The 70863-nt window shown below is 42.7% G+C and overlaps 4 protein-coding genes and 1 long non-coding RNA gene across 10 annotated transcripts; 2 read left to right on the top strand and 3 right to left on the bottom strand.

The window, feature by feature from the left end:
- Positions 1-3397: 3397 nt before the first annotated feature.
- On the top strand, positions 3398-33046 carry LOC117830306 (cerebellar degeneration-related protein 2-like). Its single transcript, XM_034708365.1, has 6 exons — positions 3398-3817; positions 24916-25028; positions 26564-26712; positions 26799-26963; positions 27055-27262; positions 28650-33046. The coding sequence occupies exons 1-6, from the start codon at positions 3739-3741 to the stop codon at positions 29415-29417; spliced, it is 1482 nt and encodes a 493-aa protein (XP_034564256.1). The 5' UTR covers positions 3398-3738; the 3' UTR covers positions 29418-33046.
- Positions 10564-20596, bottom strand: LOC117830305 (piggyBac transposable element-derived protein 4-like). Of its 5 annotated transcripts, XM_034708360.1 has the most exons (6): positions 20536-20573; positions 20258-20338; positions 15730-16984; positions 15200-15573; positions 11303-12835; positions 10564-11146 (listed from the first exon to the last, which is right to left on the bottom strand). In XM_034708360.1, the coding sequence occupies exons 5-6, from the start codon at positions 12767-12769 to the stop codon at positions 10718-10720; spliced, it is 1896 nt and encodes a 631-aa protein (XP_034564251.1). In that variant the 5' UTR covers positions 12770-12835; positions 15200-15573; positions 15730-16984; positions 20258-20338; positions 20536-20573; the 3' UTR covers positions 10564-10717. The 5 variants fall into 5 exon arrangements, with proteins under 5 accessions (XP_034564251.1, XP_034564255.1, XP_034564254.1 ...); XM_034708364.1 differs by lacking the exon at positions 15200-15573 and having other exon boundaries at positions 11303-11683; positions 16111-16984; positions 20258-20577; XM_034708363.1 differs by lacking the exons at positions 15200-15573; positions 15730-16984 and having other exon boundaries at positions 20536-20560.
- A 6668-nt stretch (positions 33047-39714) lies between the features above and the next one.
- LOC117829680 lies at positions 39715-42811 on the bottom strand. The gene is made up of 3 exons (XR_004634659.1): positions 42769-42811; positions 42285-42331; positions 39715-41050 (listed from the first exon to the last, which is right to left on the bottom strand). It is a non-coding gene; the product is annotated as an uncharacterized LOC117829680 (long non-coding RNA).
- Positions 42812-43511: 700 nt separating this feature from the next.
- Positions 43512-50370, bottom strand: LOC117830475 (NLR family CARD domain-containing protein 3-like). Its single transcript, XM_034708615.1, has 6 exons — positions 50271-50370; positions 48314-48424; positions 46199-46274; positions 45590-45812; positions 44299-45431; positions 43512-43526 (listed from the first exon to the last, which is right to left on the bottom strand). The coding sequence occupies exons 1-6, from the start codon at positions 50354-50356 to the stop codon at positions 43512-43514; spliced, it is 1644 nt and encodes a 547-aa protein (XP_034564506.1). The 5' UTR covers positions 50357-50370.
- A 5306-nt stretch (positions 50371-55676) lies between these two features.
- LOC117829585 (NLR family CARD domain-containing protein 3-like) lies at positions 55677-70238 on the top strand. 2 transcript variants are annotated; one of them, XR_004634638.1, is made up of 11 exons: positions 55677-55756; positions 56982-57071; positions 57780-57875; positions 62014-62089; positions 62220-62442; positions 62601-64401; positions 64506-64679; positions 66081-66248; positions 66391-66478; positions 66684-66730; positions 67891-70238. XR_004634638.1 is itself a non-coding variant. In XM_034707157.1 (10 exons), exons 2-10 carry the CDS (start codon positions 57004-57006, stop codon positions 68415-68417), a joined length of 3180 nt encoding a protein of 1059 aa, XP_034563048.1. In that variant the 5' UTR covers positions 55677-55756; positions 56982-57003; the 3' UTR covers positions 68418-68723. The 2 variants fall into 2 exon arrangements, 1 of the variants encoding a protein (XP_034563048.1); XM_034707157.1 differs by lacking the exon at positions 66391-66478 and having other exon boundaries at positions 67891-68723.
- The last annotated feature ends 625 nt before the right edge of the window (positions 70239-70863 follow it).

Below are 70863 nucleotides of genomic sequence, written 5' to 3' on the forward strand. Positions count from 1 at the left end.
AATTGAATTGAAGTGAATTGAATTGAATTGAACTGAATTGAACTGAATTGTTTGAATTGAATTGAATTGAATTGAATTGAATTGAATTGAATTGAATTGAATTGAATTGAATTGAATTGAATTGAATTGATGGTGGGGTGCATAAAAATGCAAGCATGCCCCCTAGTGGTGGAAAACACGCCTTACCCTGCTTGAAGAAACAGTTTAAAACAGTTCAGCCAGCTGTCCTCCACAGAAACATTCTCACTTTATGTAACAGGTTCAAAAATCTTTGAATTAATTTAGACATGATGTGATTAAAAGAACATTTCCGTTACTTATCATTTCTCTGGCACTGAATTGTGTCAGTGGCTTTCAGTGTATAACAAAGAGATGTCCATAAAGCAGTTCAGAGTTAATTTTCAATCCTGTTTTCTCATCGTCAATCAATCAATCAATCAATCAATCAATCAATCAATCAATCAATCAATCAATCAATCAATCAATCAATCAATCAATCAATCAATCAATCAATCAATCTTTATTTATTTATATAGCGCCAAACTCTTTCCACACAGAGCAGGTCTAGACTGTACTCTATGTTCTATTACTAACAAAAACCCAACATCAAGACAGGATAAGATCCAGTCCCATCTTACAGACAGGACTCAGTCTGATCTCATCAAAAGGGTCTTTTCTCATAGACTTGAACACAATCAAGATCTCAGGTTTTGTGGTGTGGAGGGGGCTCTCCAGAAGTCTTTTATTTGACTCTGTTCAGCTGGGATCAGCCGTCTTTTTTGGGGCAGCAGCATCTCTGCTGTGGACAGGAAGTAGACTGTTGAAGAAGGCTGCGGTGTCTCATGGAGAGATACCGCAGCCTAGGTCTGTTATTCCTGCAGTGGCCAGACTTTTTAACAGCGACAATCACTCTGACCAAAGAACATGAGTGCCCCCTGTTAAATGGCTGCAACCGCTTAGATCTATATTCATAATTAATTTGATGTGTAGATATATTGTAAATATACTTGTATTATATTTTAAGCTTATTTCTGTACATATTGTTCATAGGATACACTCATTTACTTTTAACCATCACTCCTTCCATCCTCTCCACCCTCACAAACCACCTCACTGACCTAAAAAACTGGATGAGCAACTTCCTCAAACTCAACAGCAATAAATCTGAAAACATTCACATCGGTTCCAAATCCCTCCACCCAGACCATCTCACTGAGCATCGACGACCACACAGTCACAACCTCCCCAGGAGTCAGAAACCTCGGCATCTTCCTCGACCCCACTCTCTCCTTCAAACCACACATCAGAAACGTCACCAAGACGTCCTTCTTCCACCTCAGATCCTCTCTCTCCTCCTCTGCTGCTGAAACCACCTCCACGCCTTCATGACCTCCAGACTGGACTACTGCAGCAGCATCCTTTATGGCCTCCCCTCCACCGACCTCCAAAAACTCCAATATGTCCAGAACTCAGCTGCCCGGTTACTCACCCACTCCCGCTCCAGAGCCCACATCACACCCATCCTTCAGCACCTCCACTGGCTCCCCGTACAGCACCGAATCCACTTCAAGATCCTGCTCATCACCTACAAAGCCCTCAATAACCTCCCTCCCTCATACCTAACCGACCTCCTCAAATGCCACTCCCCATCTCGCCGCCTCAGATCATCAGATGCCAACCTCCTGTCCCCCATCACCAAGTCCAAGCACCACAGCTTGGGGGACAGAGCCTTTACCATCGCTGCCCCGACTCTCTGGAACTCTCTACCTCCACACATCCGCAACTCTGACTCACTTCACTAATTTAAAAACCACCTCAAGACCTTCCTGTTCAAAAAAGCATACAACACATAACTTCTACTCCTTCCCCACCTCTGTCTTTGTTCTGTTTTATTTATTTGCTTTAATTCTATTTTCTCTGTGAAGTGACTTTGAGTGACAAGACAAGAGCTATACAAATCTGATCAATTATTAGAATTATTATTATTATTATTAATTACCTGGAATGGAATGCTTGCTATTATTGTTTGCACTTTCCACTTTGCTGCTATAACTATTTCCCCATTGTGGGACGAATAAAGGATTATCTTATCTTATCATGCTGGTTGACGAGGCCAACCCTCCACCTGGCAATCCGTGAGACCCCTTTAGCAGGGGTTCCCAAACTTTTCTGCCCACGACCCCAAAAATAAAGGTGCCAAAGACTCGCGACCTCCACTGTCCCTCAGAGTGATTTAATGTGGCTTCATTTAGCTGGTCTGCAGAAAATGACCCTACCTGTATGAGCATGTGTCTGTGTTTCCTGCAATGTTATGAATGAACCTGCTGCTACTGATGCTTTTGATGATGAACTGTTCACAAACCCTAAACTTAGGAGTCATCTGACAACAAAGAAAGGCAGAAAACTCATTACATTTTCTATTTCAAGGTTTTGTTTCAAGTTTAGCTACTATGTTTGTCAATATGTTTTAGTATAATGGGTAAAAAAATATATTTTGAGATAATAATAATAAAAAAAACCATTCTGGATGCCATCTCACAACCCCCCAATTGTGTCTCGTGACTATAGACTGTATATATAATGGACAGCGTCGCTCCGCCTTTTTCCCATTGTACGGTTTTGAAGCCAAAATATCCTGTTCCAGAACGCTGCCATCTTGTACATTTTCTGCAGCCAGATTCTGCGCAGTAGGGAATTTGTGTGTTTCCACGGTAACAAGCTACACCCTACAGTGTACTGTCCCGAGGTCCTATGGAGTTTCTCTCTACAGCAGCTGTCAATCAAAGTAAACCAGGATGTAAAACCCTGTTTTTAAACCTCTAATAACGAATAAGAAACTTTTCAGGAAAAAGAGGACTTGAACACAAAACAGTCAAATAATAACTACATATCACCACAGCATACGGATGAGAGAAACATTCGTACCACGTGTATTTATCTTTTAAAGTTTGACTGCAGCCACATTCAAATGAATGAGGGAGACAGTTTTTTACCTATACTGCAGCCAGCCACTAGGGGGAGCGGTTTTTGTAGCAGACTCACTTCAAGCCGAGCGAGATGATGTCCATTTTATATACATTCTATACCCGCGAACCTCCAAGGGGTCCCGACCCACACTTTGGGAACCCCTGCTCTAAAGCATTAATACAATTACTAAAGTAGGATTCATAACATTAAAGGTCTCCTGAATCTATTATATATGAGGAATGTGGCGTTTAAAGTGCTGTTCGATATTATCATTGTTTATTTATCATGTATTTTCAACACATCATGATATTTAGTCCAGTATATTTTAATCAACGTGCATGTGTAATAGCTCAATTTTACTGTCACCTGTCTATGTTTGAATGTAGAAATACAGAGGACGCAGATTTACAGAGCAGCACCTGAAGGCATCGTGCGTCTGTAGACAGGGAGAGAGGAAGTGCTGCTATTGCAACATCGCTGCCACGTCTGTAGGCTCTCTGCAGCAGCGGAGGGAGAAGCAGCGGATGGACTGAAGGCCGCCGGGATGGGCCTGTGCTGGGTGGAGGTGGGGGGATGAGAGAGAGATAGAGAGAGAGAGAAAGAGAGAGAGGTGGGAGTGACCGAGGAAACAGAGGAAACACGTAGAGCTCCCCACACAACACTCCCCGGCCGAGAGGAGCCTGTGCACAGCTGATCTGGAGGACCCAGCCCGCTGGAGCTCTATTGTTCACGCAGAGGGGATTTTTTCCACGTTTTCCTGGCGGGGACTCCATGCTGAATTCGGGCACAATGGAGGAGTTTGTGACCGAAGAGGAAGAGCCCTGGTACGACCAGCAGGACCTGGAGCAGGGTAAGACACCATCCTTCAGTGCACGCAGCATCCTCACTGTTGTTCAGCTGCTGGCACCGGCCGGTCAGCTGGCCTGCACCTAACAAAGGCTCTCTGTCGCCTGAGGAGACAACAGAGATGTCATGTAGATGTCTCATCTGAATGTCCATGTTATCCCTCAGACACTGATGCAGCTTTAAAGAGCAGACTGAGCTTCTTTGACAACAATGCATTGACAGCATGCCAAGAGAGGCCTTTGCTGGAAATGGTCAGCATCAGACTGTGATGTTGTCAGACTCTCACTGACAGTTCTGTAAGATTGCGATGATAAATAAACATTAAATTAATATTGATTAGACTGAAAGGGATGAAGTATTAGTGGATTGACAGAATATTAAAACATATAATTATTGTTTAAGTCAAGCAAAATGACATTTAAGATCCTTTAAATTGTTATATTCTGATGTTTGAGACTGACATCACCTCAGCGTGACAGAAATATAATAACAATAAGAAGTTTAATTTCTTAATGCAAAGGCTGGTAACAATATAAATACACTAAAACGTTGATTAATGATCTGAAAGATAATAACACAGTGTTTTAAGGTGCTCTAAACCAGGGGTTCCCAAAATGTTGGTTGCAAGACACATATTTTTTAAAGTGATCTAAAAACATTTACTATTATTATTATTATTTCTTTTTTGTTTATTTACATTTTTGTCTTATGATTATCTTCTTTTTTATCTGTAAGGTTAATTATTATTATTATTTTTGTGTAACTTTTCTTCTCTTTTTGGTTTTGTATTACTTATATATGATTAGTTAACTTGTGAACAAATAAATACTGAAACAATGCAATAAAAAATCTAAAAATAACAAATTTTACCCATTATAGTAAAAAATATCAACAAAAATAGTTGTGTGGTCGTTAGATGGCATCCAGCCATCTTTCTTTGTTTCCAGATGACTCCTAAGTTTAGGGTTAGTGAACAGTTAATTATCAAAAGCATCAGTAGCAGCAGGTTCATTCATAACAGCACAAGAAACACAGACACATGCTCATATAGGTAGGGTCACTTTCTGCAGACCAGCTAAATGAAGCCACATTAAATCACTTTGAGGAATAGTGGGGGTCGCATGTCTTCGGCATCTATATTTTGGGGGTCGTGGGCAGAAAAGTTTGGGAACCCCTGCTCTAAAACATCATTACACATGATAAGAAGCATCATTATGAATGAGGAGATGTTTTTTTTCCAGGAACAAACCACTCTAAATGATGTTCCTATCTGTCCTTAAAGGTATAGTGTAGTGATAGACTGATTTAGATTTTTCAATGATGCTGATAACTAGAGAGCAGGATAGTCGATGGCTGATATATGATGTTGTTATTTTGTGTTTGATAAAAAAAATCAACATTTTAATATTAACCTCCATTATTCCACGCATTACAGTCTAATATACATTACTATCTAAGCCAGCAACATGTTTTAGATGGAGCTTTAATTAATTCATGTAATTAAAAAATACATTGAGTTGTGCTTTAGATTAATGATTAAGTTGAGGATTTTTATTGATTTTGATTTTAAGAAATCGACCTGAAATGGAGTTGACAGTCCCAGTATTTATCGTTTAATGTATCTTGTTTTAAGCAGTGTTGCCAGCTCCTCAGTGAGGAAAGCAGCTATTTGCTGTCCTAAAAGTTGCTAGAAGTCGCTAAATGACATCATCATTCAATTTGCATAACTGTAATTGTAATGGATGCTGCAGGAGAAATGAGTAACGTTGAGGGAGAGACAAGAAGAGGTTAAAAAACACTCTAAATATGTTTATAAATACACGTAGGAGCCTACAACAAATCAAAGTAAAGCATTACATTTTTTAACCATAACATTTTCAAGATGTTTATAGTATACAATCTACATTAACTATCTGAATGGACCAAAGAAAGACAGTAGACGGGATCATCCAGCGGTGTCTTCATACATGCGTGATACATTAACAGTCTGGATGCTGAGGGGTGAACACCTCCTGCTCTGAATGCAGCTAGGAGGGACTCACAGCAGCATCCACTGCTGGTTGAGAAGAGTAAGAACGGTACATGCTTTCATGTCAGTCTTCAAAAGTCTCCGTTAACTCCAAAAGAAGTCGCTAGATTTGTCGCTAGTCACTTTTTTGAAAAAGAGTCACTAGAGGGGTCTGAGAACTCGCTAAATATAGCGACAAAGTCCCCAAGCAGGTCTGTTTGAGTAAGATACGATTTTTGGAGATACTTATTTTTCTCAGGTTGAGATCATTTGCATGGTTTTGTCTAAATTCACAATAAAGATATGTCAAATTGTATAACGATGATTCTAGTAAAATACTGTTTTGAGTTGTGCTCTCCCATTGAAGATTTTTAAGGGTTGCGGGGCAATATTGTTTCCCACAGTGCAGTGAATGCATCACGGTTATTCAGTGTTCAGTTGTCCTACAGTCGCGGTGGACATTAAACGTGTTAGAAATGCACAGCACAAGTTATCTCTGTGCTCTTCCTTTACCCACATCCTGAAAGTATATTTAATGAAGTGTATGAAGTTAATTGTTAACGCAGAGTCACACAGTGTCAGACTAACGACTCTGCTTTGAGCTGCTAGGTTTTGAGTTTTTATCAGTGCTCCTTTCAGCTGTTTACATTCTGCTTCAAACGTCTTTAAGCGCCGCCTACCTATCACCCTGCAAAATGATTGGCTGTTCAATGCCGTCTTCTTCCTCTGTCTAATGTTGGGTGGCAACTAGCGTTTGAGGCACATTAGCGCCCCCTTAATTTCCAGTGGTTGAGGAGTGTAATTACAGATTTATTTATATCAAATTTCTATTGAACATTTGTCATATTTAAATTGAGAAAAATGACACCACAATAATTATTGTTATCCAATTATCACCCAGCCCTAGCTGAGAGGAACAAGCATTCCAATACATGCAACTGCATGTTGGATGATGTCATGATTTTAATAAGGCACTATGCTGAACATCTGTAGAGGACTGAAGCTGTGACTTCTCTCATTTATTATAGATTGTGGGTAAGGTGATTGCATCATGGGATATATATGGTTAGGTATCTATCATGGCTTCTCTAAATATTTCCTATAAGTTATATGTTCTGTTGCATAGTAAAGTGCACATCAGGGTTTTATTCTGTGATGGTCACTCACAGTATGATGTCCAGTAAGGACAGTTGATGATAGATGAATTGATGGAAAGCAGTTTGTAAGTGATTGTGGATGTGTGTCTTGGGCAATGTTACACCGTTAAAGGAAGTGCTGTTAATGACTTTTAAAAAGTTCACCCACTGCATGCTGAGATACCTGCCACTTTTAACAACTTCTCTTCCTCCTTATACCAAATTGATAATGCGATTGCCTGGAGGCTTATGGCCTGCCTCAGCTCGCCCTCTTTGTCTGTCTCTGGTTAGGTTGAGTCAGCATTTCTAACATGGCGACGATGATCGTTTGGTTTTAAACCCTCGAAAGAAACCAGTGATTAATGTCACAGAGACTGCACCAATATTTCATCCCACCTGTAGACGATACACTTTTTTGGAAGTTAACCTTGTGGGGAACCAGTTTTATTGCAAAGTCTCCCAAATTCGAAACAAACTGTCAGTGGACGGCAAATCTTTAAGTAAGTTTAGGTAACGCGGCAGTTTTGAAGATACGAAGATTACGAGTTTTCCATTACGAGTTTTCCATTACAAGAGGTGACTTGACTGACAGGCGGGAACACTGTAGCTGTGGGCTAGGAGGCTCAAAGTCTGCCTCTTTACCTCACACTAGCTCCACAGAAGTTAGGTTGAGTTCAGTATTTCCAATATGGCACCCGTCGACAATTGGCTTCAAAACAGCGCTTCCGAAACATGATTGGTGACGTCACTATTATTTATACAGTCTATGGTCAGTACCATCAGGAAATTAAAAACATGTTTCTACTGGCTCTAAAGTATTATCTAAACTAATGTTTTTTTTTCACGTTTTCACTGTAGACTATATAAAATATGGACGTAGTATCCGTGACGTCACCCATCTGTTCCTGAGAGCTGTTTTGAAGCCAATCGACGGTGGCGGCAGCCATATTGGAAATGCGGAACTCAACCAGGGAGAGTGTGACGTAAAGGGGTGGAGTTTGAGCCTCTTAGCCAACAGCTATGTGTTCACGACCTGGAGTTGAGTCAGTCATGTCCTTATATGGGCAAAAACTCGAAATCTTAATATCTTCTGAACCGTCGCGTTAGAAAAAAATTCACCCCCCGTACAGTTTGTGCCGATAGAGAGATTAGCTACGTAGGGCCAAGCCGTTTTTTGAACCAGGCTGTAAACATGTTTATTTCTGCTGTAAAGATCGTCTTCTTTGAATGGGTGTGTATGTGGTTTCTGGTGTTTCTGCAGCCAGCCTTGAGCAGATTCTCGATGAATTGCAGTTTATAACACTTCCGCATGGGCTTCATCGTTTGAGACAAGAGGTTGCCGCTTGGTTTTCACACGTATAAATTATACAGTACATGCTATCATGATATGTTGAGGGACCCATATCGCTCCCAAAATAGTGTCTGGGTTGAAATTTAGGGTCCAACAAAGTAGCGTTAATTTCGTTAATGAAAATTATGACGAAATATGTTCGTCAATGACTTTTTTTCATGACGAAAATGAGACTTAGATGTGCTAAACTGCATCACTGATAATAAAAACTAAGCCGAAAATATGTTTTGATTTCGTTGGCGAGATGAGGACGAGACGAAAACATTAGTGGCGTATCGTCGGACATTAAGAATCCATGTTGCCCCCGTTGTGCGGGGAGTGACCTGTCCTGTGACAGGCTGAGTTATTATCTGAGGGGCTCAGTGTTCGCTTGGTCTCTACCTGCAGCAGGTGTGCTTTATGAACCAGTTCTCCCCACCTCCATGCATCTGTCTCATCTTCATTGAGGATTATTACCCCCGGTGTGTGTTAGTGACAAAGACACAATCGGGGGACGTCTGTTTAATATTTGACGTTGTTGCCGCTATTACCGTGAAAAGCTCCTCGTCTACAGCTTGATTTAATCCAGTTTGGTGAAACATCAGACCCATTTAGTAAGTTTTGATCAACTACTTGTCATTAAAGATGCAGATGCATTTCAGAGTGCCGTGAACTGACTGTCCAGTGCCTCTGTCGCTGTGAGGTGCATTCAGGGGCCGTCGTAAAAGTGCAATACAGCCCTTAAATTGTGTCCATGGCATTTTTATTTGAATCAAGAGAATAGAAATATCTTCATAGTGGTCACATCAAGAATGTTTTCTTTTGACTTTTTAGCAGGCTACATAATCTAACTTAAGATATTACACAAAAGTGTTAAAAGAGTGAAATATTGACTATTTGAACACTTGGTAGCCCTGATACTGATATCTGACCAACTACATGAATTATTTTATAGAGAAAAATGTTTTGGCAAAAATCAAAGACTAAAATCTGACTAAAACTAGACTAAAATGTTTTGAGTTTTGGTCGACTAAAACTAAAAAGGGCTGAAAAGACTAAAATGTGACTAAAACTAACAGGCATATTCGTCTTAAGACTAAGACTAAATCTAAAATAGCCGCCAAAATTAACACTACAACAAAGTTATTCCAAACGTATTTTTAAAATTTGCATCCCCGTCATGCTGTACGGCTCCCAAATGCAGTTTTAAAAATCCTATAAACTGACTCATTAGAGACAAAGATCCTCATTGTTGCTGCACCACTTACCTCATTTCCTGCCTATCCTCTTCTATCAACCACTTCTTCTCATGGCGAGGAGTTATAGTGGTACATTTCCGGAGACAGGATGGTGCTGATGCTGTAACTGAAAAACATGCATGAATAAACAGGTAGACGTTCACCTGCAGTCTTGGGGATGTGGATTAGGTTGACAGCCTCTTTTCCTGCCACTAATCACAGGATTTGATGGGGGCGTTCACTGGCTGACGGGCGCTACGTACATCCATTGAGCAATTTTTTGCGGTGACAGACTATTTTAATCCGGAGAGAGAAAGAGAGTCTTTCACAGAGAGACAGTGCTTTTGCAGCTAGGGGAATAACAGTGCCAAACCCTACTGGACTACACTGCTAGCTATAGCTAACTTGCAGCTACAGGTTACCAGCCTGCTTCAAATGGAAAAATGTATCAACCGAACTACTGCCAGGAACTAAGTTCTGGAAACTCACAACTCTCACATATACACAAAATCAATCCATGCTAACAGAATGATCCAACCGCTAAAGTCAACATCAGTGTGTAATCCTCGTAGTCCATTCTACTCCTCCCAGTTTACTGAGCCGGGTGAAGTTTTTCATAGAGTCTGATGACAAACCTATGTACAAAATACTTCAATGTGTAACAGGTCAGCTGTTAGAAAAACAGCATTGCAGTAGTCAGGTTTTAACCTGTAGAGGGCAGCATCTATGCAGATTTTCAGCACAATTTAAGGAATTTTAATACTTTATACTCAACCAAGACCAACATTGATTAACAGCACTACTTAATACTCATATAAATACATTTTCAGCTGAAAAAAAATGAGTGGGGGTTTAGTTCCTACTTAAACATCAGTCCTGATGAATTCTTAGGGTTAAGACCCTTAAATCGACAGTTTGATTACATGTTACTCCTGTTGTTTTTATGAAATCACCCCTATATGACATGTCAAATTCTACATCTTCTTATAACCTTTTACCATATTTTGTTTTGCAAATAAAGCAAAAATTAGACATCACTTTGAAATGAACATTTTTTATTTAACAGAGTTCAAAATGTTCAGTTTTCTCAACAAAACTAAGAGAGCTCAAAAGTAAATACAAAAAAGTGAGAGAGAGTGTGTGTGTGTGTGTGTCTGTATGTTTGTGTGTGTATGAGTGTTTGTGTGGGTATTCAGGGGAAGCATTTCTTGCAAATAACGTTCATGTGACCCTTGCATACATGCCCCCCACATGTACAACAGGTGTTCCACACTCTTTTTCTGTTCTTGCAAAACATGCACTGCTTCCTGCATGTGTTGCCTGCAGGTTTGGCCGGTGGTAAGTCTTCCTCTGTCTCTACTAGTTGCTGAATAGACTCCACCATGGAGGCAGCGGCTGGCTCACGGGGGCGGGTTGGTCTCTTGGCCATGAGAGGGGTCACAAGGGATTTCCCCAACTCTTCAAGGAAAAACCTCCTCCTGAGAGACTTTTTTTGTTGCAGCGAAGAATCCACTGAATTCCACAGCACAAATGCGTTGTTTGCAGAGACATCAATGATGTGGTAAAAAATCGCACAGGACCACTTAATGGTCTTCCTTCTGCAGCTGTATTTGCTGACAGCCTGCAACAGAAAAACAAACAGAAAATAATTTGATTGAATGACATGAATGCAGGTAACAAATATTCAAGAAAAGCTGTACTAAAATTTACCCCAGACAAGCAAATAAATTCAATGTTAGAAATGTTTTATTCAGAATATGTGAGAAATGGTGCTTACCTTATCAAGGCTGTGAACAGCCCCCTTACAGCTGTTATAGTCCGTGACCACCACCGGCTTTTTCTTCTTCCCATCTTTGACCTCTTTGCCTCTGTGTTTAGAGCTGAGCAGGATCACATTTTTCCCCCGCTTTGGGATGTAAGAGACCACAGTGTGGGTCTTGTCAAAGCCGAACAAGGAGGAGAAGACCTCCCGCTCCTTTGCCCGAAGCAGTTTTGGGGGTAGCTCCGGCTTGCTGTTGCGCATGGCCCCAACCAGGGCAATTTTACTTCGCAGCAGCTCCTGAGACAAGCCATGTGATGTGAAAAAGTTACCACAGGTGACAGTGTGGCCTTTAAGCCCCCTGGTCATCTCTAGGACCACTTGCTTCCCTTGGTCCGCCTTGTCAGGCCCTCCAGCCTTTCTGCCTGTGTAAACCTGCATCCTCCAGGCATATGACGTTTCAACGTCGCAGGTGACCCAAACTTTAAGACCATATTTTTTTTCATTATTTGGCATGTATGTCAGAAACTTGCAGTTGCCTCTGAATGGCACAAGTTGCTCACCTACACAGATGTCTCGGCCTGGGTTGAAAAGCATGGGGAGGCGATCGGTCCATTTTTCCCACAACACCCAAATAGGAGCCGGCCTCTTTGAAGTGGTTGGCTTGCCCTCAAATCCGAGGACTGACCTGATGAGACCGAATTTCTTGAAATTCATTGTGGCTCTGAACATTGTCCTTCCGCTTTGGTGATCCCACAGGCTAATCAATGGTTCGTTACGGCAGCAGAATACACCGATGAGGATGAGCAAGCCGATGTATGCTTGGAGGTCTGTGAGATCAAGGTCCTTCCAGTCTTTGGTGTGCTGTCTCCCGTTCTTGTTTGTTGTTTTCAAAATGAGCTGCAGGATATCCTCTGTCAGAAACAGGTCAAAACTGGACTTAATGGTTTCAATGCGAGAGGTGGCGTATTTAGTAGGCCCTGGTCTCAGACCAGTGGGCACGGGGACATATGGGAGCATATTCTCTTGAGTTGGGGACCAGCAAAGCCCACTCTTGGTCGTCCAGCCAGCGGTGTTCTCTGTCTCTTCAATGTCTTCACAGCTCTCAGAGGAGTCTGATGATTCAGAGGAAACCTGGTAATCCTCATCATAATCATCATCATCTGTGTCTGACTTCTCCTCAGGTTCTTCCCTCACTTTTTCCTCTGTTTCTGCTCTTCCATCCATTTCTTCTCCCCTCTCTGTTTCCTCTGTCACTGCCCTTCTATCCATTTCTTCTCCCCTCTCTGTTTCCTCTGTTTCTGCTCTTCCATCCATTTCTTCTCCCCTCTCTGTTTCCTCTGTCACTGCCCTTCTATCCATTTCTTCTCCCCTCTCTGTTTCCTCTGTTTCTGCTCTTCTATCCATTACATCTTCCATCTTGGCCCTCTTTGGTGACGGATTTAGTAGATCTCTTTCTTCTTCTAGGGTGCAATGAGTCTCCATCTTTCCTGGTATGGATTCAAGAACCTTCCAAGCTGTATCCACTTGAAGATGTTGCTTCTACTGCACCTGTGGAAATATTGTAAATAATATTATGTTAATAAACAAATCCAACATGTTTAGATCTTTTCACCTGTTCTTATGTAAATTAGTTTATGTTTGGGTGTATATGGATCTTTGTTTGAGAGTGGGCGGGATATATATGATGAGGGGTTTTTCAACAGGAGGGACTTTACCCCGGAACTATGTGCGTTTTGTCCGGTGGACCCAGGGTCTAAATTTAGTTCAGGGGTAGATAATCTCCCCCCTGATCAGCCTTATATGAAACTTTATTAACCTGAGGGGAAATATAACAAGTGTTTTTACTAACAGACAAACTTTCCTGTCAGACTTTAATTCTCTTCATGAAGAAAACGAGATCAAACGGGGAAACTACCAGGAGAAATAACTGATCAAGAATATATATATTCTATTTGTGATATTATACTGTATCACTCTATTTCTTTAGACAGTGATTCAGAAGTAAACAAACAGATAAAATCTCAGGAGCGATCTTAAAATTCACATCCCTGCTGCGTTGGGATTTTATCTGCAAAACTTCATCAGCCTTGTCCACAGAGAGTTGATCAGCGGCGTCTGCAGCCAGTGAACAGGGGAAAAGCTTCAGGCTAGTGAACATACTTGTAGCAGAGAATGAATGAAATGATTAGCTTGCTAATGCTAGCCATGGTTAGATCCCGCGCTACATACATCCATTGAGCTATTTTTGGGTGACAGACTATTTCAAGATCCCGAGAGAGAAAGAGAGCTGCACCCAGAGTCTTTCACAGAGAGACAGTGTTTTTTTGCAGCCAGGGGAGTAACAGTGCCAAACCCTACTGGACTACACTGCTAGCTATAGCTAACTTACAGCTAAAGTTACCAGCCTGCTTCAAATGGAAAAATGTATTAACCGAACTACTGCCAGGAACTAAAAACTATCTTCCTAAGTTCTGGAAACTCACAACTCTCACATGTACACAAAATCAATCTATGCTAACAGAATGATCCAACCACTAAGGTCAACATCAGTGTGTAATCCTCGTAGTCCATTCCACTCCTGCCAGTTTACTGAGCCGGGTGAAGTTTTTTATAGAGTCTGATGACGAGCTTGTGTACCAATTCTGTTAGCGTGCACCAGGTCAGCCGTTAGAAAAAATCAATTTCGGTAGAGGGGTTTCGACCTGAAGAGGGCAGTGTTTATGCACCTTTTTAACACAATTTGAGGAGTTTTAATACTTTATACTCAACTGCTGGTATCAAGATCCACATTGATTAACAGCACTACTTAATACTCATAAATAAGTGTTCAGCTAAACAAAATGGTGTGGGGGTGTAGTTACTCTTTAACTAACATCAGTCCTGATAAATTCTCAGGGTTTAGACCCTTAAAGCCAGGGTTGGTAGTCACGGAAAACTAGCATGGATTTGAAGATAGCATTTCCTCAGGACTCTGTCTAACCCACCCACCCCTCCCCTCAGGAGCTCCTCCAAAACGACGCCCCTGCTCACATGCATGAGCGCCGCTGATTTGCGACCATATGATGGTGACTGATTCAGAACCGGTCCTCAGCACATGGTTTGTGTTTTTTAACTATGTTAGTACATTGTTGTATTCCCCTGTCCCGTGTTGTAAGCTGCTGTAACAAAAGAATTTCCCCCAACGGGGGACAAATAAAGTATATCTTATCTTATATCTTATCTTATCTTGGACTACGTCGACTCATGTCTCACTCTGCTGTAAGAAAACACCAAAACATTCTCATAGTGAAAGTTAAAAACACAAACAAACATGAAATGTACGAGCAGGAGGCGGGCAGAACGACAGGACGGGATTTGATTGGTTTCATCATTTGGCTCCTGATGGCAGGGATTGGTTGGTGTTTTCCCAGGTTTACTCCGGCTGTAGATTGCGGCTTTCTTTTTTACCTCTTTTTTAAGAACACGTTATGTATTGATTACCATCGGGTCATAAAGATAATTTTAACCAGTATAACAAAAAGTGTATCTAAATCTGACTACCAACCCTAGCTTCAAATAGACAGCTTTGATTTCATATTATATAGATTACTGTTGTTTTTATGAAATCACCCCAATATGACATGTCAAATTCTACATCTTCTTGTGACCTTTCACCACATTTTGTTCTGCAAATAAAGCAAAAATTCAAAATCACTTTGAAATGAACATTTTTTATTTAACAGAGTTTAAAATGTTCAGTTTTCTCAACAAAACTAAGAGAGCTCAAAGAAAATACAAAAAAAGTGAGAATGTGTGTTTGTGTGTGTGTGCGTGCTTGTATGTGTGTTTGTATGTTTGTGTATGAGTGTTTGTGTGGGTGTTCAGGGGAAGCATTTCTGGCAAATATTGTCCATGTGAACCATGCATACGTACCCCCCACATTTACAACAGGTGTTCCACACTCTTTTTCTCTTCTGGCAAAACATGCACTGCATCCTTCTTGTCTTGCTGGTTTTGTCCTGTGGTAAGTCTTCCTCTGTCTCTACTAGTTGCTGAATAGACTCCACCATGGAGGCAGCGGCTGGCTCACGGGGGCTGGTTGGTCTCTTGGCCATGAGAGGGGTCACAAGGGATTTCCCCAACTCTTCAAGGAAAAACCTCCTCCTGAGAGACTTTTTTTGTTGCAGTGAAAAATCCACTGAATTCCACAGCACAAATGCGTTGTTTGCAGAGACATCAATGATGTGGCAAAAAATCACACAGGGCCACTTCCTGGACTTCAATCTACAGCTGTATTTGCTGACAGCCTGCAACAGAAAAACAAACAGAAAATAATTTGATTGAATGACATGAATGCAGGTAACAAATATTCAAGAAAAGCTGTACTAAAATTTACCCCAGACAAGCAAATAAATTCAATGTTAGAAATGTTTTATTCAGGATATGTGAGAAATGGTGCTTACCTTATCAAGGCTGTGAACAGCCCCCTTACAGCTGTTATAGTCCGTGACCACCACCGGCTTTTTCTTCTTCCCATCTTTGACCTCTTTGCCTCTGTGTTTAGAGCTGAGCAGGATCACATTTTTCCCCCGCTTTGGGATGTAAGAGACCACAGTGTGGGTCTTGTCAAAGCCGAACAAGGAGGAGAAGACCTCCCGCTCCTTTGCTCGAAGCAGTTTGGGGGGTAGCTCCGGCTTGCTGTTGCGCATGGCCCCAACCAGGGCAATTTTACTTCGCAGCAGCTCCTGAGACAAGCCATGTGATGTGAAAAAGTTACCACAGGTGACAGTGTGGCCTTTAAGCCCCCTGGTCATCTCTAGGACCACTTGCTTCCCTTGGTCCGCCTTGTCAGGAGCCAGCCTCTTTCAAGTGGTTGGCTTGCCCTCAAATCTGAGGACTGACCTGATGAGACTGAATTTCCCATTATTCATTGTGGCTCTGAACATTGTCCTTCCGCTTTGGTGATCCCACAGGCTAATCAATGGTTCGTTACGGCAGCAGAATACACCGATGAGGATGAGCAAGCCGATGTTTGCTTGGAGGTCTGTGACATCAAGGTCCTTCCAGTCTTTGGTGTGCTGTCTCCCGTTCTTGTTTGTTGTTTTCAAAATGAGCTGCAGGATATCCTCTGTCAGAAACAGGTCAAAACTGGACTTAATGGTTTCAATGCGAGAGGTGGCATGTTTAGTAGGCCCTGGTCTCAGACCAGTGGGCACGGGGACATATGGGAGCATATTCTCTTGAGTTGGGGACCAGCAAAGCCCACTCTTGGTCGTCCAGCCAGCGGTGTTCTCTGTCTCTTCAAAGTCTTCACCGCTCTCAGAGGAGTCTGATGATTCAGAGGAAACCTGGTAATCCTCATCATAATCATCATCATCTGTGTCTGACTTCTCCTCAGGTTCTTCCCTCACTTTTTCCTCTGTCTCTGCCCTTCTATCCATTTCTTCTCCCCTCACTTTTTCTGTTTCTGCCCCTCCATCCATTTCTTCTCCCCTCTCTGTTTCCTCTGTTTCTGCCCCTCCATCAATTTCTTCTCCCCTCTCTGTTTCCTCTGTTTCTGCTCTTCTATCCATTACATCTTCCATCTTGGCCCTCTTTGGTGACGGATTTAGTAGATCTCTTTCTTCTTCTAGGGTGTTATGAGTCTGCATCTTTCCTGGTATGGATTCAAGGAACCTTCCAAGCTGTATCCACCTGTAGATGTTGCTTCTACTGCACCTGTGGAAATATTGTAAATATGATAACAAAACCAACCTGTTTAGATTTTTTCCTGCAGCAACATCTTTTCTCCTGTGTTGTTCTTATGTAAATTAGTTCATGTTTGGCGGTATATGGATCTTTGTTTGAGAGTGGGCGGGATGTATTTGAGGTGCGTTTTTCAACCGGAGGGACTTTTCCCCTGAACTACGTGCGTTTTGACCGGTGGACCCAGGATCCAAATTTAGTTCAGGGGTAGATAATCTCCCCCCTTAAAAGACCCTGCTCAGGGGTAGTACTTTACAAAAGGTCCCGGGACTTTGGGGGGGGGGAAGGGTCTACAATGTTTAACGTGTCTGATTGGTAGATTAACCAAGGTGTTTCTATCCCACGCGCCATCCACAATAACATCACACACATCAGTGATTCACTTGATTTCTCTTTCTTTCATTTGTTTGCATTTGTTCACAGTGTTAGCTTGGTCACCTACCTGCAGCAGGTGTGCTTTATGAAACAGCTCTCCCAGCCCCCATGCATCTGTCTTATCTTCATTGTGGATTTTTACCCCCCGGTGTGCGTTAGTGACAAAAACACAACGGGGGGACGTCTGTTTAATATTTGATGTTTGCCGTTTTAATCCAGTTTGGTGATCCATCAGACACGTTTAGTAAGTTTTGATCAACTCCTTGTTGAAAGATGCAGATGCATTTCAGAGTGCCGTGAACTGACTGACTGAGTGCGCCTGTCACTGCAGATGCATTCAAGGACCGACGTAAATGTGCAATACAGCCCTTTCATGGCATTTTTCTGTGAATCAACAGAATCAATATAGTTGAAATCTCAAGCAATTTTTTGGTAAGGCTACCAACAACAGTAAAAACAATAATTTAGCATATTTACTTGCCCCTCAGATGTTATTTGGGAAAAAAGCTTTTAAAAAATCGCAACTTTCACTGTAATTTTTTCAAAAAGCTGTTGCAAAAACAGTCTTTTTGGGCCGCAACAATCACAAAAAAAAACCTGCGAAATCCTTGAGGGATTAATTTCTGCTGTAAAGATTGTCTTTTTTTAATTTTTGTGTATGTGATTTTAGGTACTTCCGAAGCCAGCCTCAAGCGGACACTCAATGAATTGCAGTTTTTAACCAAGGGGCAACCTCCGGTCTCAAAATATGAAGCCTATGCAGAAGTGTTATAAACTGCGACTCAGAGTGTCCACTTGAAGCTGGCTGCAGAAACACCAGAAACCACTTACACACCCATTCAAAGAAGACGATCTTTACAGCAGAAATAAATATGTTTACAGCCTGGTTCAAAAAACGGCTTGGGTCCACGTTGCTAATTCCTCTATCAGCACACACTGTACAGGGTGTGAATTTTTTTCTAACTTGACGGTTCAGAAGATATTAAGTTCACAAGTTTTTGCCCAAATAAGGACATGACTGACTTGACTGACAGGCGGGAACACAGCGGTTGGCTAGGAGGCTCAATCTCCACCTCTTTACGTCACACTCTGACTGGTTGAGTTCTGCATTACCAATATGGCTGCCGCTGACGATTGGCTTCAAGACAGCGCTCAGGAACTGATGGGTGACATCCATAAACTGTAAAAAATATGGACGTAGTATCCGTGACGTCACCCATCTGTTTCTGAAGAGCTGTTTTGAGACCAATCGGCTGCGGCAGCCATATTGCTTCTGTTGAGCCAGTGTGACGTAAAGAGGCGGGCTTTGAGCCTCCTAGCCAACAGCTGCAGTGTTCCCACAGGCAGCTGTGCCTCTCATTGGAAGACTGGTAATCTCAATATCTTCGAAATTGCCGAATTAGAAAAAAATTCACCCCCCTCACAGTGAGAGGACGTCGAGAAATTAGCTATTCAGACTACACTCATCTTTTGTACCAGGCTGTAAACATGTTTATTAATGCTGCAAAGATCAGCTTTTCCCCATTCATGTGTTTGTGACTTCCGGTACTTCCGGAGCCAGCCTCAAGCGGATCCTCGATGAACTGCAGCTTTTAACACTTCCGCATTGACTCATATTTTTAGACCGGAGGTTGCCGCTTGGTGACATCACGGCTACTATCCATTATTTATACAGTCTGTTTTTAACACTTACACATTGGTTTCAATTCTCGCGGCCAGAGGTTGATGCTTGGTGTATACTAGGGGTGTCGCAATAACCGCCTTTAAAAATAATGAAATGTTGATACCATGTTAAAATTGAGAATGAGGTAACACCATGTAACAAACTGTCTGACAGTAGTGGGCATTAGTAGTACTAAATTGAACAATAAAGTTGAGGGTTTATCCCACTGACAACTCAAAGAAACAAAATTTGCATTCAGCAAGAATCCTTGAGGGGGACCTTCCACAACAATTTAAATGAAAGCAACGCCCCTGATCACATGCATGAGCTCCTGTGACTGATTCAAAACCGGTACTCAGCACATCGTTTGTGTTTTGCACTACGTCAACTCATGTCTCACTCCGCGGTAAAAAAACACCAAAGCATTCTCATAGTGAAAGTTAAAAACACAAACAAACATGAAATGTACGTGCAGGAGGCGGAACACATTATGTATTGATTGCCATCGGGACATAAAGATCATTTTAACCAGTATAACAAAAAGTGTATCCAAATCTGGCTACCAACCCCAGCTTTAAAGGGTAACTAAACCCCCGAGTTTCGCCTGAAGAGCATCTACCCAGGAATTTCAAAAAATGAGTATAAAGTATAGTAAACGAGTATATTCAATATATATCGCACACCATTAGCTCATCGTAAGCATATATATGTTAGATAGAACATCAAACCTGGTTTCATTATCAGTTGTTGACTGCCAACAGATGTTCATACAACTACTTCAAATTATATAGTAGTACATCGTGCAGCAAATTACACAAAATATATATTTATACTAATCCTTGTTTAAAGAGATTTTCTCTTACTGGACCTTTTCTAATTTTAATTGATTGTCTCTAGATTAAATGTATAAGTGTTTGAACTGTATCTCGACATCAGTGTTAATGAGGGAAACCTCAAAGATTTCTGAGGCTTAAATAAAAGTTGTTCATGAATGCCACTGCAACATTTTTATTACTTGAATTTATATTGAAACACTACATAAGAAACAAGATACAATTCAGAGTGTTTCTTATTGCATAGTAACAGCCCTGTATTGTATACTTGTTCTGGCTTAAAGGTTCTTTTAAAGCATGTAGTAACAACATTACATTATCTTTAATTAGAAGAATAACAATTAATAGGAGCAAAAATAAAGACAGTTCACTTACCTTTTGAAAATGAAATAATTTCAGGACAGCATCTTCATAAATCTGGGCTCCTTCACCCAAACAGAGGACCAGGAGGGATGACTGTTTAGAAAACCACGGTGTATTCACATATCGAAATGAAGTGCTCTGCTCTGTGAAACACGCTCAAAACCATGCTCTAAACACACTCAGCCAACGCGGGTTTAGATCAAGACGAGGTGTGTTGGTTAAAAAAAGAACATCCTGAGCGCTATTCTGCAGTTTACCCGTATTTTATCACGAGATAAACAAGCCTTTACCTCTCATCTGAAGGTCTCTGCTCCGAACAGAAAGTGCTCGTCGATCGATGTGAATGGCGCGAATTTACAGGAAGTGACATCATCGAAATGTGCCCGCCAAAATAAAAGAAAAAAAACAGCTCGAGGCCATAATAATAATAATAATAATAATAATAATAATAATAATAATAATAATAATAAACAACAATGCATCAAGAGTATCAAAAGTCCTCAAATATGATAACTGTTTTGGTTTGGAGATACGAACTATTAAAAGATCAGATAAAATGATACAAATAAAATGAGCTGTATTAAAATAGGAAGCGACTGTGATACATCACATACATGTGCAATCCTTGATTTCCAGTGCAATATCTTAACAACCACGTGCAATATTGTAATTTATTCTACAACATATTTTATTATGATATTCATCCACTAAAATTTGCACTCTGGCTTAGGCGTATTCATTTATTTAGGCCTATATCTTAAAAGTACTTCTATACCTTTCTTTGTACAGATGGTTTTTTAATTTTATTTAGAATTTTTAGATTAGAATTTAGGTTTCTATATTTATTGTCCTTACTGTCTTATTGTGTCCTTACTGTCTTGTTAAGTACCAGTGTTCCATTCACCACCTCAATTTCCTTGTGTGTGCGAGCTCACTAGAAATAAAGATTTCTTGATTCTTCTTCTTGACTGTTGATTAAAATGATACAATAAATATGGTAAACCTATAGCTAAAACAGTTACAAAGCGGGGTTGAAAGGTTGAAAATTAAGTGTCTAAATTGTCCAAAAAGTAAAAGTGCATTTAACTCAACACGCTGCTGAAACTTGTTCCAGGAGTCAGGAGCAGAGAATCAGTCTGTGCAGACAGACTTTGCCTCTATCTATCTATCTATAAAAAAAGTTAAAATCCTCAACTTTTCATCTTTTAACACTTTTGCTTTTGTAATATCTTAAGTTACATAATATGGCCTGCCAAAAAGTCAAAAACATTCTCCATGTGACCACTATATCTGATTCTCTTGATTCAAAGAAAAATGCCATGAACGCAAAGTACAGGTCTGCATTGCACTTTTACGACAGTCCCTGAATGCACCTGCAGTGAGGCGCTATAGACAGACAGCTCACGACACTCTTTGATGCCAAGGTGTTGATCCAAACTTACTAAATGTGTCTGATGTTTCACCAAACTGGATTAAAACAAGCTGTAGACTGAGGGCGTTTTATGGTGAGAGCGGTAAAAAGGTCAAACGTGAAATATTAAACAGACGTCACCTGGTTGTGTCTTTATCACTAACACACACCGGGGGTAATAATCCTCAATGAAGATGAGAGCTGGTTCACACAGCACACCTGCTGCAGGTAGAGACCAAGCTAACATTGAGCCCCTCGAATTATAACTCAGCCTGTCACAGGAATGCATAGCTTTCATTTCTAAAGATTAGACGACCTCTTAATTTCCATCAGTGATGCACTTCAGCTCGTAATAGTCTCGTTGTCGTCTTGAAAGAACGAGTTGTTGATGAACATTTATCTTATCATTGTGCTGTGATGTGTGTATGGGAGCGCACGTGTTTGTGTGTCTGTGTGCGCATCGGGCAGAACTCAGAGAACAGATGAGCATAATGACATCCCGTCATGTCAATAAGATCAATGACTTAAGGATATTTAGTCTGTTTAATAAAGGAACAAGTTTAAGACCTGATCTATAAGAGAGGTAACTCTGAATTACTTCTGCTGTGATCTGGCGCTATATAGAAAATACAATTTACTGAACTTCCAAGGCCCCCCCAGTATAATGGTAGGGGAAACACTGCTTGTCTACTTGACACAACTCTCATGACAGACTGTTCAAATGCTGTTCAAGCACAAAGGAAAAGGTTCTGGTTGCTAAATGCTGCAGCATTCAGTAGGTTTCTGAACAATGTCTGCTATCTCAATTCCTTTTCTGCAGAAGAAGAGGAGGGAAGTCCTGTTTTGCACATTCCAGGGACTCTTATGGGAGACATGCACCTACAAAAACAGCACTGCCTGTGGAAGAGATCACCACAGACACTAGAAATGATCCCTTTCTCTCTACATCTACACCTAACTCAGATTGTTTAGCACACAGCCTGCTGGTTTCTTGAAGAATGCAGGAAATGTATCTGTCATACATGATGCAATTACAGTGGAGCTCCAGCCTCAGTGGTTTCATCCTGTTTGGGTCAGGCCCCAGGTCTGTCTGGAGCAAACGGATATCATCTGTGGGGAATATTGACTTGCTGTGTGGTGTGCGAGTGCTCTGAGTTGTATTGATTGGGTGTCTTCTCCTCCTCCACTCTCCCTTTGTCTTCCTCTTTCTCCTGTATTCTTGTTCAGCTTTGGAGAACACACTTTCCTTTTCTGTCAGCCATCTCACTGGTTTTCTGGAAATACATAAATACACTACCAGTCAAAAGTTTGGCCTCACCTTCTCATTCAATGTTTTTTATTAATTTTAATTATTTTTAACATTGTAGATTAATACTGAAGACATCAAAACTATGAAATAATCTGGTTTTGCCATAATCTGGATTACAACAGTAGTCAAATAGGACTATCCATTGTGTACTAACCCTACCTCTGAACAACACAACTGATGGTCTCAAACACATTAAGAAGGCAAGTCATTCTACAAATGAACTCTTGACAAGGCTCATGTTCATTAGAAACCATTCCAGGAGACCACTTCATGAAGCAGACTGAGAGAATACCAAGAGTGTGCAAAGCTGTCATGAAGGAAAAAGGGGTCTACTTTACAGAATCTAAAATATAAAACAGATTCTGTTTTGTTTAACACTTTTTTGTTCATTCAATAATTCCATATATGTTCTTTCATAGTGTTGATGTCTTCAGTATTAATCTACAGTGTTTACAATAATTAAAATAAATACAAACCCTTGAATGAGAAGGTGTTTCCAAACTTTTGACTGGTAGTGTATGTATTTTCAGATATGAAGAGGATCTCAAGGGCTTGTCTAAGGGCCTTATTGTGGTAAATGTGATTTTAATCCTGTATTTGTCAGTTTAGGAAATATCTCCTCGCGGTCTGTAAGATGTCTGTTCTGTGTGTGATGCCTTAAAGTCAGGGGATATCACACAGTATAGGAAACTACAGTTTTGGAGCAAGCCTCACAACACGTTTTCAACCAAACAGGACACAGTGCTCTGCCTCTGCAGACTACACTCCATCCCCTACATCTCTGCTCTGATCATTTTTCCACATCCTAGATCACGAGTAAGACCAATTACTAAAACTCCAAAGGAGCCCCAAAGGAGGAGGGGGGTCAATGTTTTGCTGTTGGTTCAAAATCAAAATGGCTGATAAAAATGATTTACTACTGAAATTGTTTTCCATCTTTTTTTTTTTTGGTCGATTTTGTAAATTAGACAAACATATTGTAACCTCATGCTACACAATGATTGATAGAGGGAAATCAATCAGGATAAATAAACATTCCTCTGTGTTTAAAATACCCGAGCATCCTCAGTAAACATGAACACGTTCTGGTTGAGTGCACCATGTCTGTATTTCCTCCATCACTGCACTGATGGTGAATGTTGCAGGGATAAAAGTCAGGGCTTGGCATCAGTCCTGGTGAGCAATATCCAGTATTAAAGCTAGAGCCGAGGCCGAGTGAGAGATGACTTCCTTGGCTGCTCTGTTTAGTCCTCTGCTTTCTCCCTGAGAGGTCACAGACCGCATCCTGCTGACTCAGACCCAGAAATATAGTCCGTCAATACAGCTGAGTCAGAGCACAGTCAGAATAAAGTATGATGGCAGTGACTCATCTTAATTTTCATGTGCATTAGCATGCATGAAGCACAGATTAAACATTGGAATTTGTCGCATCCACCGTTGTTTATCACACTCATCTTATGCAGTAACAATCCCGGCTTCAGTCTCCTGCTTTTCCAAATCTCAGTAGGGAGGTGTCTCTGAATAGTCTTGGCCCCAAACCTTGACCTTCATATTCAGTCAGCAGAGAGAAGAGGACCTGCAGAGAGACATGCTGCAGGGAGAAGTGCTGTCTCTCTGCTCACCTCCCTCTATAATTGAACTGCTGCAGATTAGACCGAGACAACATAATGGCCCTTTTGATCATACGGTGTCAGACCCTGTTATAACCTTGCCTTAAATAGAACAAAGGGCTCTATCTATAGTGACAGCAGGTAATCTAAAATGTATGACTGCAATCCGTCTTCCCCCAACTTTTCCTCTTCCACCATTTCTCATTCACACAGTCTTATTAGCACTCCTTCTTTCAACCGGTCCTTTTGTTTCAGCCTCTCTACCCATTTAAGCCAATCTTTGTATTTATTTCCAGAATCATGACTAACTATTTCATCTTGTTTCTGTCTCAATTTGTAGACCTCCACTTGGCAGCAGAGTTGGGAAAGACTCTCCTGGAGAGGAACAAGGAGCTGGAGGACTCCCTGCAGCAGATGTACATCACCAATGAAGAACAAGTACAAGAGATTGAGGTATGACTGGTAGATGTTGCCAAAGAGGTCAATAGACTGGGGTCTGCACAGATCCCCATTTGAGAACTGATCAGCCTCTTTTGATGCCTCTCTCTCCAAAAGGCGTTGGGCTGCTCATAGCTTTATTTGCTTTACAATATACAGTCGATCATAAGCTTTTGTGAGAACTGAAATTCTGACTTTGGACATACACCCACAAGACTGAAATGTTGTTGGCCTGTCTGGTTACTTCTTTGGTTTCAAATATGTTTGTTGAGTTTTTACATTAAGAATTAGAAAACAGCAGGCTGGGCAGACACATCCATCATTGCCACTGAGGGCAAAATAATGTGCAGGACAAGTAATGATAAGCAAAACCCTGTAACAGTGATACCTGATACAGTATAACAGTCATCCCTGCCCCCATCCTCCCACCTCCTGCTGTCCTGAAACAAATGAGGCACAATGTCTTAAGGCTGATATAAGGCTGATTTATACTTCTGCGTTGAATCAACGGTGTACCCTACGCCGGGGGTCCGCGTAGCTCCCGTACCTACGCCGAGGCCTACGCACGTAGCTGACATGCACCTCCTCCAAAATGTAACTCCCCGTAGAGCCGACGCGGACCGCAAGCTCTGTGATTGGTCCGCTCGGCGGCTTTGTCTTTCCCGCATTTACAACACTTCCGGGATCCCGGACATCGGCCGCACATCGGCCGTGTATTTCATCTCCTCCTCTCTATTCTTCATGTAATCATGTGTGTATGATAAACAGCAACATGTATCAGCTGTAGATTAACATAACACGCTCTGAATCTCTGTGGAAAAGGAAACAGAGATCGTAGCGGGACCGGAAGCAGGCGGCCGGCTATCAGAGAGACTGCGCTGCCCTCAGGCGTTTCGGCGGAGAATTGCTGCGCGACACAGACCCATCGACGCACAAGTATGTGGGGCTCATGTCCGCGTCAGCCCCTGCTGCGTAGGGGAGACGCAGAAGTTTAAATCAGCCTTTAAAGTGAGCTTGCAGCGTAGAAACCCAGACAGAGTCAGGAGTTAAGGCTGGTTTATACTTCTGTGTTGACGCGACGCTGAGGTGAGCTCTACATACTTGTGCGTCGATGTGTTCGTGTCATGCAGCAATGCTCCACTGAAACACTTGAGGGCAGTGTGGTCTCTGATAGTATTGCCTGTTCTCTGTGTACTTACTTTACCTGGAAGTGCAAGAAATGCAGTGCCACCGAGCGGACCAATCACAGGGCTTGTGGTCTGTGCGTAATTACATTTTGGAGGAAGTGCACGTCGACACAGAAGTATAAACCAGGCCTTACTCAATTTGATGTTTGAGCGTTATGGAAAAGTGATAAAACAGGTTCCCATGTCTTAAACAATTGTCCCTCTGAGCCACTGACAGAGAAACGCTTGTGAAAATGTGTAAATATGATCTTAAAAGATTAATAGTGTCGTTGTTATTATTTGTTGCTCGTTGTGTGGATCTGTATGTTGATAAACTTTGAATAGACTCTGGCAAACAAGCATGTATTTTTGTTCCTCTCTCAGTATCTGTCGAAGCAGCTGGATGTTCTCCGAGACATGAATGAGCAGCACGCCAAAGTGTACGAGCAGCTGGACGGGACTGCTCGAGAGCTGGAGCGCACCAATCACACACTTGTGATGGACAGCAAGGCCTCGCAGCAGAAGATTGAGAGGTAAGAAGGAGTCCTGTTTTTTAGTTTCTGTTTCCTGTTACTTCTTGCAATAAACCAGAAACACTGACCTCTTCTTCTTGGACCAGGCTTACAGGGACCATTGAGACTTTGCAGAACCAAGTCGAATCCCTCTCAGGGCAGGTGGAGCAGCTTCGCTCCATGGAGCAGCTCCGGGTCAGGAGAGAGAAGAGAGAGCGGCGCAAGACCATCCACTCCTTCCCGTGTCTGAGGGAGCTCTGCACAGCGCCCAGGTAGCTGTTTAATCACTGTTAAGAGCTTTTTAGGTTCTCTAGTGGGTTTGAATACACAGCTGAACTCTATGTTTGTGACATCTTGTTCCAGGTATGAGGATGAGTTTGTCGTGGGCCGGGCCGAGAGCTTTACAGCAGATGTGAAGCCTAAACCATTTGAAGAGGAGAACCAGCACCTGAGGGAGGCGGTGTCAGCTCTGCGGGCGGCTGCACGGACCGAGAGGGGGCGTAGGGAGGGAGTAGAGAGAGAGTGCAACATGCTACTTGCAGAGTTCTCCCGCCTCCAAACACGAGTCCAGGTACGTGTAGACCGGGACACTTTATCACAGCTGGGCTCAGAAATAACCGTTCATTAACATTTATTATCAGGTTATACATTTTTGTTTTGCGTGATCCTACACCTCCCACTTTCCATAATCAGTCATCATAAGTTTTGATTGGCACATGAGCACCAAATGATATGTTCAAGCTAACCTGTTTGTTGAGTGGTAACCATGTAAAGCCTGAACCATCAAATACTTGTCAGAAAACTCTAATTCCTTGAAAAAGAAGTGTTTATTGGAACTTCTGACAAATAAAAATGAAATATCAATTTTCATATATGAGTTTTAATTTGTATCATATGTGATATATCAGGAATTGTGGTGTACATTTTTGCTCATTTTTTTTATTTTCTAAACGATCTAAAACATATAAAAACAACATTTTTAACCTATTAAACTTTGATTTTCTTTCAAATTTATCCCTAAATAATTTCAAACTTAGAAATTATTTTTTTCCCATATTGCTAGACAACATCATACATAATTTGTAGCAAAAAAAACTACTTTATTGTATAGTTCTTCTCTGAATTGTTCAATTTTTAGTGGAAATCAATGAGCAAAATACAATTATTTACTAGGGAGCCATGGCAACATTCAACCTGTCATCAATCATCATGATACAGCAGGTTTCAAATTATAAAAATACATTATACATTATAAATATTTCTCCTCTAAATACACCTGATTATGTAATGTAAACATGCTCTTAAATAATACAAAGACTGTATGTTGCTTTATGGAATGCATTATGTATGAAGTTTAATAAAATTATGATTGACAGATCTGTAAATAAAGGACCTTATGTACCTGCTGTATCAATTTAGATATAAACACATTTTCAACACGGTTTGACTATAAATTAAGTAATTCAATATGAATTAGTTTTACATTGCATCAATCCAGTAAATATTCCTCTTGAAGTTTCAGGAACAATTTGAAAGTTTTTTTCATCCAAACTTTTTCAAAGTTGGTAAAAATATCCCTGAAAAACCTTGAGTGGGTCTCTGATCCACAGCTGACATTTTGGATGTCTCAAGTGACGTCCTTCTGGTGCATGAATTACTCACACCTGGTGGATTATCCGTGCACTGCATGTATCTGATTGTCTACATCAGGTTTTTTCAGAAAAAATATATCACACTGACGATGTAGAGGTCTCAAAAACTGATCTATCAAATATATGACACGCATGGCGTTATTTAAGCAATATCCAGGAGCAGTTCCAAATCTTTTTGAACCTATTCGTCATTGGGACTTAAAAATATGAGAATGCAGGGTTTACAAATGTTATCTCTGAATGTTTGATGGTATTTGAAGTCAAAGGAAGCTGTAGATTTGATCCAAAGATGTGTTTGCCTCACAGGATGCTGAGAGCTGCCAGGGGAGGGTGCGGGAGCTGGAACTGGAGCTTCAAGAGCTGCAGCAGCTGCGCCGTGCTCGGACTTTCCTGCTGGGCAGTGAGGACGATGGTGTAGCTCTCACCCAGACTGTCCTCAACAACACCCCAGAGACTGACACCTTCTTGGAGGTGGAGGTAGGGGAGACTGGAGGAGGCGTGAGGGAGGAGAAAGAGGGAGGAGGAGGTGTGGGAGGACAAGCTCTCCCTGACTCCAGCCCTGTGAGGAAAAGCTGCAGTGACACAGCGCTCAATGCCATCGTGGCCCGGGATGCATCCGGACGCAGGAGGGGCAGCTACGCTCTGCACGCCAACAGTGTGAGGAAGAGAGGGATGTCCATCCTCAGGGAGGTGGACGAGCAGTATCACGCCTTACTGGAGAAATACGAAGAGTTGTTGGGAAAGTGTCGGCGCCACGAGGAGAGTCTGTGTCACGCCGGTGTTCAGACTTCCAGACCAGTCTCCCGAGACCCATCCATGAAAGACTGTGCCATGGGCCCCACCCCAGCCCCTCCACCTACCCCAACCCAGTCACCCTCCACCCCAGAGGCCATTGAGAGCATCAGCAAGCAGGTGGAGGCGGTAGATAAGCGGCTGGGACAGAACACTCCGGAGTACAAGGCTCTTTTTAAAGAGATCTTCTCCCGCATCCAGAAGACCAAGATGGACATCAAAGCTACCAAAGCTGCAAAGACCAGCAAGTCAGGCAAATCTAGCAAATCTAGTAAACAGTAACGACGTACTGATGTGTGCTCATGAGAGGAAGGCATGTGCTATAACAGTGTGGAGAACAGGGGCTTCCACAGAGGGTACTATTTCAAAAACAAAGCTTAACTTGAAGAGATCATCTCAAAGATGTTCACATAGAGGGAAGCTGACCCAGCACGCTGACTCTTTAATTCATGTGTGTGTTAGTGCTGGAGGTCTTATTTTACAGTCAGGAACAAGGTGACAGTGTTGTTAAGGTACCGCCAAAGAGTCAAAAGCTGCATTTCGACCAAGAATTCCTGGGTCTTTTAGCCCCCAGAACTACTTTACCCTGAACTAAAAGGTTTCCCCGGAACTGAAAGGTCTGCGTTTCGACCGCGGGCTGAAGTCCCGGGTAGATTGTGCAAACCAGGCCAGTGACGTATGAAGGACAAATAGTAAATGCACTACACCACCAGACCAGTAGAGGGCGGTAAAACAAAGACAAATGCCATTCACACACATACAAAAAAGATAGAACAAATCAAAACTAATGAAAGAAAGAGAAATCAAGTGAATCACAGATGTGTGTGATGTTATTGTGGACGGTGGGCGGGATAAAAACACTGTGGTTAATCTACCAATCAGACACATTCAGCATTGCAGGCCCCGCCCTCCGAAAGTCCCGGGACCTTTTGAAAAGTACTACCCCCCTAGCAGGGGCTTTTTAGGGGGGAGATTATCTACCCCAAACCAAATTTAGACCCTGGTTCCTCCGGTCGAAACGCAAGTAGTTCCGGGGTAAAGTTCCTCTGGTCAAAAAACACCTAAAAGTTCCATCTTTCAGATTGAAGACGATTAAATTCAGATAATTCAATGTTACGTCGTGCTGCAGACTTCAGGCTTCAGCTGTATGAGAAGTGCAGTAACTTAAGAAGACCTAGTTCCCATGTCATACATTATCAGTGCCCTTCAGAATACACATTATACTGGCTTCTCTGCCTTACTGCTTCTGGCACACACTCCACAGTAACGCAGTAATAGCAATATGCCTCTCATGAGCCTTAAGTGCACTACAGGTTAGAGCTTCACGAAAAAAGAAAAGAGAACATAAGTGGAATCTAATATTAGCATTGACTGTATCTTTCCTTTTGTTATAATGGACTCTACTAACACATATAATTATAGTAAGCTAAGAAGTAATCCTCTCAGGCCACAGTGCTGTCTGCCTCAAGAGTTATCTTTAGGTGCTAATTATCCACTCATTACATATATCACTATAATAATGGATGCAGTTCAAAGTTGAATAATAAGCCTTTAATGTTGATATGTGTATGACCGCCTACTGCTTTTTTTAACGTTTGCAGTGCCTCACCTTTAATCCAGAGATTTTTGAAACTGAGATTTCCTCCTCACAGTTTAATTTGAGATTCTCGTGTCGAAGCTACTCCCAGCAGCCTGTTAGCCTAGCATAGCATTAAGAGTGGAGATGTAGAAACAGCTTGTGTATCTCTTGTGGTTACAGGAGTTTACTCCAGACTATTTCTAAACCATGAGCTGTTAAACTCCTCTTTAGGATGGATGTACTCCAAATGTATTTGTTATGTTTGTTGTATGTTTTGTTCAGGGGAGCTTTGGAGTTCTCTGTTTTGGGTTGTTAGCTTGGCAAGCTAACTGACTGCTGGCTGTATCTACGTGTTTATGAAACAGACATGAGTAAGGTGTAGCTGTCACCGAATTCCCATAAGAAAGTTTATTAGCAAAATCTCTATCAAGTCTTGAACAATTTTACACTTGCGGCCAAATTCCACCAGATCCGTGTCCGGTCCGTCACAGCACCAGATGTGATAGGTTTCTATTCTAGTCAATGTGTTAACTTCCACTGGATCCACTCCGTTGTGTTCCCACTGCGTCTCTGATCCGGCAGGTCGGAGTCCTCCGGATCAGATACACAAGATATCTATTTTTGCCGGATGCCGGAGCACGACGCATCAATCTCAACAGAGCAGATGGAGCGGGAAAGGAAGTCAGGTTTCACCAAAACAAAATGAAAACATCCGGTTAATTTTCAGAATAAAACACTCTGTGTTATCACCAGATTGTATTTCACTTAACTACAACAACAAACCGTCATGATGAGCGGAGCCAGGCCTGGAGTCAACAGGTCAGAGGTTTTCAGAGGACCAGAAAGACAACATGGATGAGGAGAGAAGGAGGAGAATCCTTAATTCAGTGATTACCGTGGAAAACCTCGGTCACATGACTCCGCCAACATCCACCAGTTGTGTTTTCAGAACACAGATGAGGGAGCACGGAGCCAGACTGCAGCAGACACGGATCTGGTGGAAGTCCAAAGTTACATTCTCTTTCTAAAGCAACCAGATTCCTTTTTAGGGATGTTCGTAACTGTAAAAGTTCAGGAAACTTAATTTAACTTTAGAAAATAAATACCTTCTCCTGTAACGTGGCAAAGTCACTTTGGCTCTGAGTACTCCAGCTTGTCTTCAACTGGACTACATCAGAGCATTGGGAGAACAGTAGAATTGCTAGTTAGGATGCCCGAGGCATTTATCTGTCATAGTGAGTGATGTCTACAGTATAGGCTTTAGTTTAGACAGATTAACCTGTGTCTGAGTGTGGACGAGTTAAGATCCAACTATATGCTAAAAAGCTGCTGTCTTGCAAAAGACAATCTCTGGGGATTGTTATTGTCACTATATCCAGGGCATTATGAACACTTCATCACACAGAATATAACGATGGTTACAGACCGGACACACTACACACAACTTTGATGTTTGAGGGAACAGTTTCAACATGTGATAGATGAAATGACGGAGGCGTAACCAGCCTATCCTCGACACACACAGGGAGTCCTTTTTAAATAAAATGGTTCGGTAGTGAAACTAACATTAGAGCAGTGAATAAAGTATTCTTAGGAGCTTTTTTATACTAGTGTTGAAACTATTTTGATTTACTAACAGCTTGATAAACACATTATGTAGTAGAACTGTAACCAGTATAAGGCTTCGAACCAGGGCTTTGTCTAACACCTAGCAGTCTTACCAAACTTTAAAGCAACCTGCAAATGTATTGCACCTTTTTCACAGCATACAGTACCTATGCCTTCTCCTTGGTAACTTACTGTGTATAAACCTTTGTTCCGATGAATGTTATTACAGCTAATTCCATGCCTGGTTCAGCAGCTAAGTTAAAGTCAAAGCCAAGCTTGAAGTTTTCTACACCTGTGCGGGAGACGTGTAAAAGAGGGAGGGATGGGTGTTGAAATCAGGAACCACTCTTGATCAAAGTTGAACAAACTGTTGCAGCAAAGAAGTTCTTTTTGACAACTGTGATGTTTGAAGTGCATTTAAGATTAATGCTCCTGTCTGCTGAATGATTCAAGCATGTCGAGGGAAGAGGAAGTGTTAGCCTGGACAAAACAATGCCAAACCAGAGCCCTTTACCGCCGATAAAGGCTGCCAGGGTTTTTGTACTGTCATGTCTTACCTATTGCACTTGAAAGTGTTTGACGCCTCATATTTTGCATATTTAGAATAGCTTGTATAAAATGTACCAGTGTATTTATTTGTGTGAATGTTAAACTTTTTTCTTTTTCAGTGCCTAAATGTGAATGTCACTAACAAATTGTCAGAATAAACTTATTTAATTATCTTATTTCTCTTTTCTTTTGTGTTTATTATTGGTTATTAAAAAATAAAGTTCAGTCTGCTTTTGTATTAGTTCCAGTGGTGGACAAAGTACTGGTCTTCATTACTACATTACTCCAACACAAGTGAAAGTTGTTACTTGAGTTAAAATCCTGGAGTACTTTCTTTTAAAGGTGACATATCACGCTTTTTTCATCAATATATATTGGTCTAAGAGGTCCCCAAAACATGTCTTTAAAGTTTATGCTCAAAAAAACACTTTCAAATCAGATTTTGGCATGCCTGAAAAACCCTTTTCTTCAGTCCTCTTCAGAACACTCTGTTTTCCCTCTGACCACGCCCCCTCCGGAAGTGGATGTGCCTCAGCTCTCCAGCACGTTGATCTAATGTTTACATGTTGGCTGAATATACACGGCTGCTCAGAGATTGCGTTTCTTCAACCCTCTGAATCTGAACCAGAATCTGATCCTGACCGAGATGTGCCTGCAGCAGGACCTTTCTGAAGGATTGGTCACAGATTTAGTGTTTCTTGTTGTTTTATTTATCAGTATGTCGACGTGTGTCTTGGTACACAGCTACGAACATGTAGCTATGTGGCTATGCTAACTAGCGCTAGCACTTATCCATGACAAATAAAAATCATCCACTAGATCTTCAAATCTGCAGACGTGGGGAGTAAAATCGACCTCTGCCAGAAAGGCAGCGGGACCTTTTCTGAAGGACTGGTCACAGATTTAGTGTTTCTTGTTGTTTTATTTGTCAGTATGTAGACGTGTGTCTTGGTACACAGCTACAGCTACGACATGTAGCTATGTAGCTATGCTAACTAGCGCTAGCACTTATCCATGATAAATAAAAATCATCCACTAGATCTTCAAATCTGCAGACGTGGGGAGTAAAACCGACCTTTGTGTTTATTAAGACAGCCTACAACTAGCATGCCTCCCTCCTAAGCTCCTTGTTAGCACACGTGTGTGCAGGTAATGAAAAACGGGGGAGGGATTCAGTATTATTTTATACAGTCAATGGGCTGAACAAGCTCCGAGCTCTGACTCCGTGACAGACCGGATATTGTTGTTACGTAACAAAAACACGGAAGTCTGAAACGGCTCATTTCACACACATTTACAGAAAGGTGTAGAAATCAAAACAGGGGCAGAATAGATTTTTTTCATTCTCAGGGGGTTTGTAGACATGCCAGGGAAACATATTTGAGGTAGAGAACCATTAAAAAGTCAATTTTGCATGATATGTCATGTTAAAAATACTGAAGTATTCAAAGTACTTTTTAAAATATCTCTAAACGTATTTTCACAAAGCATGAGGTCAGTCAAGAATACATGGGTGAACATTCTGCTCCGTTCTGTTTATCTAGAAAACATGATTTCATATGTAAAAAGTCTACCATGAAATCTAAACTAAGTTACTACAAGCACAGACAAGTTTACAATGTTCCTCTGGAATCAAAGCAGTGTGTTAGCTCCAGACCTCCACATGCTTTATCAGGTTAGATGCTGATGTTTTGGAGGCTGTGATAAAGTTAGTGTGTTAAACAGATCAGAGATTTACAACAATACAAACAATCATTCTTTATTTCAAAACCTCAAACGTGGGTTTAAAATATGGCCGTGGTGCTCAGGTAGAGAATCATCATCCTTCTCAGTCACAGCCATCATCACCACGACTACATGAACGCACTGATCTGAAGAACGTTTGATCTACGCTCAACCCAGGTACGACTACACCACTGAAACAAACCAAACACAATGGGTGGATACCACCACCACCAGCCCTCAGCAACTGAAGAGGGATAAAACATTTAGTGGGGTCAAAACAATAAAGCAAATAAATGAATATAACAAAATATATCAACAAATCTGCAGGTTAACAATTAAACAAAATTATACAAAGTAACTGCCCAGATGAAACAAAACTAAACAACTTAAGTTCAAACAAAAAGGAAACTTCCTACACACCCAGAGAAAAACCCATACAATAACCAAAACCAAATAAAGAAACTAAGGGACAGCTAGTATAACTAAATCAAAATAATCATAAACAACAGGGGTAAACTTATACAAATTAAACCAAACAAAAGGGGATATACTGTATATCCCGATCACTCAGTCACACTATTAAAATGTGAGTTCAATTGAAGACTTGGCTATGCCATCCGTCTCTCCAAGTGAGGAGGCCAAACAGCCAGTACCTGCAGTCGGCTAGGCGAGGCAGCGAGCTCTTAGCAGGTAGCCAGACAAGCAGCAAGCAGAGCAAGAGATGGACAACCAAACAAACATCAGAAGCAGCAGATTAACAACCAGTCGAAGCCTCGAGACCATAGACTGTATAAATAATGGACGTAGTATCTGTTTCGTCACCCATCTGTTTCTGAAGAGCTGTTTAGAGGCCAATCGTCGGCGGCAGCCATATTGCTGCTGTTGAGCGATTGTGACGTAAAGAGGCGGGCTTTGAGTCTCCTTGCCAACAGCTACAGTGTTCCCCCCTGTCAATCAAGTCAGCTGTGCCTCTCATTGGAGGACTCTTAAACTGAATATCTTCGAAATTGCAGCACTAGAAAAAAATGTACCCCCTACAGTGTGTGCCAATCGAGAAATGAGCTATCCAGAGCTATGTTTATTTCTGCTGTAAAGATCTTCTTCTTTGAATTGGTGTGTATGTGGTTTCTGGTACTTCCGGAGCCAGCCTCAAGTGGATCATTGATGAAATGCAGCTTTTAGCACTTCCACATTGGACCGGAGGTTGCTGCTTGCTCGAGAAAAGGCAGCAGCATTTCCAGTCAGCTGATGGTGACGTCATGTATAGTTGCGCTATTTAACCGTCACTCAGTTAGATTACACCTGTCAGAAATATTAGTATTATCAATCTAGCTGATGATGATGCGGTGGCGACCTACGTTGATAGCTCTACATACCTCTCAGCAGCAGCAGACACACACACACACACACACACACACACACACACACACACACACACACACACCACACACACACACACGAGAGGAGGGAGGGAGGGAGAGAGAGATGAGAGAGATTCAGGCGGCTACCGGCATCTCACCCTAGCATTAGCTAGCTACGAGCATTCACAGTATTGCAGAGAGGCAGAGAGAGAGAGAGAGAGAGAGAGAGAGAGAGAGAGAGAGAGAGAGAGAGAGAGAGAGAACACTCACCAAAGTAAACCGGAGCCAGACACGCATGTGCCAGGTGCACGCCAGTCGCACTGTTGTGACACAGATGGGAGAGCAAAAAGGAGGAAGCAGGGGGAGAGTCGCTGCTTAAATACCTTCCCCCTGCTCAATGATTGGCCAGGGGGAGTGGCGCTCCCTTTAGTGAAGCAGCACACTGCATAAATAAATAAATATATTTCTATGCTGCTACACAAGGATTGTAAGACTTCCGTTCAATGAAGCATGCACTGGAGAAAAAGTTGACCCCCCCCCCAATTATCATTGAGTACAATTAGGCTACTCAGTATTAAAGAGGTCAAACAGTCTAATTCAGCAGACAGGAATGTTCTCCCATTGCCAAATAAGCTTGGTTGGGGAGGTCCATGTCCGACTGGAAACAAGCTTAACATTGGTTCCATGAATACCTTAGTTCCTCTGCTTCGATTGATCCCTCTGCCCAAAGAGAGTCAAGAGGTGATTCGATTGATAAGTGTCATAAAAAGTGTGACAGTGGACCTGAAGAAGTCAGAAAAAAAAGAGTCAAAGTCATTCAGTCTTTTATTGAAACAAGCTCTTGGCTCAATGTAAACACTACAAGTGGAGATGACACAGGTTAGGTGGCAGTGAGAATCCAGAGGCAAAATGTCTAACACAGAAACAATGCAAACCTCTGTTCAAGCTTATGAATCAAGTAGGATGGCGTTATTTAGCCTTATGATAACAGATAAGTTAGTTAAAAAAATGTATAGTAATAAATCATCAGTCTCATGTTAGTGTCATTTTATCTCTATGTTAGTAAGAACTAAATGTAAAACTCCATGTAGCCCCTCAGCAGCAGCTGCAGCCCCTTAGTTTGCTGCTGACAGAGAGGAAGAACCACCAAGCACACTGAGAGGGCAGCTAAGTCAGTCAGTGTTAATATAATATAGAGTGTACGCCTGCTCTACATGAAAAAAAAAGTATTAATATAATGATTTAGTGCTGATTAATAAATTGTGAGGTTCTAGTCTCCTTCCCTCCCATTTTCTTCTGTTTCTCTTACCCTGTGTGTTTGTCTTGTTTGTCTGCTCACCTGGAGATGGGGGTGGACTCAACTCACCTTGCTGCAATCAAGTCTGCTCACCTGTTGCTAATCTGCAATCAACTCTGTGTGTAGTACTTAAGCCCCGCTTAATCCTCCACTGATCACCAGATCCTTCGTTTACTAAGCGTGGTACTCAGCTCAGGCCCTCTTGAAATGTGTTTTTTGAAATCCTTTTTCCCCTTGAAAGAAAACTAACCTTGTCTCTCCCTGTGCCCAGATCTCCAAGCAACTATTCTACAACCAAACGCTCACCATCCATTACCTGCATGTCTCATTAATAACCCTGTTTTCAAAACTTAATCCCTGCCTCCATTTGTGTCTGTACTGTGGGTCCTAACCCGGATTTGTTACAACAGAACGATCTGGCCATGATGGACCCTTCAGACACAAACACAGGGTCAGACTCATCACGGCTACAGCAAGCAGTTGCAACCCATGGAGCTTTGCTTGGCCATTATGATCAGACTATCCGCTGCATTATGGAAGCAAATCAGTCACTAACTCGACAACTCTCTGAACTAGCTCATCAAGTGTGTGCTGTACTCACATGTCCTTCCCTCCCCACAGCTCAAATGCAGCCAGTTGCTCCAGTCCCTGAGCAAGCTACACCACCCTTCCTATGCCACAGACCCAGAGCCATTCACAGCTCAGCCCAGCCATTGTTGAGGTTTGTTGTTCCAATGTAACACAGTGTCCGGCAGCACCCACTGTTATTTTCCACTGATATTGATAAGGTTCACTGGTGAGCCAGCCTAAATCCTCCACTGTTCAGAAATCAAGACTCCAAATCCCAGCCACTCTCTGTTGCAATCTAATTGCCTCCATTTTGTGTCTGTACTGTGGGTCCTAACCTGGATTTGTGACACCATAAAATAGCTTTGTAAAATGGTGAATGACTGTCAAACAGTGAAATACTGTAATACGTGGAAGACTGTAAACGGTGAAAGACTGTAAAACAGTAAAAAAGTGTCAACCGGTGAAAGACTGTAAACGGTTAAAGACTGTAAAACTGTGAAATACTGTAAACCGTGATAGACTGTAAACAGTGAAAGACTGTAAAACGGTGAAATACTGTAAACGGTGATAGACTGTAAACAGTGAAAGACTGTAAAACTGTGAAATACTGTAAAACAGTAAAAGAGTGTCAAAGAGTGAAATACTGTTATCATGAAAGACTGTCAAACTGTGAAATACTGTCAAACTGTGAAATACTGTAAAACGTTGAAAGACTTTCAAATGGTGAAAGACTGTTAAACAGTAAAAGACTCTCAAACGGTTAAACACTGTAAAACGGTGAAAAATTGTTATACGTGAAAGACCCTCAGACGCTGAAATACTGGATAACATTGAATGACTGTCAAACAGTGAAAGACTGTTATCGTGAAAGACTGTAAAACGTTGAAAGACTGTAAAACGTTGAAAGACTGTCAAACAGTAAAAGACTGTCAAACGGTAAAAGACTGTAAAACGGTTTTAAAAAATGTGTTATACGTGAAAGACCCTCAGATGCTGAAATACTGGATAACATTGAAAGACTGTCAAACAGTGAAAGACTGTCAAACCGTGAAAGACTGTCAAACAGTGAAAGACTGTTATCGTGAAAGACTGTAAAACGGTGAAAGACTGTCAAACAGTAAAATACTGTAAAACGTTGAAAGACTTTCAAATGGTGAAAGACTGTTAAACAGTAAAAGACTCTCAAACTGTTAAACACTGTAAAACGGTGAAAAATTGTTATACGTGAAAGACCCTCAGACGCTGAAATACTGGATAACATTGAATGACTGTCAAACAGTGAAAGACTGTTATCGTGAAAGACTGTAAAACGTTGAAAGACTGTAAAACGTTGAAAGACTGTCAAACAGTAAAAGACTGTCAAACGGTAAAAGACTGTAAAACGGTTTTAAAAAATGTGTTATACGTGAAAGACCCTCAGATGCTGAAATACTGGATAACATTGAAAGACTGTCAAACAGTGAAAGACTGTCAAACCGTGAAAGACTGTCAAACAGTGAAAGACTGTTATCGTGAAAGACTGTAAAACGGTGAAAGACTGTCAAACAGTAAAAGACTGTAAAACGGTGAAAGACTGTCAAATGGTGAAAGACTGTCAAACAGTAAGACTGTCAAACAGTGAAAGACTGTCAAACAGTGAAAGACTGTTATCGTGAAAGACTGTAAAACAGTAAAAGACTGTCAAACGGTGAAAGACTGTAAAACGGTGAAAGACTGTCAAATGGTGAAAGACTATTATCGTGAAAGACTGTCAAATGACGAAAGACTATTATCGTGAAAGACTGTCAAACAGTAAAAGACTGTCAAACAGTGAAAGACTGTTATCGTGAAAGAGTGTAAAACAGTATAAGACTGTCAAACGGTGAAAGACTGTCAAACAGTGAAAGACTGTTATCGTGAAAGACTGTAAAACAGTAAAAGACTAAAACAGTGAAAGACTGTACAACGGTAAAAGACTGTAAAACGGTGAAAAATGAATAAATGATAGTTGTAAACTTACAGGTTTTGATGTTTGATAAGACACATGATGTATGGCATGGTTGTAGAGAGTAATCTTTAAACTCTTGGGTTGAAAACGAGTCCCACTCCGGCCCTGAATACATTTTACACTCTATGTTGTTTTTCCCTTTTGCCTTATATATAGTGTGTATATAATAATACATTGTATGATAAATGTTCCTCAGAGAGAGAAGCTCTTATGTTAAATAGATATTTAAGTTTGTGCTCTTTGTCAGACATTTGTTGTCTCCTCCTGACATCTCTTATTCACCTCTGAGGATCCACACTGGAACAACCTGGTGAAACGCTGACATATCTGATACGTCACATAACAGTTGTTGTTTATATTTTTAGAGCATACCAAAGATGGCGGCTACTGCTTTGTTTCTGTCTGCTTGGTACTGTTAGGTGTAACAGCATGTTAGGAAGGAAACCTGGCTGTTCATCATAATTTCACCACATGAGGACCAATAAATAGATCCATAGTTTTTAATACTCTCCGTACACAGTTTAGTGAATGCTGGTGGCTGCTGTGTGGACAGAGAAATATTAAAAAACCTCTGCGGTGGACAGGATGTTTTTTTAAAGGGAGAGAGTTATACAAATATTCCGTATACGTGTGGACGTAGCCTCAGACCAAAGTCCTCTGACTTTTGAATGAACCTCTGGCTGCAGTCAGCAGTTTGTCTGACCTACAGATCTCACAGAGACACTGAGGAACCTGGTAACCAGGGCCCAAAACCAGGATAAACAGGCTCAGTGAAGGTGTTGCTGAAGGTGTGGAGGTGGATCAGTGAGTCAGAGGCGACTCTGTAGAAGGACAGAGTGCCAGCAGGACAGTCCACATACACTGCGACTCTGTGAGAGGCAGAGGACCAGGAGACAGGGAGGTCTGTTGCTCTGGTATTGTGACGGACAGAGTAACCTTCATCATAGCAGATCAGACTCCAGGACTGATTGTTCCATCCAAACACGCAGTCTTCACTGGTTCCTCTCCTGCTGATTCCTCTGCAACTCGCTGATACAACAACTCTTCCTCTCCACTCGACCTCCCAGTAACAGCGACCGGTCACACCAGTCCGACACAGCAGCTGGGGCCAGTAGTCGAATCTGTCTGGATGATCGAAATACAACTGAGCTTCCTTCACGTGTGTCACCGTCCTGTTGTTGTCAGACAGTTTGAGTTTTCTGCTCGTTGTGTTTGTGTCCACTTCCAGCTCACAGGCCCCTGATGGAGAGGACGAGACAGAGCTGCAGGTTATCATCTGTTTGTTCAGAAACGTCTTCACTGACACTGAAAGTCAATCTGACTCATAAAGACAGAGGATCTTTAATGTCATCGCAGAGCACAAGTACAGTCACTTACTCTACTAATGTTTTGGGCATTGCACTAGCTGAGATAGTTCCAATGTTAGCATGAGGTACATCTTAAATTTTACACCTAGCTCTGAGTAAAGTCCTCCGTAAAAGACCGGTTCTCATGGCGCTCTGTTTTCAAAGATGGGATCATTTGAAGGATGAGGAGAAGCAGAGAGTCCAACCAGCTGTGATCTGTCGACAACAAGCTCTCCGTGTTAGATTATATGAATAATAAAACAACGATGACTCTGATCTGAACTCACACTTTAGTTTCCCACAAGCGAAGATAATCACCGTACATCTTCACAACATTAGAGTACTGTTATATTAATGTACCGTATGTTGTAGTTCATGATTTCACCACCAGATGTCCCTGTGGTTATTTTACACTATAGATTAATTATCAACATGCTTTGTAATATTATACCTTTATGTTGCTGTTTGTTGATCAACGGGAGTTACAGCAGTTATGATTAGCCGTTAGCTTGTTTAGAGGCAATGAGGCTAACAGGAGTTAGCACTTAAACACTTCATTAAAAAAAAAGCTGTTCACTGATTGGACAAACCGAGGGAAAACGTCAAATCTGGGACGATATTTAGATTAGTTTGAACGTTATGGTCGACTAGTTAAGATGAACCTTACGTCTCCGTGGTGAAACCAAACAATGACACAACTTAAGTTACAAACTAACTCGTTTCACCGTATGGTTTTGTGTGGACTTTACACCCTAACTTAGGACTCAACTTATGTAGAGCTGCTGAAACAGGCCACAGTGCTTCAAAAGAAAAATCCTCTTATCAAGAGCGTCCAATGACAGGCTGGAGTCTCCTGTTCAACACGCTCAGAAAGTCACTGAGTGTGGCTTTAAGGTGGCTTTGTTGACCCGACTGCAGAAATCTGCTTCTCCTAATGAAGCTGGTTCTGATTTATGAATATGAGTGATGGTGGGAGTGGAGGTAAATACAGCAGCTTCACTAACACTCCCACAGTTTAACACATATGGATGTAGAAACATCTTTAACCATCAGTTATGCTGATCAATAACTTTCCTCACTCAGCATGTGCAGCTTTATTCTGATGAATCAAAGTCAAACACACTCACACTTCTTCAGACCAGGTTTCAGTCTGTTCCTTCCACCATGATCCAACCTGGAGGCAGAAACAACAACAGCTTACACATTTATCCTCATCTTGATCATAAAAGTTTTCCTGTTCACATCAATACAACATGCAGGCAGGCGACTTTAAGAGCACACGTTTTAGATTAGCTGTAAGAGTATAAAACTGTAAACTGAATGAAAGAATTAAATGACATCACATTAATTAACAATCAAACAGTAGATGATCAACACTCACTCAGCATGAACAACAGGTTAGAGTCTGTTTCAAGTCTTAAAGGTCATTAGTGTCCTCTCATGCCACTCCTCTGGGTGATGTCTGTAAGCTTTCAGAACCACAGTTCATGTCATAACACGGCTACAGGGCAAAAGCCTACATAACACACGTTCACTCATATCCATTATTTAACATGAGCCACAGATGCTCAGTCAACTACAGTGTAAGAGTTTCTGTCCGTGCGTCTGTACCTCAGTGTCTCCAGTCTGCAGAGTGCATCCTTCTGTTTGTCAGACAGTAGCTTCTCTCCACGTTCTCCTGGATGGTTGTAGCTCAGGTCCAGCTCTCTCAGACTGGAGGAGCTCAGTGCTGAGGCCAGAGAAGGACAGCCTTCCTCTGTGATCAGACAACCTGAGAGACTACACACACACACACACACACACACACACACACACACACACACACACACACAAACACACACACACACACACACACACACACACACACACACACACACACACACACACACACACACACACACACACACAGATTTTACATACAGTATCACTATATTGCTCCCAGCATGCAGGCTGAGCACACACAGCACATTACACACCACCTGTATTTTCTGAGACCTGCAGTGACCATGAGGGCAGACTGAATGGTATGAAGCAGAAGAGAGGAGGGTCAGCACCCTAAAGTCTGAGGGCAAAGTACTTCACCCAAAGTGTTAGTGACATTGTCAAGGGGGAGTGAGTCACTCTCTGAATGTATACAAGAATAAATCCATTAGTTATGAGCTCAGACTGTTGGCCTTTTCAATAAGTTTGCTCACCTGAGAGTTTCCAGTCTGCAGTGCGGACTCCTCAGACCAGCAGAGAGCAGATTCACTCCTGAATCCTGCAGGTCGTTGTTACTCAGGTCCAGCTCTCTCAGACTGGATGACTGTGAGCTGATGACTGAGGACAGAGCTTCACAGCTTCTCTCTGACAGGTTACATCCACTCAGACTGAAGAAGAACCAGAAATACACCATGAAAGGGTCATAAACACCTGATGACTTTCTGAGTACATAAAAGCAACATTGAACCTGGATAGTCACGTGTGTACGTACAGAGCTTCGTTTGAGGCTTTGATCACTGGCAGCAGCCTCAGAAGAGCCTCCTCTGAAGCAGAGTATTCCTTCAGGTCAAACACGTCCAGGTCTTTCTCTGAGGACAGTAAGATGAAGACCAGAGCTGACCACTGAGCAGGAGACAGTTTCTCTGTGGAGAGACATCCTGATCTCAGGGACTGTTGGATCTCCTCCACCAGAGAGCGATCATTCAGTTCATTCAGACAGTGGAACAGGTTGATGTTTCTCTCTGCAGAGAGGGTCGACTCAGTCCTCTTCTTGATGTACTCAACTGTTTCCTGATTGTTCTGTGAGCTACTTCCTGTCTGAGTCAGCAGACCTCTCAGGAGAGTCTGATTGGTCTGCAGTGAAAGACCCAGGAGGAAGCGCAGGAACAAGTCCAGGTGTCCGTTTGGACTGTTAAAGGCCTGGTCCACAGCACTCTGGTAGAAACGTGTTTCTTTGTTTTGGCCAAATAAGTAAGTCCACCAGGATGTTCTTTGTTCTTCTTCCATCAGGTTGAGTCCAGACTTGGTGAAGGTCAAATGGACATGAAGAGCAGCCAGAAACTCCTGAACACTCAGGTGGATGAAGCAGAACACCTTGTCCTGGTACAGTCCTCTCTCCTCTCTGAAGACCTGTGTGAACACTCCTGAGTACACTGAGGCTTCCTTGATCTTGATGCCACACTCTGTCAGGTCGGACTCATAGAAGATCAGGTTTCCTTTCTGCAGCTGATCAAAAGCCAGTTTTCCCAGAGACTGGATCATCTTCCTACTTTCTGGACTCCAGAGTGGATCAGTCTCAGCTCCTCTATTGTACTTGATGCTCTTCAGTTTGGACTGAACCACCAGGAAGTAGATGTACATCTGAGTCAGGGTCCTGGGCAGCTCTCCTCCCTCTCTGGTCTTCAGCACATCCTCCAGAACTGTAGCAGTGATCCAGCAGAAGACCGGGATGTGGCACATGATGTGGAGGCTTCGGGATGTCTTGAGGTGGGAGATGATTCTGCTGGCCTGCTCCTGGTCTCTGAACCTCTTCCTGAAGTACTCCTCCTTCAGAGGGTCAGTGAACCCTCTGACCTCTGTCACCATGTCAACACACTCAGGAGGGATCTGATTGGCTGCTGCAGGTCGTGTGGTGATCCAGAGGCGAGCAGAGGGGAGCAGGTTCCCCCTGATGAGGTTTGTCAGCAGCACATCCACTGAGGTGGACTCTGTAGCATCAGTCAGGAGCTGATTGTTGTGGAAGTCCAGAGGAAATCGACACTCATCCAGACCGTCAAAGATGAACACAACCTGGAACTCTTCAAACCTGCAGAGTCCTGCTTCTCTGGTCTGAGTAAAGAAGTGATGAACAAGTTCCACCAAGCTGAACTTTCTCTCTCTCAGCACATTCAGCTCTCTGAAAGTGAAGGGGAATGTGAACTGGATGTCCTGGTTAGTTTTGTCTTCAGCCCAGTCCAGAGTGAACTTCTGTGTTAAGACTGTTTTCCCGATGCCAGCCACTCCCTTTGTCAGCACTGCTCTGATTGTTTGATCTCTTTCAGGTGAGCCTTTAAAGATGTCTTCTTGTCTGATGGTGGTCTCTGCTCTGTGTGGTGTCCTGGATGCTGCTTCAATCTGTCTGACCTCATGTTCATCATTGACCTCTCCAGTCCCTCCCTCTGTGATGTAGAGCTCTATGTAGATCTGGTTCAGGAGGGTAGGGTTTCCTGCTTTCGCGATCCCCTCAAACACACACTGGAACTTCTCCTTCAGGTCAGACTTCAGTTTGTGTCCGCACTCTGGAACGACAGTTTCTGAAGGAACAAACAACACATGATATCAATAAGTGGATGAACCAGATCTATGATGTGATTTCCTTTTATTAGTATGAATGAGTTAAACATTGAATTTTGTATTGAAATGAGAGAATGAACCTCCTTTTCCTCTTTCCATATAAAAACAAATCTCTTACTGCTCCACAGACAGTCAGCCAGATCCTCCTGCCTCCTCCTCCTCAGAAGGTGCAGAGTGATCTCCAGAAATGCTTCTCTACTCCTCCTCTGCCCTTCATCCTCACTATCCAACACCTCCTCCTCTTCCTCACTCTCTAAGGATGCTGGGAAATCTGATGTCAGAACCCTTTGGACTCTCTTGAGCTCGTTCCTCACAAAGGGGAAGAAGTCCTTCTCGAGCATCTGGAACAGAGCGAGGGACAGAACATTTAATATGAATATGAATACCATATGTGATTCTTCTGACAGTCTGAAGTCCGTCTGGTGAAAACAGTTCCAACGGTTCCAGAGTGTCAGACCCCTCACTGCAAACGCCCTGTCCCCTTTTGTTTTCATTTTAGTGTTTGGAATGAACAGTAAACCTCTGCCCGAGGATCTCAATGTACGTGTTGGCTCATAGGGTATTAAAAGGTCTGCTATATAGCTCGGAGCAAGACCATGCAGGGCTTTAAAAGTAATCAGTAAAATCTTAAAGTCAATTCTAAAACATACAGGGAGCCAGTTCAAGGAAGCTAAAACCATATTAATAATATCGATAGCTTGATAGCTTAGCATTAGCATGCACACACCTTAAAGATGGAGTCCAGGTGTGTTTGATGCTGCTGGACGGGCTGGTCACGTAATTCTGAGCCATTCAGCTGAACTCTGTGGAGAAACATCAGATAGAAGGACATTTAATGACACTGTTTACAAAAGGTGATCTTTAGGTGCATTTCGACCAAGAGTTCCGGGGTCTTTTAGCCCCCAGAACTACTTAACCCGGAACTAAAAGGTTCCTGTGCCCCCATTGTTGTCTGCGTTTCGACCGCGGGCTGAAGTCCCGGGTAGATTGTGCAAATCAGGCCAGTGACGTATGGAGAAAAAAAAAGTAAATGCACTACACCACCAGACCAGTAGAGGGCAGTAAAACAAAGACGAATGCCATTCATCACAGATGACACCATAGAAGCAGACAGACAGGCAGGTATCATTATGAGCAACACAACAGTTAGCCTGTTAGCATGAAGAGACTCAGCTGGTGCTGTTTTAGATGGTGCTATATTTCATCACAGATGGATTCACTGAATCAACACGTGAGAGGAGATAAGCGCGAGTAGCAAAGACGTTTCAACACGCCTTTAAAATCCTTTTGAACTCAAAAAGCCGTGGCAGAGATCGACCGGTGTTTTGGTTTGAACAGTGACCCTGTTAACTGGAGACTTTCAGCAGGATGCATCCCTCATAAACGTCTTTAGACGATCATTAAATATCTGATGAGGATATTTTGAAATCTTAATAGAAACTTAACTAGTTTGTATTCCCAGGAACTCCCTCTGTGTTTCAACAGCTGTGTAAACTCCACAAACACTGACACGTTCAGCTGAAGGTCTCCAGTTTACAGGGTCACTTTTAAAACCGTAACACCGGGAGAGACGCATTCACGGTGGGCTGAGAGAAGACTACTGTTACAAGCTGCTAAATCAAGAGAATCACAGCTTCTTCTTTTGAAAAGTACACACACATACAAAAAAGATAGAACAAATAAAAACTAATGAAAGAAAGAGAAATCAAGTGAATCACAGATGTGTGTGATGTTATTGTGGATGGAGGGCGGAATAAAAACACTGCGGTTAATCTATCAATCAGACACGTTCAGCATTGCAGGCCCTGCCCCCCGAAAGTCCCAGGACCTTTGAAAAGTACTACCCCTCTAGCAGGGGCTTTTTAGGGGGGAGATTATCTACCCCTGAACTACTTTTTCGCCCTGGGTCCGTCGGTCGATAAACACGTAGTGCCGGGGTAAAGGTGGATTACAACATGACATCAACATTTACAAGGCCTGAGTGCCAACATCAGAATCCTCCCAACAGATGATCCTGATAGTAAGTCCCCAGAACCCAAAGGTTTGATTTAGATGGGTTTTCGGTAATTGTTAGGGTTCTCCTCCTTCCTACAAGCTGCCGAGCTGACCAATCACAGCGCTTGAGGTCTGCATCGATTCTACCATTAAGGCTGATTTATACTTCTGCATCGAATCAACAGTGTAGCCTACTCCGGAGGTCCGCGTAGCTCCCGTACATACCCAAAGGTCTATGCACGTAGAAGACGTGCACCTTCTCCAAAATGTAACTACGCAGAATCGACGCGGACCGCAGGTCCTGTGATTGTTCCGCTCGGCAGCTTTGTGTTTCCCACATTTACAGCACTTCCAGGATCACGAACACACAAGTATGTGGTGCCCATGTCTGCTTCAGCCCCTGCTGCATAGGGGCAACGCAGAAGTATAAATCAGCCTTCACTTACATTTTGGAGGTGGTTTCACGTCAGCTAGGTGTGTAGGTCTCTGCGTAGGTATGGGGGCTACGCGGAGGCCCCGCGTTGGCAACACCGTGGATTTGACACAGAAGTATAAATCAGCCTTACAGATAGGGTTAGGAGCTCAGACATCTGGGAGAGGCTCAAAGCAGAGCCGCTGCTCCTCCGGATCCAGAGGAGCCAGATGAGGTGGTTCGGGCATCTGGTCAGGATGCCTCCTGGACGTCTCCCTGGGAGAGGAGTGTCTGGGCTTCCCTGCTGAAGCTGCTGAGGCTGCTGTCCCCGTGACCACTGCAGAGACTATGTACTACTCTGAAGCTCTAGACCAGCACAGGAGTGTTTTTCTGAGGAGAGCGGAACATTCAAAGTTTTATATTAATAATTCTTACCTTCTATCAGCAGGTCGTTCATCTTTAAACCGAATAAGAAAATGTTTAGACTGGTCACTCTTCATGGACACACAGCTGGGTCCATCAGAGTCTGATCTGTGCTGCAGCATCCTGAAACAAACAAACATCAGAATCAGAATCAGAATCAGCTTTATTGACCAGGTATGCTTGAACACACAAGGAATTTGACTTTAGTAAACTGTGCTCTCTTTGTACAAGGCATAAGAATAAGACCTACAAAATAAAAATAAAAGTAATTAATTAATAACAAAAACATCAGCTATAAATACAAAAGAACAACAAATAGGCTTGACTAATATGTACAGGCTAAAATAATATGATAAAGTGCAGTGGTGAGTTGCAGAGGTAGTTTTTTACATTATAAAAATAGAAGTTAAATAGTACAAAAAATAGAAATATGGAATTCTGCTTTGAGAATTGTTGCATTGTGTATCTACATGTATATTTACAGAGAGTATTTATCTGACAGGTATGACACTGTTATGGTTTAGTGTTCATCAGAGTGACAGCCTGGGGGAAGAAACTGTTCTTATGGCGGGTTGTTTTGGCGCACAGTGATCTGTAGCGCCTGCCGGAGGGGAGGAGTTTGAAGAATTTGTGTCCAGGGTGTGAGGGGTCAGCGGTGATGCTACCTGCCCGTTTCCTGGCCCGGGACCGGTAAAAGTCCTGGATGGATGGCAGGTCGACACCGCTGATTTTTTCTGCAGTCCTCATAGTCCGTTGCAGTCTGTGTTTGTCTAGATTGGTTGCAGATCCAAACCAGACAGTGGTGGAGGTGCACAGAACAGACTGGATGATGGAGGTGTAGAACATGATCAGCAGCTCCTGGGGCAGGTTGAACTTCCTGAGCTGACGCAGGAAGTACATCCTCTGCTGGGCCTTTTTTCTGATTGTGTCTCAGGTCCCGGGAGATAGTGGATCCCAGGACCACAGTAGACACAGTGCTGTTCAGGATGGTATATACATATATATATATTGTTGCGGCAACACTGTCCAGAGTATGGGGGTGTGGCTGTCGAGCTACAGGTGGGCGGACCTTCCTGGTCACGTGACCAATTTATCAATGAGACGGTGACGCTGTGGTCTTAATTAGCTCAGGCAGACACCTACTAGAGAGGCGAGAAGAAAGAGACGCTGTGGTCAGAAGCCGTGGAAAGAGATTCTTGCGAAGTTCCCCCCTTTTTCCGTTGAGTTTTGTCGTGTGTTATATATGTTAACTTAAATATGAACTGTCATCGGGAACCCTGAGGGGTAACGAGAAGGAAGCAGCGTGAGCTGGTCCCGGAGCCGTGAATGGGGTCCTGGAAAGAAGTCGGCACAGGTAAGGTCCGCCTTTTCCTTTTGCCTTTTGCTCGACAGCCATCTGATTCCTTCTTTAGTATGGCACGGGCAGCCAACGCTTGGATGCCCTAGACCGAGCTCGTGCCAGGGTTGTGTTGCCGTGACAATATATATATAATTAACAGCTTACCTGCAGCCATGATTGTTTTCTTTTTACTTTTGATTTTATGAACTTTTTAGAATATGCACATATACACAGAGGGAAACACACACACACACTCACACACACACACACACTCTCACACACACACACACACACACACACACACACACACACACACACACACACACACACACACACACACACACACACACACACACACAGTTATGTGGTGAAGGCACAAATATAAATGAGATATGACCTAAGATGTATTGCACAACCAGTGACAATAACACAGTGTTGAATTTATGCCAGGACTACAAAAATAAAGAAAAGAAACTATAAAGTAAATTAAATATAAAGAGAAAAACTAAAGGATCAGTGGTTTTAAAGTTAAATCACAGCGTGACGACCACAGCATCTCTGACGTCATGACGTTTCCCAGAATGCCTGTCTGACAGCTTAGAAGAAGAGTCACAGTGATCTTCATCTCACCTCTGAGCTTCGTGTTCCTCGAACTGAGAGGTTTTCGAAGGAGGGACTCCATCCTCTGGGTCCACACATTGATCTACACAGAGCATCTTCGCTGGTAGAGCTGCACTCTGTCACAACAATGACAACACTTCCAGTCCCAGAGGGTTTGTAGGTTCAGCTGTGGAGGAAACCCAGAGAGAGAAGATGCTGATGATTCCCCTTCATCATCCGTCATCATCGTCATACTGTCTGCAAACATCACATCTACTCACACACACCTGCAGAGGGCCTCGTCAGGATAAGAGAGCTTCTAAACATCACAGTGCGGTGTTGCATGTCACTTCACAGTAACTGGTCTGTACTTCCTTTTTCGACTCCTGGCCTCATGACATCACAGGTCACATTACCTGTTCACACCCTGATGTGAGAGGCGTCCACACTAAGAGCCCGTTAGTATGGACTAATCTTACACATATCAGGGTTGCCAACTCTCACGCCCCTGGCATGTGACACACGCTTTCACTGTCAGTCTCACTCTCTCACTCTGCCCAGACGAATCTCACGCCAAAACACTACATCATAAAAACTCTGCGGTGTGTAATGTTTATATATCTGTGTTGATCGATCAGCTGCTCAAACCAAGCGGCAACCTCCGGTCTAAGAATATGAGTCAATGCGGAAGTGTTAAAGCTGCAGTTCATCGAGGATCCGCTTGAGGCTGGCTCCGGAAGTACCGGAAGTCACATACACATGAATGGGGAAAAGACGATCTTTGCAGCATTAATAAACATGTTTACAGTCTGGTACAAAAGATGAGTGTAGTCTGAATAGCTCATTTCTCGATGTCCTCTCACTGTGAGGCGGGTGAATTTTTTTCTAATTCGGCAATTTCGAAGATATTGAGATTACTAGTCTTCCAATGAGAGGCACAGCTGCCTGTGGGAACACTGCAGCTGTTGGCTAGGAGGCTCAAAGCCCGCCTCTTTACGTCACACTGGCTCGACAGAAGCAATATGGCTGCCCCTGCCGATTGGCCTCAAAACAGCTCTTCAGAAACAGATGGGTGACGTCACGTATACTACGTCCATATTTTTACAGTCTATGGCTCAAACACATGATTCTGATCTGCTCTACTTTTACTCTGATTGGCTTCTGTCATGATGGTCAGTTATGGTTTTGACATTTACGGTGGCTTGATTGACACATGACATCAACTCGTTCAGAGTAACATGAAAGAAAATATTCCACCTTAAAATTTGACAAATAGTGACCTTAGACTGCACAATATCAACACAATGAATTTGCTTCAGTGTAACTGCTGTAGTAAAAACCAAAAGGCTGCAAAGCTTCCCTTATTTAAGCTATCGCTGTTATCTCTACCTGAATGACAGGGACCCTACCACAGGACTGGGAGTTCAGTTTAACAAACCAGAGCGTGTTTGTTTTAACCTTTTTTTTTTCCTTTTTTTTCCCCCCTCTGATTTAAATAGAACTACTCAGTTTTAAAGTGACCTCATGAAAAAACACAGATCAAATTCTACTAGAATTAAATCTTCTTTCAGGATTTGAATTATTATTTTTTCGTTATTTGTGTATCAATAATTTTGTGTTTTCCCTTTAAATAATTACATTTCCAGCACAAATGTTCACAACAATATGGTAATTATTCACCAGAATGCAGGAATTAAGTGTTGAATGCTCAAAATTCCCCGAGGGAGGACCCCAGACCCCCCTCTTGTTACCTTTGCCTTGATGTTTAAATGAACCCTAAACTTTGAGTATCAGGTTTGAAAAGGAAGTGCTCTTCTAATTTCCTCGCCCCTGCCATCAAGCAGCCAGAATACACCACTGTCCATTCTTGTGTTAAATCCATGTGTGATTAAAATAAGTGCACGTGATTAAATGCAAGTGTATGTGATACAGACCATGTCATAAAAATCTCACTAAGTGTTACTAACTTAGTGACTTTGACGCTATATTTAGCGAGTTTTCAGACCCCTGCAGCGGCTCTTTTTCCAAAAAGTGACTGCCAACAAATCTAGTAACTTTTTCTTGTGTTAAATGGAGACTTCTGGAGACTGACGTGAAAGCATGTATCGTTCTTACTCTACTCAAGGAGCAGTGGATGCTGCTGTGAGTCAGAGCAGGAGGCGTTCATCCCTCAGCCTCCAGACAGTTAATGTATCACACATGAACGAAGACACCGCTGGCTGATCCCATCTACTGTCTCTTTTTGGTCCTTTTAGATAGTTTAAGCTGGGGTTGGTAGTCAGATTTAGACACTTTTTGTTATACTGGTTAAAATGATCTTTATGTCCCGATGGTAATCAATACATAATGTGTTCTTAAAAAAGAGTGAAAAAAAGCTGCTATCTACAGCCGGAGTAAACCTGGGAAAACACCAACCAATCCCTGCCATCAGGAGCCAAATGATGAAACCAATCAAATCCCGTCCTGCCGTTCTGCCCGCCTCCTGCAGAGCATACATTTCATGTTTGTTTGTGTTTTTAACTTTCACTATGAGAATGTTTTGGTGTTTTCTTACCGCTGAGTGAGACATGAGTTGACGTAGTGCAAAACACAAACGATGTGCTGAGGACCGGTGTTGAATCAGTCACCATCATATGGTCACGAATCAGGGGCGCTCGTGCATGTGAGCGGGGGCGTTGTTTTGGAGGAGCTTCGAGGGGAGGGGTTGGCTAAGTCCTGAGGAAATGCTATATTCAAATTCATGCTAGTTTCTGTGACTACCAGCCCTAGCTTTAATGTAGATTGTATACAATAAACATGTATAAAATGTTCTGGTTGAAAAATGTAATGTTTTACTTTGATTTATTGTAGGCTCCTAAAAGTAGTTACAAACATATAGGGTGTTTTTTAACCTCTTTTTGTCTCTCCCCCAACGTTACTCGTCTCTCCTACAGCGTCCAATTCAAATTCTTCAAATTGAATGATGATGTCATTTAGTGACTTCTAGCAACTTTTAGGACAGCCAGACACTCAAAGTTGGCAACCCTGCACATATGCACATATATACTTTCACATCACTGTAGGGATTTAGTGTACATGTTTTTATTTAGCATTAATAATAATGAAAAGGTTAATGAAAAGCAGAACAGGGAGTGGTGTTTCTGTACATGCAGACATCATTTATTTACATAGAAGTATTAATATAGTTTTTTTTGTTTCAGTTTGTAAAGAAATCCTTAGAAAGGTTTGATTTAGTGGATGTGTCCTCTGATGTGAAGCCCCGCTGCGTCACACACATCCTCATTAGTCTTCTTAATGTCTCAACACTCACACAAACACTCACCCCACCCTCACCCGCCCACTGATGCAGTCCAGCTGTTAGCATAGCAATGTTGTTAGCATGCTGTCTGCTTGTGTGAAGCAGAGGAGGTCTGTCAGTAAAGCAGTTAAAGGTTAGCTCACAGCTGTTTTTAAACTGTGATGAACTAACAGAGACACTTTAAAACAGCCTAAAGAGACACTGACTCTTACCTCAAGTTCACCACGGAGGAACAAACTGTGCCTCAGCTGCACTCAAAACAAGAGTGAAAGTCCAACAGGACATACCACAGTGTGCAGGATGCCAACTTTCAGTGTCTGGCTGTGGGAGTGAGATTTGTGATGCAGCTTTTATTTGATTGGTAAAAAGTGGAGAGAAATAGAAAGGCTGAGGTTTTGGAAGGGTGTGAAATTGACAACTAATCTACTAGTTTAATAAATCAAACACATGCATCACTAAATCATGGTGATAAGCATAACATTCAGTTTACAGGAGCAGTTCAGAGCTAGTTTCTTGGCCTGTGGATCTTAGACGATGGCTCACGTTAATCATGTCACATTAATAGGATTTAGTAACCATTACAGTTAGTGTTGGCTCAGGCGTGGACCAGCTCTTAGTTATGCTGCTATAGGCTTAGACTGACACACTGGGATCCTGTCTTTCCCTCTCTCTCCTCTCTCTCTCTGTCTCTTACTTTAACTCTCCCTGTCCCATTAAAGTTACTAACCATAGACCTTTCTGGAGTCCCTGAGCTCCCTTGTCTCGTAGGTTCCTTTGGATCTCTGCTGCTGTGGACGTGCCAGACTCCAGCTGCTACAACTACTACTATCCGTCTCTCCACTATCATCTCTCTCTCTCTTCATCTCCCTCTATCCCTCTCTCCAACACGGTCTCAGCAGATGTGTGTCTAACATGAGTCTGGTCCTGCTGGAGGTTTCTGCCTGTTAAAGGAAGTTGCTCTGCTCATGGTGGATTAAGATGAGATCAGACTGAGTCCTGATAGGGCTGGATCTTATCCTGTCTTGATGTTGGGTCTATGTTAATAATAGAACATAGAGTACGGTCTACACCTGCTCTGTTTGAAAAGAGTCTGAGGAGAACATTTGTTGGGATTTGGTGTTTTATAAATAAAGATTGATTGATTGATCTCATACTAGGAGTAATAAAACCTATCTACATCAGAAGCTGATATACTACCAGTCAAAAGTCTGGAAACACCTTCTTATTCAATGTTTTTTATTTATTTTAATTATTTCCAACATTGTAGATTAATACTGAAGACATCAAAACTATGAAATAATCTGGTTTTGCCATAATCTGGATTACAACAGTAGTCAAATAGGGCTATCCATTGTGTACTAACCCTACCTCTGAACAACACAACTGATGGTCTCAAACACATTAAGAAGGCAAGTCATTCTACAAATGAACTCTTGACAAGGCTCATGTTCATTAGAAACCATTCCAGGAGACCATTATACACATTTTACAATACATGTCTCATTAAGGACTAAATAACCCCCAGTTTCATTAAAAGAAAACACAGAGGAGGAGAAAGTTCCCCTTACAGAGAAGAATCCACTGAGGAGTTGTGAGATGCTCGAGATCGCTGCTCGGTGACTCTCATCCTGCGGCAGACAGCAGCACATGAGCCGCAGCCGGTTCTCCCACACCTTCACCGCCAGGGAGCGAGCGGTGGAGAAGAACTGGGTGCCCTCGCTGCTCTGCAGGTCTCGCACTCCCAGCGGCTCCATGGCAGCAGGCCGGGGACGTGGATTCCCCAGGGGGTCAAACACAAACACCACGCCTATAGCGGTGAACAGCAGGATGATCCAGCTGTTGTGACACAAAACGAGACGCTCCATCAAGTCACCCACTGGGAAAATGATGAAACAATAAGCTTGTTCTTCAACACAACTTACCTGGCATTCTAAACTGAGTTTTTTTTTGCTTATCACCATGATTTAGTAATGCATGTTTGATTTATTAAACTAGTAGATTAGTTGTCAATTTCACACTCTTCCAAAAACTCAGCCTTCCTATTTCTCTCCACTTTTTACCAATCAAATAAAAGCTGTGTCATCTGCATCACAAATCTCACTCCCACAGCCAGACACTGAAAGTTGGCATCCTGCACACTGTGGTATGTCCTGTCAGACTTTCACTTTTGTTTTGAGTGCAGCTGAGGCGCAGTTTGTTCCTCCGTGGTGAACTTGAGGTAAGAGTTAGTGTCTCTTTAGGCTGTTTTAAAGTGTCTCTGTTAATTCATCACAGTTTAAAAACAGCTGTGAGCTAACCTTTAACTGCTTTACTGACAGACCTCCTCTGCTTCATACAGGCAGACAGCATGCTAACAACAGTGCTAGGCTAACAGCTGGACTGCATCAGTGGGCGGTTGAGGGGCTGACAGGGCCCTGAGCCTTTCTGGTGAATCTTTGTGTGAGTGTTGAGCATAGACTGTATAAATAATGGACGTAGTATCCGTGATGTCACCCATCTGTTTCTGAAGCGCTGTTTTAAGGCAATCGTCTGCAGGAACCATATTGCTACTGTCGAGCATGTGTGATGTAAAGAGGCGGGCTTTGAGCCTCCTAGCCAACAGTTACAGTGTTCCCGCCCGTCAATCAAGTCAGCTGTGCCTCTCACTGGCAGACTCGTAATCTTAATTTCTTCGCGCAAATAGCGCACATTCGCGCGAATAGGTTGCAAATTCATTCGCGCTACGTGCTTGTTGATCCAAACAGCTGATCGGCGTGTATCCGTGCTCATGCAGCGGAAGAACACCGGTCTGCGAGGTGCGTCCGAAAATAGTGCCAAAACAAAGGGGGCTTCTGACGGCAAACTGAATAGCTCCAATTTTTTCTACTGGTGCATGCATTTGCACCATGATAAGTGCCTGGACCATATTTTCTTAACTTTAGTGAAATTACACGAAATAGGCAGCCCCGTCCACAGAGAATTGTAGCCTAGCTTGCCGGCCGGTCCTCTGGGAATTTTCTCATTTAAGGGTAAGAGCTCACCGACACGCATTGTAGCTAGCAGGAGCAATAGTGTACTGTAAGTCATACGACCCCACTTCAAAAAAACTGAAATATCCCTTTAAGTCCTGAAGCTGTGTACTTTTTCCACCACTACTTTTCATTGACCTATTCATAATTGTTAATGCCAAATAAAAACCTGTAAACTAAATCCCTGCAGTGATGTGAAAGCATGTGGGTGCATGTGTGTAAGATTAGTCCATGCTGATAGGCTCTTGAACAGGTAAACAGGTGAATGTGACCTGTGATGTCATGAAACCAGGAGACGAGATAAGAAGTACAGGCCAGTTTCTGTTCAGTTGAAGTGACATGCAGCACCGCACTGTGATGTGTAGAAGCTCTCTTATCCTGACGAGGCCCTCTGGTGAATCATCAGCATCTTCTCTCTCTGCGTTTCCTCCACAGCTGAACCTACAAACCAGCGAAGATGCTCTGCACAGAGGACACAGAGGAAGGAGTCCCTCCCGTTAAAACCTCTCAGTTGGAGGCTCAGAGGTGAGATGAAGATCTCTGTGACTCTTCTTCAAAGCTGTTTTCAGACATGCAATCTGGGATTCGTCTCAAGAGGAGGCAGATCATGACGTCAGAGAGATGCTGCAATCGTCACGCTGTGACAATTCAATTTTATTCTCTTTATGTTTAATTTAATTTATATTGTCTTCTCTTTATTTTTGCAGCCCTGGCATAAATTCAACACCGTGTTATTGTCACTGATTGTGTAATACATCTTATGTCATATCTTATTTATATTTGTGCCTTCATCTCATGACCGTGTGTGTGTGTGTTTGTGTGTGTGTGTGTGTGTGTGTGTGTGTGGGTGTGTGTGTCCCTCTGTGTATATGTGCATATTCTAAAAAGTTTATAAAATCAAAAGTAAAAAGAAAACAATGATGGCTGCAGGTAAGCTGTGTTAATTATTAAATAATATTAGGTTATGGGAGATATCTATTAATGTGCGGTCTCCCTCTTCTGCCTCTATCTCTCCGCTCCTCATCTGTGAGTGAATGAAAGAGTTGTTTTTAAAATTGCTAAGAATATTTTCTTTTAAGACCAAACCCTGAAACCTCTCCTGTATAAGCAAAGCCAACAGCCTGTTAATTAAGTGAAGAGTGATAAATATTTATATTTTATGAACCTGTATTGATTACTAAACTACTAAAGAACAGCTTACAGTAACTAATAATGTTTCTTTATTTGTTTCAGACCAGACTCTGATGGACCCAGCTGTGTGTCCATGAAGAGTGACCGATCTAAAGATTTTTTTATTGAGTTTAAAGATGGACGACCTGCTGATAGAAGGTAAGAATTATTAATATAAAACTTTGAATGTTCCACTCTCCTCAGGAAAACACTCCCGTCCTGGTATAGAGCTTCAGAGTAGTACATAGTCTCTGCAGTGACATCACAGTGATCACCTGTACAGCAGCCACCTGTCAGAGAAGTCAGTAAGAGGGTCGACATGGGGATTTAGTGAGGACTTGTGAACAACAAATCTCAGTTTACTGATGCTGGATCAGGATCAGGTTCGGACTCTGCTCCTATACGACATTTCAAAGAAAACTTGACGAGGCTGGCCAACCTGGGTCCTTGCTAACTTACAACCTGACAGACCACACCATGAGCTGCGGCCTTTGAAAACTTATGGTGATTATTTTAAATCAAATTAAGCATAATTTTTTTTATTTGGCCGGTGAAAAATATTTTTGGCTCGGTAAATTATTTTTTTACCTCATCTGCCAGTGGCTTTACACACTTATAGATGCAGGAGGACACGGCACGACTACATCAAAGTGTCCAAATCCCATTTGCTCGTAGCTCATTCGTTGTTATGCCACGCCCTTGGTGTTGCACTTGATGATGATAGTGCTTGATGAGCAACTTTGATGTGTGGCTGGCTCTTGGCAAGATCACTGGATGTTTGATTTGGGGGTGCAAGTCAGCTTGCTCCAACTGACCTCCCACCCTGAGGATTCCCTGTTCATCCAAGAAAGGGTTTAACCGGTGCAGCCTGCTGGTCTCATCCTTGGTTGTTATCTTCTCCTTGCCTTGGAGACTTTGTATTTCCTCAGAGAAAGTTGCCTTTTGAACAAGAACTCAGATGGTAACTTCGGCATCCTTTCTTTCTTCCAAACTTGTAGCCTCATTAGTTCTTGGTACCAAGCCCTTGAACTCCTTGACACAGCGCTTAAGTCTAGCGATGGCTTTGACTAATCTTGTCCAGCTGGAGAACTTAAGGAAGCGGTCAAGCAGTAAAGATTCTGTGCACAAAGACATTATGAACTTCAGGATCATCAGAAGCAATTTCTCCCACCTTGATATCCCCACATAGAAGTGTGTCGTTCCAGAGGAAATGTGGAACAGTAAACTAGTTGGAGGCAACAAGATCTTTCACTTTGAGGCCTCGAGACGCGTGATCAACAGGATTGTCATCAAAGTTCACGTGTCTCCACTGATCTGGACTGGTACTTTCTTTGATCCGCTGAATACGGTTTGCCACGAATAAGTGAAATCTTCTTGCATCATTATTGACATAATCCAGGACAACCTTCAAGTCTGTCCAGAAGATTTCCTTAGCATCTCCTATCTCCAGCTCCTTTCTGAGCAGGTCACTCGTACGAACAGCAACAACAGCTGCTGATAGCTTGAGCCTTGGCACTGTGGTGACTTTAGTAGGGGCAACTATGGCCTTGCCCATTACTAAAGAACAATGTATTTGTCCTGACACACTGATTGCTCTCAGATAGGTATATTCTCCATACCGTGTGACACTCGCATCAGATAAGTAATGGAGATCATATCTTTGGACTTCCTTGAAGTCTGCTGGGAGTTGACATTGTTGAATCTTGACGTCTGCTAGGTTCTGCAGGTCCACAAGCCAAGTCCCCCACCGTGGCCGAATTTCGTCTGGTAATGGTTCATCCCGCTCTACCTTAGCATGGCACATTTGTTGTAGTATTTGCTTGCAAACCAGGATGAAGGGTGCAACAAAGCCAAGTGGGTCAAAGATTGAGGCTACTGTTGACAAGACTCCTCTTCTTGACAGTGGGCGTTTGTTCACCACTACTCTGAATCTGAAGTGATCTGAGGAGACACACCATTTAACTCCTAGGGCTCTCTCAATCTGTGGTTCACGCAAAGCTAAGTCCGGAATTCTTGCAGTTTCAGCACGCTCTTCTTCTGGAATGGACTCAAGTATCTCTTGGCGGTTGGAAAGGAACTTGTGGAGGCGTTACTTACCAGAGCTGCAGAGCTGCCTGGCTTCACTGACAAGCTGTATGGCTTCTTCATCAGTTGAAATACTTACGAGACCGTCATCCGCGTAGAAATTTCTTTGGATGATGCGGATGGATGCTTCACTGAATTGATCCTGTCCTTGAGCGGCAATATGCTTGAGGCCGTAGTTAGCACAGCCAGGTGACGAGGCTGCATCAAAGAGACGCACTTTCATCCTTTAGAACGATGGATTTGACTTAATGTCTCCATCGTCCCACCAGAGAAATCTCAAGCAGTCTTGATCTTCTGCCCTTATGTGAAACTGATGAAACATGCTCAATGTCGCACATCACTGCCACTGGACCCTTGCCCGCCAGAGAACCGCCAGAGAACCGCCAGAGAAACCTGACGATCAAGGTATCCTTAAATTCTGGACCAGTGAGCAGATGATCATTCAATGACACACCCTGAAACTTTGCAGAACAATCAAACACCACCCTGATCTTTCCAGGTTTCTGGGGGTGATACACCCCGTGGTGAGGTATGTACCAAGCAGGACTCTTGTGAACTTCCTCTTCTGGGACTTTCTCAGCATCCCCACGAGCTATTGTATTACCCATGAATGCTACATAGTCCTTGTGGTATTGCTTGTCTTCCTCGAATCTCCTTTTCAAGAACTGGAGATGATGGACTGCACATTTTTTGTTGGCTGGCAGACTTGGCCTGTCTTCTTTAAATGGCAGGGACATTTCGCAGTGGCCATCTGCATTGACCTTGATGCTTTCTTCCATTATGAATATAAAGGGCAAATCCTCTTGAGAGAAGTGAGCGTCTTCCACATTTCTTTCATTGAAGTCTGACTCAAGTACCTTTAAAACATCTGTTGGAGCAACTGATTCCTTGACTTATGATCAGCATATGTACTGAACCTCACTTGTTAGACTTGAAGGCAACTGAGTACGAGGTGTGACTTGTCTCACAACAATCCTGTGGCTGCTTCCAATGGCATCTCCATAGTTGACAGAGGGATTTCCACAGCCGACAATGCTCCAGCCGAGGTATGTTCTTATTGCAAATGGATCATTATCTTTCCCTGACATGATTTGTCTGGGCAACAGGGCTTGAGAGCAGTTGTAACGGATGAGTAGGCCAATGTTGCAGTCAATCAAAGGAGCAATCTCTTCAGCAAGGTGCTCTAGGTGAGACCATGCTCTTGCTGTCTTGGGTGTAGGAATGTGACTTGGATTAGCAGGAATGAACTCTCTTGAATATGTTACTGGGAGAATGATTTTCTTGGAGGAATAAAAGTCCAGTTAACTTCTGACTTGGAATGACCGTACCGTAACAACGTGGAGAGCTTTAACTGGACAGGCTCTCTCTGGGTATCAAGAGTCTCTGACTTTTCTTGTAAGATGAAGGTGCTATCACTTTGGTTATCCAGAAGTGCATATACAAGAACTTTATTCTCTGGGTTACTTGTTGTTGACAGCCATACAGGCATAATTGTAGAGGTTTAGGTACTTTTCATGTCTTGAGCCACTTGGTTCTATGTTGCTTCACTTGTGGCTTTACTGCTTTGTTCAGACTCTGTACACTCCTTTGACCTTTCTTTTTTCTTTAAGTGTTTTTCCCCTCTCCCTTTGTTCTTCAACTTGTCGTTCTTACTTTCCATCCACCTTTGTGTGGTCTTCATGTAAACATGTTGGATGTTTCCTTTTACATATGTCACAAACACTCCTTTTCACAGTTCTTTGAATGATGTCCTGGCTTCAAACATCCAATACACAACTTATTTGTTTGCACATACTTAATAAAAGACTCACACTTTAGCATATTTTTTTTCTACAGAGCCACTTGCTAATACCTTTGCACCAGTCTGTCCTCATGTTGTTGTTTTGTCTTGTCTTTATTTTCTGTCCTTGTTGTTCGTGTATTGATTGTCTGTTGCTTTATTCGCACTTGCACTGCTTTGCACCTGCCATGCCAGAAACACAATTTCGTTTAGCTGTATACAAGCTATCCAGATGAATGACAATAAAGTTTGAGCTAAGTTGATCTATCAGGGTCATCTGTTGGGAGGATTCTGATTTTAGCACTCACGCCTAGTAAATGTTGATGTCATGTTCTAACCACCTATATCCATGTCCTGTTATTTGTTGTCATGTTAGATCACCTTTTGTAAACAGTGTCATTAAATGTCCTTCTATTTGATGTTTCTCCACAGAGTTCAGCTGAATGGCTCGGAATTCCATGACAAGCCCGTCCAGCAGCATCAAACACACCCGGACTCCATCTTTAATGTGTGTGCATGCTAATGCTAAGCTATCAGTTATTTGATATGCTTTTCTGTTTTCACCAGACAGACTTCAGACCATCAGAAGAATCAATATGGTGTTTATATTAAATGTTCTGTCTCTCGCTCTTTCCCAGATGCTGGAGAAGGACTTTTTCAACTTTGTGAGGAACGAGCTCAAGAGAGTGCACAGGGTTCTGACATCAGATTTCCCAGCATCCTTAGAGAGTGAGGAAGAGGAGGAGGTGTTGGATAGTGAGGATGAAGGGCAGAGGAGGAGTAGAGAAGCATTTCTGGAGATCACTCTGCACCTTCTGAGGAGGAGGAGGCAGGAGGATCTGGCTGACTGTCTGTGGAGCAGTAAGAGATTTGTTTTTATATGGAAAGAGGAAAAGGAGGTTCATTCTCTCATTTCAATACAAAATTCAATGTTTAACTCATTCATACTAATAAAAGGAAATCACATCATAGATCTGGTTCATCCACTTATTGATATCATGTGTTGTTTGTTCCTTCAGAAACAGTCGTTCCAGAGTGCGGACACAAACTGAAGTCTGACCTGAAGGAGAAGTTCCAGTGTGTGTTTGAGGGGATCGCGAAAGCAGGAAACCCTACCCTCCTAAACCAGATCTACACAGAGCTCTACATCACAGAGGGAGGGACTGGAGAGGTCAATGATGAACATGAGGTCAGACAGATTGAAGCAGCATCCAGGACACCACACAGACCAGAGACCACCATCAGACAAGAAGACATCTTTAAAGGCTCACCTGGAAGAGATCAACCAATCAGAGCAGTGCTGACAAAGGGAGTGGCTGGCATCGGGAAAACAGTCTTAACACAGAAGTTCACTCTGGACTGGGCTGAAGACAAAACCAACCAGGACATCCAATTCACATTTCCCTTCACTTTCAGAGAGCTGAATGTGCTGAGAGAGAGAAAGTTCAGCTTGGTGGAACTTGTTCATCACTTCTTTACTCAGACCAGAGAAGCAGGACTCTGCAGGTTTGAAGAGTTCCAGGTTGTGTTCATCTTTGACGGTCTGGATGAGTGTCAACTTCCTCTGGACTTCCACAACAATCCGATCCTGACTGATGTTACAGAGTCCACCTTAGTGGATGTGCTGCTGACAAACCTCATCAGGGGGAACCTGCTCCCCTCTGCTCGCCTCTGGATCACCACAAGACCTGCAGCAGCCAATCAGATCCCTCCTGAGTGTGTTGACATGGTGACAGAGGTCAGAGGGTTCACTGACCCTCTGAAGGAGGAGTACTTCAGGAAGAGGTTCAGAGACCAGGAGCAGGCCAGCAGAATCATCTCCCACCTCAAGACATCCCGAAGCCTCCACATCATGTGCCACATCCCGGTCTTCTGCTGGATCACTGCTACAGTTCTGGAGGATGTGCTGAAGACCAGAGAGGGAGGAGAGCTGCCCAGGACCCTGACTCAGATGTACATCTACTTCCTGGTGGTTCAGTCCAAACTGAAGAGCATCAAGTACAATAGAGGAGCTGAGACTGATCCACTCTGGAGTCCAGAAAGTAGGAACATGATCCAGTCTCTGGGAAAACTGGCTTTTGATCAGCTGCAGAAAGGAAACCTGATCTTCTATGAGTCCGACCTGACAGAGTGTGGCATCAAGATCAAGGAAGCCTCAGTGTACTCAGGAGTGTTCACACAGGTCTTCAGAGAGGAGGGGGGACTGTACCAGGACAAGGTGTTCTGCTTCATCCACCTGAGTGTTCAGGAGTTTCTGGCTGCTCTTCATGTCCATTTGACCTTCACCAAGTCTGGACTCAACCTGATGGAAGAAGAACAAAGAACATCCTGGTGGACTTACTTATTTGGCCAAAACAAAGAAACACGTTTCTACCAGAGTGCTGTGGACCAGGCCTTTAACAGTCCAAACGGACACCTGGACTTGTTCCTGCGCTTCCTCCTGGGTCTTTCACTGCAGACCAATCAGACTCTCCTGAGAGGTCTGCTGACTCAGACAGGAAGTAGCTCACAGACCAATCAGGAAACAGTCGAGTACATCAAGAAGAGGACTGAGTCGACCCTCTCTGCAGAGAGAAGCATCAACCTGTTCCACTGTCTGAATGAACTGAATGATCGTTCTCTGGTGGAGGAGATCCAACAGTCCCTGAGATCAGGATGTCTCTCCACAGAGAAACTGTCTCCTGCTCAGTGGTCAGCTCTGGTCTTCATCTTACTGTCCTCAGAGAAAGACCTGGACGTGTTTGACCTGAAGGAATACTCTGCTTCAGAGGAGGCTCTTCTGAGGCTGCTGCCAGTGATCAAAGCCTCCAACAAAGCTCTGTACGTACACACGTGACTATCCAGGTTCAATGTTGCTTTTATGTACTCAGAAAGTCATCAGGTGTTTATGACCCTTTCATGGTGTATTTCTGGTTCTTCTTCAGGCTGAGTGGATGTAACCTGTCAGAGAGAAGCTGTGAAGCTCTGTCCTCAGTCCTCAGCTCACAGTCATCCAGTCTGAGAGAGCTGGACCTGAGTAACAACGATCTGCAGGATTCAGGAGTGAATCTGCTCTCTGCTGGTCTGAAGAGTCCACACTGCAGACTGGAAACTCTCAGGTGAGCAAACTTATTGAAAAGGCCAACAGTCTGAGCTCATAACTAATGGATTTATTCTTGTATTTAAGAACTGTACTACAAAAATCCAAGCCTATAGCAGTCTGAGCCTTTAGCAGCATAACTAAGAGCTGGTCCAAGCCTGAACCAGCTCTAACTAAAAGCTTTATCAAAAAGTAAAGTTGGAAGCCTACTATTAAAGGTGACATATTATGCTCTTTTTCATCAATATATATTGGTCTAAGAGGTCCCCAAAACATGTCTTTAAAGTTTATGCTCAAAAAAACACTTTGAAATCAGATTTTGGCATGCCTGAAAAACCCTCTTTTTCAGCCCTTCTCAGAACAGTCTGTTTTCTCTCTGACCACGCCCCCTCAGGAAGTGGATGTGCCCTCTGCTCTCCAGCACGTTGATCTAATGTTTACATGTTGGCTGAATATACACGGCTGCTCACAGACCCGCGTTACTTCAACCCTCTGAATCTGATCCAGAATCTGATCCTGACGGAGAGGCGCCTGTAGCAGGACCTTTCTGAACGATTGGTCACAGATTTAGTGTTTCTTGTTGTTTTGTTTGTCAGTAGGTCGACGTGTGTCCTGGTACACAGCTACGAACATGTAGCTATGTGGCTATGCTAACTAGCGCTAGCACTTTTCCATGATAAATAAAAATCATCCACTAGATCTTCAAATCTGCAGACGTGGGGAGTAAAACCGACCTTTGTGTTTATCAAGACAGCCTACAACTAGCATGCCTCCCTCCTAAGCTCCTTGTTAGCACACATGTGCAGGTAATGAAAAACAGAGGAGGGGTTGAATTGTATTTTATACAGTCTATGGGCTGACCAAGCTCCAAGCTCTGGCTTCCGTTACAGACCGGATGTCGTTGTGACGTATGAAAAACACTGAAAACTGAAACGGCTGGTTTCACACACATTTACAGAAAGGTGGAGAAATCAGAACGGGGGCAGAATGGATTCTTTTCTTTTTCGGGGGGTTTGTAGACATGCCAGGGAAACATATGCCAGGTAGAGAACCATTAAAAAGTTGATTTTGCATGATATGTCACCTTTAAAAGTAGAGAGGGTGTCTGACTGGTAGGTGATTCCAAAGGTGAGGGGCCCGATAACTGAAGTCTCTTCTTCCTATACTATTTTTAGGGACATTAGCCAAGATGAGCAGGCCTGCATGCTGGGAGCACTATAATGATACTGTATGTAAAATCTAAAATGGAGCCTATGTTGGTTGAGAGCGTGTGTGTGCGTGCATTTGTGCATGTGTGTGTGTGTGTGTGTGTGTGTGCAAGCATGCGTGCGTGCGTGCTTGCGTGCGTGCATGCATACGTACGTGCGTGCGTGCGTGCGTGCGTGCGTGCGTGTGTGTGTGTGTGTGTGTGTGTGTGTAGTCTCTCAGGTTGTCTGATCACAGAGGAAGGCTGTGCTTCTCTGGCCTCAGCACTGAGCTCCTCCAGTCTGAGAGAGCTGGACCTGAGCTACAACCATCCAGGAGAACGTGGAGAGAAGCTACTGTCTGACAGACAGAAGGATGCACTCTGCAGACTGGAGACACTGAGGTACAGACGCACGGACAGAAACTCTTACACTGTAGTTGACTGAGCATCTGTGGCTCATGTTAAATGACGAATATGAGTGAACGTGTGTTATGTAGGCTTTTGCCCTGCAGCCGTGTTATGACATGAACTGTGGTTCTGAAAGCTTACAGACATCACCCAGAGGAGTGGCATGAGAGGACACTAATGACCTTTAAGACTTGAAACAGACTCTAACCTGTTGTTCACGCTGAGTGAGTGTTGATCATCTACTGTTTGATTGTTAATTAATGTGGTCATTTACTTCTTTCATTCAGTTTACAGTTTAATACTCTTACAGCTAATCTAAAACGTGTGCTCTTAAAGTCGCCTGCCTGCATGTTGTATTGATGTGAACAGGAAAACTTTTATGATCAAGATGAGGATAAATGTGTAAGCTGTTGTTGTTTCTGCCTCCAGGTTGGATCATGGTGGAAGGAACAGACTGAAACCTGGTCTGAAGAAGTGTGAGTGTGTTTGACTTTGATTCATCAGAATAAAGCTGCACATGCTGAGTGAGGAAAGTTATTGATCAGCATAACTGATGGTTAAAGATGTGTCTACATCCATATGTGTTAAACTGTGGAAGTGTTAGTGAAGCTGCTGTATTTACCTCCACTCCCACCATCACTCATATTCATAAATCAGAACCAGCTTCATTTGGAGAAGCAGATTTCTGCAGTCGGGTCAACAAAGCCACCTTAAAGCCACACTCAGTGACTTTCTGAGCGTGTTGAACAGGAGACTCCAGCCTGTCATTGGACGCTCTTGATAAGAGGATTTTTCTTTTGAAGCACAGTGGCCTGTTTCAGCAGCTCTACATAAGCTGAGTCCTAAGTTAGGGTGTAAAGTCTACACGAAACCATACGGTCAAACGAGTTAGTTTGGAACTTAAGTTGTGTCATTGATGGGTTTCACCACGGAGACGTAAGGTTCATCTTAACTAGTCGACCGTGACGTCCAAACTAATTGTCCAAACTGGGATGTTTGTTTAAGTGCTAACTCCTGTTAGCCTCACTGTCCGTAAACAAGTTAACGGCTAATCATAACTGCTGTAACTCCCGTTGATCAACAAACAGCAACATAAAGGTATAATAAAATATAGTAAAATAACCACAGGGACATCTGGTGGTGAAATCATGAACTACAACATACGGTACATTAATATAACAGTACTCTAATGTTGTGAAGATGTACAGTGATTATCTCCACTTGTGGGAAACTACAGTGTGAGTTCAGATCAGAGTCATCGTTCTTTTATTATTCATATAATCTAACACGGAGAGCTTGTTGTCGAGAGATCACAGCTGGTTGGACTCTCTGCTTCTCCTCATCCTTCAAATGATCCCGTCTTTGAAAACAGAGCTCCATGAGAACCGGTCTTTTACGGAGGACTTTACTCAGAGCTAGGTGTAAAATTTAAGATGTACCTCATGCTAACATTGGAACTATCTCAGCTAGTGCAACGCCCAAAACATTAGTAGAGTATAGGGGTCCTTGTGACTGCACTTGTGCTCTACGAAGACATTAAAGACTCTTTATGAGTCAGATTGACTTTCAGTGTCAGTGAAGACGTTTCTGAACAAACAGATGATAACCTGCAGCTCTGTCTCGTCCTCTCCATCAGGGGCCTGTGAGCTGGAAGTGGACACAAACACAACAAGCAGAAAACTCAAACTGTCTGACAACAACAGGACGGTGACACACGTGAAGGAAGCTCAGTTGTATTTCGATCATCCAGACAGATTCGACTACTGGCCCCAGCTGCTGTGTCGGACTGGTCTGACCGGTCGCTGTTACTGGGAGGTCGAGTGGAGAGGAAGAGTTGTTGTATCGACGAGTTGCAGAGGAATCAGCAGGAGAGGAACCAGTGAAGACTGCGTGTTTGGATGGAACAATCAGTCCTGGAGTCTGATCTGCTATGATGAAGGTTACTCTGTCCGTCACAATACCAGAGAAACAGACGTCCCAGTCTCCTGGTCCTCTGCCTCTCACAGAGTCGCAGTGTATGTGGACTGTCCTGCTGGCACTCTGTCCTTCTACAGAGTCGCCTCTGACTCACTGATCCACCTCCACACCTTCAGCAACTCCTTCACTGAGCCTGTTTATCCTGGTTTTGGGCCCTGGTTACCAGGTTCCTCAGTGTCTCTGTGAGATCTGTAGGTCAGACAAACTGCTGACTGCAGCCAGAGGTTCATTCAAAAGTCAGAGGACTTTGGTCTGAGGCTACGTCCACCATAGACTGCAAAAAAATATGGACGTAGGATCCGTGACGTCACCCATGTGTTTCTGAAGAGCTGTTTTGAGACCAATCGGCTGCGGCAGCCATATTGCTTCTGTCGAGCCAGTGTGACGTAAAGAGGCGGGCTTTGAGCCTCCTAGCCAACAGCTGCAGTGTTCCCACAGGCAGCTGTGCCTCTCATTGGAAGACTAGTAATCTCAATATCTTCTAAATTACCGAATTAGAAAAAAATTCACCCCCCTCACAGTGAGAGGACATCGAGAAATTAGCTATTCAGACTACACTCATCTTTTGTACCAGGCTGTAAACATGTTTATTAATGCTGTAAAGATCGTCTTTTCCCCATTCATGTGTATGTGACTTCCGGTACTTCCGGAGCCAGCCTCAAGCGGATCCTCGATGAACTGCAGCTTCTAACACTTCCGCATTGGACTCATATTTTTAGACCGGAGGTTGCCGCTTGACGTCCACACGTATACAGAATATTTGAATAACACTCTCCCTTTAAAAAAACATCCTGTCCACACCAGAGAGGTTTTTTATATTTCTCTGTCCACACAGCAGCCACCAGCATTCTCTAAACTGTGTACGGAGAGTATTAAAAACTATGGATCTATTTATTGGTCCTCACACTGTGGTGAAATTATGATGAACAGCCAGGTTTCCTTCCTAACGTGCTATTCAGTCCCTCCAGGATTTTGCGGGATTTTTGTGTTTGTTGCGGCCCAAAAAGCCTGATTTTGCGACAGCTTTTTTTTTAAATTGCAGTGAAAATTGCAAAATTTTTTGGCTTCTTTCCCCCAATAATATCTCAGGGGCAAGTAAATACGCTAAATTACAGTTGTTTTTAGAAAACATTCTTGATGTGGCCGCTGTGACTGTATTTTGAGTCTCTTGATTCACAGAAAAATGCCATGAAAGGACTGTTTTGCACTGTTACGACAGTCCCTGAATGCACCTCCCAGCGACAGAGGCACAGACAGTCAGTTCAAGGCACTCTGAAATGCATCTGCATCTTTGATGACTATGAGTTGATCAAAACGTACTAAATGTGTGTGATGTATCACCAAACTGGAATAAATCAAGCTGTAGATGAGGAGCTTTTTACGGTAATAGCGGCAACAACGTCAAACCTCAAATATTAAACGGACGTCCCCCGGTTGTGTCTTTGTCACTAACACACACCAGAGGTGTCACCAATGACGTACAGGGGCTGAGGTTAAGGTAATTGGTAAAATTTGCTGGAAAGTTGCAGTTACAGTCTTTCACCATTTGACAATCTTTCCTCGTTTACAGTCTTTCACCGTTTGACAGTCTTTAACCGTTTGACAGTCTTTTACTGTTTGACAGTCTTTCACAGTTTGACAGTCTTTTACTGTTTTACAGTCTTTTACTGTTTTACAGTCTTTCACAGTTTTACAGTCTTTTACCGTTCTGAGGGTTTACATAGCAGAGTTTTTACATTTAGTTCTGACTAACATAGAGATAACATGAAACTAAAATCAATATTGATGATTGATTGATGGATACAACAATCTGTTTTAACTAACTCATCCGTTAAGGCTAAATAACGCCATACTACTTGATTCATAAGCTTGAACAGAGGTTTGCATGGTTTCTGTGTTGCACATTTTGCCTCTGGATTCTCACTGCCACCTAACCTGTGTAATCTCCACTTGTAGTGTTTACATTGAGCCGTGAGCTTGTTTCAATAAAAGACTGAATGACTTTGACTCTTTTTTTTTTTCTGACTTCTTCAGGTCCACTGTCACACTTTTTATGACACTTATCAAACGAATCACCTCTTGACTCTCTTTGGGCAGAGGGATCAATCGAAGCAGAGGAACTAAGGTATTCATGGAACCAATGTTAAGCTTGTTTCCAGTCGGACATGGACCTCACCAACCAAGCTTATTTGGTTAATAGGAGAAAATTCCTGGACTGTTTGACCTCTTTAATACTGAGTAGCCTAATTGTACTCAATGATAATTGGGGAGGGCCAACTTTTTCTCCAGTGCATGCTTCATTGAACTGCAATCTTACAATCCTTGCAGTATCATGCTCATTCAACTTAATGTCTGGATGAGGTTTTAAAAAAAAATGTAAATGTAAAAAAAGACTTACATATTCATATAAGTGGACTAACAAAGTAAATTTATTTGAGTACAAGGTTTTAGATCAATTTTTTGGGGAACGTATTACTTTTACTCCATTTAAAGACAACTATTGGCTGTTTCTCAATACCAAGTACGCCGAGTGCGGACTTCTGAACTTCCGAAGCACGGACTTGGGAGAACGACTGGGGAGTTCAGACTCCCGAGGACGGCAGGCCGCAGTGCAGTCATCGTACCATTGGAA

Source organism: Notolabrus celidotus, chromosome 18 (genome assembly GCF_009762535.1).
Source record: "Notolabrus celidotus isolate fNotCel1 chromosome 18, fNotCel1.pri, whole genome shotgun sequence".
NCBI lineage: Eukaryota > Metazoa > Chordata > Actinopteri > Labriformes > Labridae > Notolabrus > Notolabrus celidotus.

Coding starts and splice junctions, on each gene's coding strand:
- LOC117830305 (XM_034708362.1), bottom strand. CDS start 12,769: ATGGAGACTCATTGCACCCTAGAAGAAGAAAGAGATCTACTAAATCCG. Junction 11,147..11,302: donor CTGTTCACAGCCTTGATAAG/GTAAGCACCATT, acceptor TTTCTGTTGCAG/GCTGTCAGCAAATACAGCTG.
- LOC117830475 (XM_034708615.1), bottom strand. CDS start 50,356: ATGCTCTGTGTAGATCAATGTGTGGACCCAGAGGATGGAGTCCCTCCT. Junction 46,275..48,313: donor GAACGACCTGCTGATAGAAG/GTAAGAATTATT, acceptor GTTTCTCCACAG/AGTTCAGCTGAATGGCTCAG. Junction 45,813..46,198: donor ACCTGGACTCCATCTTTAAG/GTGTGTGCATGC, acceptor GCTCTGTTCCAG/ATGCTCGAGAAGGACTTCTT.
- LOC117830306 (XM_034708365.1), top strand. CDS start 3,739: ATGCTGAATTCGGGCACAATGGAGGAGTTTGTGACCGAAGAGGAAGAG. Junction 25,029..26,563: donor AACAAGTACAAGAGATTGAG/GTATGACTGGTA, acceptor TTCCTCTCTCAG/TATCTGTCGAAGCAGCTGGA. Junction 27,263..28,649: donor GCCTCCAAACACGAGTCCAG/GTACGTGTAGAC, acceptor TTTGCCTCACAG/GATGCTGAGAGCTGCCAGGG.
- LOC117829585 (XM_034707157.1), top strand. CDS start 57,004: ATGCTCTGCACAGAGGACACAGAGGAAGGAGTCCCTCCCGTTAAAACC. Junction 57,876..62,013: donor GGACGACCTGCTGATAGAAG/GTAAGAATTATT, acceptor GTTTCTCCACAG/AGTTCAGCTGAATGGCTCGG. Junction 62,090..62,219: donor ACCCGGACTCCATCTTTAAT/GTGTGTGCATGC, acceptor GCTCTTTCCCAG/ATGCTGGAGAAGGACTTTTT.